Below are 72089 nucleotides of genomic sequence, written 5' to 3' on the forward strand. Positions count from 1 at the left end.
TAGATTGAGGAAAGAGGGATAAGATGTGAGCTAACAGTCTGTGGGTTTTTCTTTTCCTTTTTAAACCAACTCAATATGTTGCTTGTGAACAATCATAGAGTTGAACTAGCTGAAATGCATCGATTTTGGCAATTCGTGGTTATACTGTTGATTCCCTCTAGGTTGATTCTTGAAAATTTTGTTTTATATATTGAATCAAATCGCTTTTCCTGATTCACAATTTTATAGGTCAATCCATCTTGACTTTTAAAATATTAGTTTCATCTTACATTTTATCTGTTTTTTTATTATCTTAAAATTTTCTATTACACTTTATTTTTTATAAGGAATCCCCAATCTCAACCCTTTAGATGCCTATTGAGTGTTTCAAATATAAGATGTTGGGAAATTCTATTTGCAGCCACTTTTTTGTTCTTCGCAGCCATTTAAAATTTATTTTTATTCTTTTACTTTTTGCAACTAGTTTAATAACTCTTCATAGCCAATATTTTCCAAAAATAATCTCTTCCACATAGCCATAACCATTCACACACATTCATCTCTATAACACATCTTCAAACCTCAACAATTTCGATCCACATATACAAATTTCACAAAACAAGTTTACAAAATTAAAAACACATTCTCAAATCCTCCTTTATACACACGTAGATACACACACATATATATATATATATGCTGTAACCAGCACAAAAATTCTACAGAAATAGAAAAACGAGGGTCTAGCATTCCTCCCAAACTCAAGTTAAGCAAGATGCAATTTTTTCTCCCCTTTTATTCAACGACTTTCATACTTTAAATACAACAAATCTTTGAAGAAAAATATGAATCAGTTAAGATTGCAACTTATTTCCACTACCAATACATATATATATACAAACACAGTGTGTATATATACACACACACACATATATACGCACACATACATACAGACATATATATAAATACACAGAGTGGGCTGGGCATGGCGGCCTTAGTCGCGCACCCCATTCATGGACCCTGAACCCTACAGTTCGGGGCGCTTGAAAGTCCCCGAACCGTAGGGTTCAAGGCTCCTTAATGGCCCTGAATCCTGGGATTCGAGGCCTATATATATATATGTATGTGTGTGTGTGTATCATGATCGCTTCCTGCTTATTTAGTTTACTGCTCCTGAACTTGAACACTTCTTATTAACACTTGAGCTTGCCGGCCTAAATTGTTTGATCATTTCGAGGAACCTAATGGGTTTTGATTGCACTCTAGTTTAGTTGCTCGACAAAGATGATTTGATTTCCTATAGGGTTATGGTTTAATTGCTTTATGTTTTTATAGCCAATGGCTTATATTCATAAATCAGGTATTCTTATTATTGCCATAGAGAAGTGGCATACTTTGCCTCAAGATGACCATTATTTTTGCCCATTTTGGGGTTGGAAACTTCAGCATATCTATTCTACCTTTTTGTATTGCAGTTCAATGCTCGTAGTGAATCTGTTCGTGAAAAAGCTTCTTTCTGCCGACTTCTTCCCAACAACAAGTGCTTGGTGGCTATGGAAAGGTATGCGTTATAGAATGGTTTGTTTCTAGGGTGCTTTGTCCCTGTTCTCTATTTGAGAAAAACATTTTATATGCACTAGCATTTTATGTCTATATATGCCATATATGCAAGCATTGCGTGTATATATATATATATATTTATGTATATATATGTCTATGTATGCGAGAATATGTGTATATGTGCCTGTGTGATTATGTATATATACATGTGAGATGATTGCGTAATGTAAGTAGTTGAGCATCGAAGATGAATGATAAAATTAAATTTTCGTTTGAGGATATTTTAAATATATTGAAAAGTGAGTGCAGAGAGCAAAATTGTGGCTGCAAATAAAATTTTTGTACGATGTTTCAACTAAACTTATGTGATTCATGACCCTAAAACACATTTAATTTCTGACAACCAACGTAAAGAGTTTGCCCACGTGACCTGACCGTTAGCCTATAGGACCAAATTTCCTATAACATTAAAAAGAATCATGCTAAATGTATAACTTTTTTTGTACATTTTGGACTACATAAAGGGGTATTATGACCAAAATACCCTGCGCCTCATATGTCTCTATGCGCCTCATGAGGAACTTTTTTATCATTAATATACCTTTATGTAATCCAAGGTGTACACAAAGGTATACCAATAAAATTTTTTCATTTAAAAATAGTGGGGCTTTGCGCAACCTATTATAATATTTATTTTCTTTTAATATATTAGTTTTATTATTTTCCAAAATATGCCATTACGAAATTGATAAATCAATAGGTCCGATTGAACGACGGGGAAGGCCGTCGTCGGAGAGAGAGGGGCGGGCAAACATCATGGAGACGAACGGAGTGCCTGTTGACAGGCCAAACAAGATCAGTAGGAGACAGGTAAAGGAACAGCTTAATTAGATAGAACGATTGATTGGATTAAAAATGGTAATCATATTTGGGGATTGCAGATATTGGAAAAGAAGAAAGCCGTAGTTGAGATTGTAAAAGCAGCTTCTTCTCCCTGCATCGATCATCTCGCTTCGTTCCCGGCGTTTCGCCATTATCGAACAACTGGTATTTTTCATATCACTACATCTGAATATCAGCTCGACCTTTTTCTTTCCTTTCCTTTCCTTTGTTGTCAGCTTCTTTGGATTTTTTTTTCTTGGACTTGTTTTCAATAGTCAAGAAATGCTCAGAAATAGTGAAAGTGTACAATTGGGCAAAATGAGAGTGATCTCACACTCTTTGTTTGCTGAGAAAGGGTGGCAAGAAAGCGTTCAAATTATCATTGGAGCTCAACTACTCTGCAAGATACCGGCGAAACAGTTTCCTTTTATATTTTGGTTATGTGCATACCTGAAGCAAATTCGAGGAGAGGGGTGGACAAAAAAATTGGGTGTCCCTGATTTTTTGCAGTTAATGTGTTTGAAAATGCAGGAAAAACACTTTTAGCTGCAAAAAAGCCTCCCAACCACAAGTTTGTCCTGATCTGTCTTCTAATATGCTTCCTTGGTATGAGGGTCGGGCTATTTCTTTGCCAGATAACAGAGGTAAACATTGGCAAAGGGATTGATAGACACAAATTAGTTTGGCTTCCTCTGATTTGGTCATTTATCTAATTTATAGGTAACCTGTTTCAAATTTATTGCAAATTGCTTGTAAAGCTCTGAGTCAAGAGTCGAGCAAAGTTGAAACGTTGAATGGAACCAATTTTCCATTCTGTAAGCTGTGCATCCAATATTTTCTGATCCATATTTTTTAAAGACAAAGATAGATTATGTGATTGATATTGAAATTCCATCTACACCTCCTAAAAATGCAAATTCTAGTGTGAAAAAGGCTTATGAAAGATATATAGACCATAATAAGACAGCTAGATAAATCATGCTCAATTTTATGGAACTTGATGTCGAACTTTTATTTGAAGCATACGAAGTTGCCAAAAATATGTTCAATAATTTTTCTGGTGCATATGGTCATTCATCTGAAAGACATATTCTTTTTTAGTTGAAAATTTTAATGGAACTCAAATTAATGAATCAGAGAATGTTATTTAGAATGTTAATAGACTAGTTGTAATATTAATTGATTAGTTGTTATTACAAAAGAGCTAGTTGCTTTAGGATATCCTTGGTAAAATGACAGTTTCTCCCAGTTTATGTAGTTTGTCTAATTTAAGGACGATAGTGTCAATCACCTATATGTTAGGACCAACACTTATACAACAAAAAATGAAAAAAATAAGTCATAAGAGAAAGAAAAACACCCATACTTGATCAGCTTGAATTAGTGAATATCTTTTTTTGCACTACAAATTCTAGGATGAATTTTTTTTTAAGGGGAGGTGAATATGATGATAATAATAATAAATGGGGGGTGGGTGCGTGACCATGACTAGCAAATTTTCTCAAGTGGAGTCATGAGGCGGTCAAAGCGAATTTGAGACATTTGTGTAAAAAGAAAAGACAAAACTTGCTTGTGTTGGGACAAAAGAGTACCTGATAACAATGACATTAAGGGGATATATATAAATGTATATAATGTTACACTAATACATAAGTTAAAGTCCCAAGTTTGAAATACTTAAGAGGAAAAGGACAAAAGAGATATGAGTACAACAAGTATAAAAGCAATATGAAAGGGAGGGGAAAAAAAGAAATATAAAAGAAGAAAAATTCCATGAAGGAAACACACAAGGAAAGGCCATGTGGTGAATTTTTCCTCCACCACTCCAAAAAAGGACAAAACACATTTAATGTAGCTTCTAGAAGGAACATTTCACCACTATAAATAGGAGTTTTGACTTGGAGAGGGCCAATTGGAACAAGAAGTAAAGAAAGTGCTCAACCACTTTGTAACTTTACATGTGCTTATTTGTTGTTTACTTTTTTGTTATGAGTTCTTTGTGTGTGTGTGTGTATAAAATAAACCCTTGTGATGTAACACCAAAGTTGCTATATGGCTTTGACACAAATTTGTAAGATCTTTTCATTTGTGTCATGGTATGCATGTATGTATACAAACACACTTTGGTGGTGATCGATAACCTTAAAGGGGTAATAAATTTGTTATTTAACTCCCTCCACACCATGACACATTTGGGTATAAGGTCAATTATTTTATATATCTTAATTGTTATATTACTAGGCTTATATAAAAACTCACCTCGTTTGTTTTGTTTAGAATTTCTAGGTAACGTCCCACCCACCACACCCTAAGGAACTAGCTTAAAGACTTTCAAATGATTATATACAAAAGATATATATATGTATATTCTCATTGTTAGGACCCTAGGTTTTGAATCTAGGGTTTCTAGTTGGCAATCGTGAAAGAAGAAACACACACACACACACATGAGAGAAATTAGGGAGAAAATAGAGGGAAACTGAGAATGGATAGAGAGAATGAGAGAACTTGAAATCAATTCATTTATAATGACTTGGTACAAAGTGGCATAGCCTTATATATTGCTATCCGCAACAGTTAATTGGTTACATTGTAATAGATTCTACTAACAGCTTATTGTAATTGTAATAGATTCTACTAACAACTTATTACAGTTGCAATAGTTTGTTACAACTATTGTAATTGTAATAATTGTAGTTGAAACAACTTCAACTGATTTCTGCTATCTCCTATCTCTTAATTCTACTGATCATGACACTCGTGTCCCATGTGTAGTATAGTAGAAGGGTTGTTACATCTCATAATAATATTGTGCTTTGTATAAAATGGTTTCATTAATTCTCTTCCTTTGAGAAATTTTGATTTTTATCCATGATTTTTCACTGAGGTGTTGGAAAAAAAATATATACACAAAATAAATAAATAAACTTCTTTAATATTTTGGGTTATGACACTCTTCCTTCTCTCTTCATGTTGTTCTTCCTGCCCCATCTTTTCCTTTTTTTGGTCTTGATCCCTGTTCCTGTTCCTACTATTCCTGCTCCTCTTCAGACTTATTGACATCGTTGTAAGCAATCGTTAGTGCCTCCTATAATAACTCTACCACCGCCTATTGCAGATGATGATGTTCCTCCATATGGTTCCATTCTTTAGTCTCCCTCAAGTTCTGCCTATGCTCTTGCTTTCCACAATACATGTTGCACTCAAAATCCTCATCCCATTTATACTTTTGTTAGTTGTTATCCTTTTTCACCTATTTATTTGCTTTTATATTTGTTCTTTCTTCTGTTTTGTTCCTAAGACCAATGCCGAGGCCCTTTTTGACCCTAGGTGGCACAATGCTTTGGAGGAGGAGATGTGTGCCTTGTTGGTTAATGCGACATGGGATCTTGTTCCTCTCCAAGAAAATCTACTGTTGGTGTTTACTATTAGGGCTGGTTTGGATTGCACTATTAATCATCTGGAAGCTTGGTTGGTTGCAAAAGACTACACTAATATTTTTGGACACGATATGGTTTTACATTCTCTCTCGTGGCTAAAATCGCTTCTGTTCATGTCTTTCTTGCTATGGAAACTATATTATAGTGGTCTCTTTATTAGCCGGATATCAACAATGCTTTTCTTCATGATGACCTTCACAAAGAGGTGTATATGGAGTAACTGTTGGTTTCCTGCCCAAGGGGAGTCTAGATCAATATTTTGCTTGAAAAAAAATCCTTATATGGTTTGAAGTAGTCTCTCTAGTGCTGGTTTGGTTGCTTTAGTTATATCATCTAGTCCTTTGGTATGACGGGAAGTAAAACTGATCATTCTGTGTTTTATCGCCATTCTATTGGTGAAGTAATATTCTTAGTATTATATGTAGATGATATTGTTATTACAGGTGATGATAAGGATGGTATTGGGCAGTTGAAGACTCATTTGCACTCTTATTTTCAAACGAAGGATTTGGGTAGGTTGAAGTATTTTCTTAGTATGGAGGTAAGCTTAATCTGTACATGGTTTTTGCATCTCTCAATGGAAGTATGCCTTGGATATTTTAGAGGAGACTAGTATGCTTGATTCTCGACCTATAGATGCTCATATGGACCCTAATCTTAAGCTTGTACTAGGACAAATGGAGCAATTGGAGGATCCTTGGCAATATAAGAGACTGGTTGGGAAGCTTTTTTGCCTCACCCATTACACAACTCAACCTCTCTTTTGTTGTTAGTGTGTTGAGTCAATTCTTAGACATCCCTTGTGATAGCCACTAACATGCTCTAGTGCATATCCTGAGGTATATTAAGAGTGCTCTTGGTAGAGGTTGTTGTTTGAGAACAAAGGACTCAAACAGGCTGTTGGATATACCAATATAGATTGGATTGGTTATCCTATAGAAAGACGCTCTAGCTATTGTGTCTTGGTTGGAGGTAATTTAATGTCTTGGAAGAGTAAGAAGCAAAATATTGTGGTTAGATCTAGCTCATAAGCAAAGTATCAGGCTATGGCTTTAGCCACATGTGAGTTTGTTTGGCTCAAACAACTTCTTAAGGAGTTGAGATTTAGAGATTTAGGGCCTATGCAGCTTATTTATGATAATTAGGGAACCCTTCATGTTGCCTCTAATCTAGTTTTCCACGAGCAAACTAAATACATAGAGATAAATTGTTATTTTGTGAGACAAAAGTTGATTTCTAGAGAGATTAGTACCTCATTTATTGGCTTTAATGACTAGCTATTCTTACAAAGGCATTATAAGGTCCACGATTTGACTACATTTGTACCAAGCTAAGCACATATTATGTATATGCACCTGCTTGAGGGGGAGTGTTAGCTTTATTTTATATATATATATATATATATACCTAGCACATGAATAAAATATTCTACACATTTGTCTTTTCCTCAAAACATTATCCAACAAGAAACTGAGACAAGCACATTAGTCAAGTTGAGGCTTCTTTCTCCAAGTATCATAATCTTCATAGACACAACACTTAAAAGATCACTGGAGGTGTTGTTTCCTATTGATAGAATTTGAGTAGGAAAAACTGTAAATATTGTTTCAATAATAAGACTCAATATATATAGCCTTTGGAGAGTCAACAAACCACTTTCTTAAAAATTGGACATTAACTTAACTACCTAATCTAAAACAAAGATAAGAGGATAGTGATAAGAGACTAAGTCTACTTTTGGATTAGGTTTGACCATAACCTCCTATTCAAAGATAAGACAAGATAAAATAAGAACAATTGGATAAAACAAAATAAAACTGCTTATCTCTTGACACTCCCCCTCAAGCTGGTGAATGGATATCTTCCATTCCCAGCTTGCTAGTTATCTTTTGGAAAATAGCACTAGGAAGTCCTTTTGTGAGTAAATTTGCAAGCTGATTTCTTGCAAACACAAATGGTGTGCAAATTAAACCACTGTCGAGTTTTTCTTTTATAAAATATCTATCAACCTCCACATGTTTAGTGTGGTTATGTTGCACTGGATTGTGTGCAATTTTAATGACTAACTTATTATCATAGTATAGTTTCATTGGAGCCTTCCACTTGACCTTCAAATCTTCTAAGATTATTTTCAACCATAACAACTCACAAATCCTGAGAGCCATTGATCTAAATTCAACCTCTACATTAGACGGTGCTACAACACTCTGCTTCTTACTCCTCCAAGTCACAATATTTCTCCCTAGGAATGTGCAATACTCAAATGTTGATCTTCTGTCAATCACTGAACCAACACAGTCAACATCTGTACAAGCTTCAAGAGGTAGTTCTTGTCCCCCTTTTGAACGAGATTCCCTTATTTGGTGTACCCTTTAAGTAATGTAGAATTTTGTGCACTACTTTCAGATGTACCTCCTTAGGATTATTCATAAATTAGCTAACAACACTAACAACAAATGCTATGTCTAGCCTGGTATGCAACAAATAGATAAGTCTCTCAACTAACCTTTGGTAGAGGCTCTTATCTGTTGCTGCATCCTCTAGGCTATTGAAGCGAGAGTTTCATAGTGGAAAGAAATAGAAAACAAAAGGAAGAAAAATTCCTTAGTAAATTATATTGAAAGAAGAAAAGAATTACAAGCATTTTTGAGAGCAATGATGAGGCTAGCTTATATACTAGCCTCAACTGCCTAACAAATTCTTTTAACCGCCTACAATAAAACAGATCCTTTATAATAGCATACACAAACATAAAAATACAATCATTGCTTTGATTGGTCTAAAAACAATCCTTCCACATGCCCCCTCAAACCAGACTCCATAGCAAACTTTCCTGTAGTTGTTGAATGCTGAAGCATTGGTGTCACCTTAAGCTCGAGCTTATCACACAAATACATAAATCTATCCGTTGGTAGCCCTTTAGTAAATATGTTAGCCACTTGATGCAATGGAGGAACATACTGAATCTCAACATCACCACATTCAACTTTCTCTCTCACAAAGTGTACATTAATCTCGATATGTTTAGTTCTAGAATGAAACACCAGATTTTTTGCTATACATTTACCTGCTAGGTTATCACACCAAAGAATAGGCATATGAACACATGGATAACATAATTATGAGAACAAAGACTTCAACCATAGAACTTCTATCACACCTTGGGCCACTGCCCTATATTTAGCCTCACCAACAGATCTGGCCACTACAGTCTACTTCTTTGAACTCCAAATCAATAGGTTGTTATCAAGGAACACACAAGCCACTAGTATAACGTCTAGTAACTTTACACTCTACATGATTAGCATCAATGTACATTGAGAAATAAATCTCGAGGGGAAAGAGTGAAAACCAGCCTTAAACCAACTATACGCTTAAGATACCGAAGCAGTCTCTTGCAAGCCAACCAATGTTAAACCTTGGGAGAGGACAAAAATTGACTTAACTTGTTTGCCACATCAGGTCTTGTATAAGTTAGATATTGAAGTGAGCCAATGACTATTCGATAAAGAGAAGGGTTCGAAAACAAATCCCCCTCATCAGTTAAGGAGACGCCCGAACTCATAGGAGTGGCACAAGGCGTGCAATCTTGCATTGCAGCCTTCTTCAACAAATCCAAAGTATATTTGGACTGAGTTAAGTAGATACCCGTAGAGTCCCTATAAGCTTCGAACCCTAAGAAATAGTTAACTGAACCAAGAGTCTTGAGGGCAAAATAGGTGTTTAAATCTTGGATACAAGCATGCAAGGTTGTAGAATCAGACTTAGTAATCAGAATGTCATCCACATATACCAACACAAATAACACAAAAGTTGGAGTCCTCTTAATGAATAGGGAAGCATCTGAAACAACTCTAATAAAGCCCCAATCTTGCAAAGATGACCTCAACTTAGTATACCAAGCCCTTGGAGCTTGCTTAAGTCCATAGAGAGACTTTCTCAAGCGACGCACATGAGAAGGAAATTGCTGATGCACAAAACTTTCAGGTTGTGACATAAATACTGCCTCATGTAAATCCTCATTAAGAAATGCATTGTTGACATCAACCTGCTGGATATCCTAGCCAAAGGTGAAAGCCAAAGAAAATAAGACTCGAATTGTAGGAGCCTTGACAACCTGATTGAATGTTTCGGCGAAATCAACCCCAAGGGTTTGGAGAAACCCCTTAGCAACTAGCCGAGCCTTGTACTTAAGAATAGAGCCATTTGAATTATACTTAATCTTGAAAACCCACTTGCAATCAATCAGATTCATGTTTGAGGAGAAGGGAAGAAGATCCCAAGTGTGATTCCTCTATAGGGCATAATACTTTTCCTCCATAGCTTTTATGCAATTTGGGTCTAAGAGAGCTTTTTGAACAGAATTTGGCTCTAGAGAGCTCACTAAGGCATGGGGAGAAGAAAGATCAATTTGTTTTGCTTTTGCTCTAGTAATCATTGGATGAATAGAAGAGCCTGGAGCAACCTTAGATTTTGTTGGCTTGGGTGGAGCAACAGGCTCAATAGGAATAGCAAAAGAAGAAGAAGAAAAAGGAGGAGAAGTCTACTCAGCAGAAGGTAAAACATAATTGGTGACAAGAGGAAGAATAGAAGAATTTGGTGGTGCTACTTGAGGAGATGAACAAGAAGGAGCTGGACAAGTAGAGTTTAGAATATCAGTTGATGGACCCTTGGACACTGACTGAGGGGTTGGTGAAACAGAGAACAACTGAGGGAAAGGAAACTCCTCAGGATTGAAATTCACATGTCTTGACACATGGACTCAACCCAAATGATGCATACATCTATACCCAGCTTGCACATGATTGTAGCCAAGAAATACACACTTGGTAGAGTGGAAATTGAATTTGTGCTTGTTACAAGGTCTTAAGGTATGGAAAACAAGCACAACCAATGGGTTGCAGCTGCATGTAATTGGGTTGTTCATGATAGAGTTTTTCAAAAGGAGTTTGGAATTGAATGGGTGAAGCCGATAGCAAATTAATGATATAAACAACTATTTGGAAGGCTTCTACCCAAAATTTTAAAGGCAGGTGAGCATGGGCTAAAAGAGTAAGTTCCATCTCAGCTATATTTCTATGTTTTCGTTCGACAACACCATTTTGTTGGTGTGTATAAGGACAAGAAAAGTGAGGTTGAATACCATAGGCATGTAGGTAAGGTAGGAAGGTCTTAAATTCTCCACCATTGTCTGTTTGGAGGGCCTTAAGTTTAGATTGAAATTGTAGGTCAACAAATTTGTGAAAGGTCTTAAAGATTGACAAAGAATTAGATTTTCATCTCAAAGGATACAACCATGTATACCTAGTGTAAGCATCCACAAACACAATGTAATAACAATACCCCTCAGTAGAAAGAACGAAGAGAAGGACCCCACAGATCTGGATACACTAATTCCAAGGGACTCTTTGCTGTAATTTGACAATTAACAAAAAGAAGTTGTTGCATTTTACCCATTTTACAAGTGTCACAAAATGAAAGATTGGTAGCAGAACAAGGAATATTCATTTTATTAAGAATGTGTTCCAATACACGGTAAGAAGGATGACCTAACCTAGCATGCCATTGTTGACAAACCCTATCAACATAAGCCAAATGCATGTTAGGTGATCCATTAGAAGAGGACAGACTTTGTCCTTTACAATTATTCAAACAAGAAACAAAAGACTCATTAGACATCTTTGAAAGAACATTAGATGCCCTGGGAAAAGCAGCCACAACAGGATGGCTAGATGAACAAGAAGAAACGGCTTGGGAATTAGCATGAACAAATGCTGGTGCAAGCTGATACAGACCATCCTTTAGTGTTCCTCGAAGTAGCACCTAGCCCGAATCCTTGTCCTTAATCAATCAACAATTAGAGTGAAACTCAGCAACCACAGGATGATCATTAGTAAGTTGAGAAACACTAATCAAGTTCTTTTTCACACTAGGAACATGAAGAATGCATGGTAAAGAAAGAAGAGAAGTAGTTATTCTGAGTAAACATTTGGTTGAGTCCAACATTAGCAATGGGAAGAGTCTTACCATTGCCTTCTGCAACTTTATCACTACCACCATAGGGAGAATGGAGAGATAGATTGCTCAAACTGGAAGTAATATGGTTCGTAGCACTAGAGTCTACGCACCAAGAAGGGTCAGCATGAGGATGAGGCGTTGATGAGTAGACTTGAGACTATGTTTCTGAAGAGTGTGGTGAATAGCCGTAGTGAGCCCTAGGTGCAAACCCTATATCAGTCAAGAAAGCTCTAGTAGACTCATGGAAATTGCTATTAGACTTCTGGGATGTGACAAAGGCCTGAGAATCAGACTGGACCACACCACCTCCTCTACCAAAGGAATTCACATTACACTGGAATGTCCTATCAAACCAATGGAAACGTCTATTAGCGAAATGGCTAGGTTTCCCACACAATTGGCAGTAAATGCGCTTGCCAGAGGTCCTACTTCTACCTCCTCTATAACCACCACCTCGTGCACGGAAGTGACCTCTACTGGAAAAATTTCCTCTAGATAGTTGTGAGGCCACATTAACATGCACAGTTGCAGAATCAAAATCATGTACAAACGACAAATTAGATGCATGCTCCACAGCAAGTCTTTGTTCATGCATCAGTAGGAGATTTTCGGGTTCAACTTTAACTTTATCAAGAAATTCTGGCAAGTTTTGGCTCTAGATTTTATGAGATTGGTTCAGTACTTTTATGACTTTGGCCTAATTCCAAGGAAGGCCCAAGGCTCGTTGCTTATGTTAGTCCCAAAGTTTGATACCCCTCAAAACTTAGGTGATTTTCGGCCAATTAGTATGGTGGGCTGTGTTCAGAAGGTTATCTCTAAGTTGCTTGCTATCAGGCTGGGTTCGGTTATCCATTCCCTGATTGGTGACTGCCAAAGTGCCTTTATTAAGGGCCGACGGATCTTAGATGGAGTGCTTATTGCTAGTGAGGTGGTGGAAGTGGCGAAGAAGGCTAAGGAAAAGACAACTTTTCTTAAACTGGATTTTTGTAAGGCTTTTGACAGTGTGGATTGGGGGTACCTCACGGGGGTTATGGAAGCTATGAGGTTTGGGTCTAAATGGATTGGTTGGATAAGAAACAGTGTATTGAAATAGCAGATAACGATGTTAGTGAATGGCTCTATAGCAGGAGAGTTTGACATGGAGCGTGGTCTTTACTAAGGGGATCTGTTGTCCCCGCTCCTGTTCTTATTGGCAACCGAGGGTCTTAACAGGTTGTTCTTGCAGGCTGTGGATTTGGATTTGTTTACAGGTATCCTGGTGGGGTCTTCTCCTTTGCAAATCCCTTTTCTCCAGTTTGCAAACGACGCATTGATTTTCTGCCCAGCTGAGCTAGGATGTATGCCTGCCCTCAAGTGGATTCTTAGATGCTTTGAGCTCATGTCTGGCCTGCGTATTAGTTTTAAAAAGTCCAGCCTCTTTGCGATTAATGTTAATCAAGATTGGTTGATGGAGGTTGCTACTGTGTTGAGGTGTAAATCTGTTCCTTTTCCCATTCCTTACCTGGGCTTCCAGTTGGGAATTAATCCAAGGAGGGTTGTGGCTTGGAAGGCAGTTGTGGACAAGATTAAGAGTCGGCTGGCTTCATGGAAGGTGGGGATTCTACCTATGGCTGGCCGGTTATCACTGATAAAATCGGTTCTGAACCATTTGCCAATATACTACATGTCTCTTTTCAAAATTCCTATAAGGGTGGCTAAACAGATTGCTAAGCTGCAGAGAAAGTTCTTATGGTCCAAGAATGAGGGCGTGGCAAAAATGGCTCTTGTTAGATGGGAATTGGTTGAGTTGCCTCAGAAGCTGGGCGGGCTAGGGGTGGGGTCCTTGTTGGCCAAAAACAAAGCCTTGCTCTTTAAATGGCTATGGAGGATGATTAGTAGGGAGGATCAGCTTTGGTGTAAAGTCATTGCGGCTAGGCATAATTGTATCTTCGTTGGAATCAATGATGTGGAGGTTAAGCGAAGTTTTAGTTCTTGGTGGAGGGGCATTGTTGACTCTTATTCCAACAGTAATGAGGTTCGGGCAGTGGCTATGGAAGGGGTTAAAATCTGGCTAGGTAAAGGCTATTTGACTCGGTTTTGGGAAGACACTTGGGTAGGTATCTCCTCCCTTTCGGGTTTGTTCCCTCGACTGTACATGGTGTCCCTAGATAAAGGGAAGAGAGTGGCAGATTTGGGGTTTTGGGTGAATAACGAATCGTTTTGGAGCCTTAGCTGGAGAAGGCCGCTTCTTGAAAGAGAAGATTCTATCCGGGTTGAGTTGCTGAGAGTTATCTCCCAAGTTCATTTGGTAAGTGGGAGGAGGGATAGGGTATTTTGGTCGCTTGAAGCGGCCAGTTCCTTTTCGTCGCACACTTTCAATGAGAGGCTTTGCTCATTGATGTTTGGCTCCAATGTCCCTCAAATTAATTCAGTGGCAGCTCGTGTTTGGGGCAGTCTAGCTCCTCCAAAAGTGGAGTTGTTTGTGTGGCTTGTCATATGGGGTAAAATTAACACAAAGGACAATCTGGGTAGGAAAGGATTTCTGCAGGGGGATGATCTGCTTCGCTTCTTTTGTGGCTCTATCCCAAAGTCTGTGGACCACCTCTTTGTCCATTATGAGGCTGTCTTGTGCTTGTGGTGGCAAATCTTTAGTTGGTGGGGCTATGAGTGGGTTTGTCTGAGATCAATTGGGGGTTTTTTTGAGTAGTGGGATTACTTTGCTCGGGGTAAAGGTCAAAGGAAGGTATGGAAGTCTCTCTTTTATTTAGCGCTATGAACAATGTGGCTGGAGTGGAATAGGCTAATTTTCAAAGATCGAGGGTCAGGTGCAGTTGATATTTTTAACTTGGTACTTGCTAGGATAGTGGCATGGGTGAGGGCTGTGGAGCCATCTTTCCCTTACTCGATGGATCAGGTCATCATGTTAGCCTCTGCTCTTGGCCGCTAAGTTCTTCTCCCTTTTTCTGGGCTTGTTGGCTATAAAGTCAGTTTTGGGTTGTCGTCTTCCCCCTAATGGCTTGTTGGAAGGGGGGGGGGGTGTTTTGGATGGTATAATTTATTTGGAACTCTTTTGTTCCGAGTCATTGATGTACATCTACTATGTTTTCATTAATATAATTGTGCTCACTTATTTTAAAAAAAAAAAGAGGAGATATTGAACCTTTTTTTTACTGATTTCATCCGTTTGATATGTAATCAAGCCTATAACAATTTCATAATCGTCATCCAAGGCATGTAAAATTGTCATTAACAAATCTTTATCATTAAGAGGCTCTTCAATAGCCGCTAAGGCATGACCTATAGTCTTAATCTTCAAGATATAAGCATTTATGGACAAATCATGCTTCTTAGTAGATCTAAGTTTTTGCTTTAACTGAAAAGATCTAGCAATAATCTATTGAGAATACAAGTTCTCAAGAATTGTCCATACCTCAGCCGCTGATTCTTAGTGAATTACCTGACCGAGAACATCCTTGTCTATAGTAGAGAATAGCTGTGACACTTTGCTCCCACTTACGGGTGCCACTCGTGAACAATCATCCAAATTGCTCACATGCTCGGTCAATTGTGAACAATCACCTGACCGAGAACAATCATCGACTAGCAAATTGGGTTTTATGAATTCCGATCTTCAAATTAATTTCCATTTGACTTGTCTAATCACATAAAACAAAATCTAAGAATCAGGTGGTGGAATTTAAAAGGGGAGAAACAACTAATCTTCAAAGAAAAATTAAGGGGTAGAAGGGAATGGAATGGAGAAAGACAGACAAATCAAATGTGGAAAGAAATGGCTAATGCTCTGAGAAGCACGACAAAGGTAGTCCTCGGAGAGACAAATGATAGAGCCCCTAACCTTAATGAGTCTTGGTGGTGGAATGAAGAGGTACAATTGAAAATTAAAAATAAGAAAACTTGCTATAAGGTGGTATATCAATGCAACAATGAAGAAAATCAAAAAATTATAAAGAAGCAAAAAAAGCAGCAAAAAGAGCTGTTAGTGAAGCAAGGTCAAAAGCATATGAGAATCTATATAAACGACTTGATACAAAAGATGGAGAAAGGGATATATATAAATTAGCTAAAGCAAGAGAAAGAAAAACATGGGATTTAAATCAAGTGAAATGCATAAAAGATCACAATCAAAATGTTTTAGTAAATGAGGGAGCGATTAAGGAGAGATGGAAGGAGTATTTCACAAAATTATTCAATGATAGTGGTGACACAAGAGTTAGGTTGGGACATCTTAGTAATTCCGAAGGGAATGTGAGCTACACATTCTATCGACCCATAAGTTCAAATGAAATAAGGCAAGCTTTAAAAAAGATGAAAAATCATAAGGCAGTGGGACCAGATAATATACCAATAGAAGCATAGAAATGCATGGGAGAAGAGGGCATCTCCTGGCTAACGCAACTATTTAACGCCATCCTTAAATCAAAAAAGATGCCAGATAAATGGAGGAAGAGTACTTTGGTTCCTATATACAAGAACAAAGGAGATGTTCAAAACTGTGAAAATTATAGAGGAATTAAGTTAATGAGTCATACCATGAAACTCTGGGAGAGAGTAATAGAGTAGAGGTTCAGAAAGGAAACAAAGGTGTCAGAAAATCAATTTGGTTTCATGCCTGGTAGGTCAACAATGGAAGTTATATATTTACTGAGGCGTCTAATGGAAAGATATCGAGATCATCAGAAAGACCTACATATGGTGTTTATAGATCTAGAAAAGGCCTATGATAGGATCCTTAGAGAAGTATTATGGAGGGTTTTAGAGAAGAAATGAGTCAAAATAGCCTATATACAAGCCCTTAAGGACGTGTATTATGGTGTAGAGACAAGGGTCAGAACATACGGAGGGGATACTAAACCATTTACAACTACAATAGGACTGCATCAAGGTTCTGCACTAAGTCCATACTTATTTGCCCTAGTAATGGATGAACTCACTAAAGATATTCAGACAGATGTGCCATGGTGTATGCTATTTGCAGACGATATGGTGTTGGTGGATGAAACAAAAGAAGGAGTGAACACTAAGCTTGAGTTGTGGAGAAACAATTTAGAATCTAAGGGATTTAAATTAAGTAGAAAGAAAACAGAATATATGGAATGCAAATTTAGTAAAAATGCAAGAGTGGATGATGTTATAATAAAATTAGAAAACCAAATCTTACAAAGAAAAGACCATTTTTGATATTTGGGATTAGTGATTCAAAAAGATGGAGAAATCCACGAGGATGTCGCACATAGAATTAAGGCAGGTTGGCTAAAATGGAGAAATGCATCAGGAGTGTTATGTGATGGTAAAATCCCATTAAAATTGAAAGGAAAATTTTATAGGACAGCTATAAGACCAGTCTTGCTGTATGGCTCAGAATGTTGAGCAGTCAAATACCAGCATGAGCAAAAGACGAGTGTAGCGGAGATGAAGATGTTAAGATGGATGTGCGGACATACAAGAAAGGATAAAATTAGAAATGAAGTTATTCGTAATAAGGTAGGAGTAGTGCCAATCGAGGAGAAGATGAGAGAGACTAGACTAAGATGGTTTGGTCATGTGAGAATGAGACTAAGAGACGCTCCTGTGAGGAGAGTCGATGAAATGGAACAATTAGTCACAAAAAGAGGTAGAGGTAGACCCAAGAAGACTTTGGGAGAGACATTAAAATTTGATATGAAATATATGGATCTAAATGAGGATATGACAAAAGACAGAAATACATGGAAGTCTAGAATTCATGTAGCTGACCCCACATAGTGGGATAAAGGCTGGATATGTTGTTGTTGTTGTTGTTGTCTAATCACCCTTTTAAATATTTTATTTATTCTTCTTTTCCAATATTCTACCGGGCTCCATATAATTTAAAATTTCAAACAACCCATTGATTTTCCCAATTTCGAAGAAAAACTTATAAATTTTAATTTTCCAAAAAATTGGCATTTATCTCAAAAAATGCACGAAAGATCCTTTTATTTTGAAAATTCCTTCGGGGCCCAAAATTAATCCAAATATGCCCCAAAAATCTCAGATTTCCAAAAATTTTAAGAAAAATTGGCCGATGAGGCCTATTGGAGTGCTCGGGGCCTAGCGGTTCGTTGGCAACACGGGTTATCCGCGGCCCTCGCGTTGGCTGCGACTGTCGCGCGCACTTGGGCTCGTGCCCACGCGCCTGCCCGCACCTGTGCGCCTGCGCCTGCTCGCGCGCTGGGCCTTGCCAGCAGCTGTTGCCAACTGCCATCCTTCACTTTTTTTTTTTTTCTTGGGCTTTTTAGCCTAAATTTTCCAGATTTCCACCACAAAAAAAAAAAAAAAAAAAAATCAAGTCTTGGAGTGGCTTGATGGTAATTATGGGCAAGAGATATAAATTTGTATGAGAATATCCCTATGTTGGTCTTGAGATGTGGTAGGGAAAATGGATGGCTTGGATTAAAGCTTGGAAGCCAAGATTGGTGTCTAAGAATGACACATGGCAAGCTAATGTCCAAGAGAAATGAGAGATCAAAATAAAGGAAAAAGGAAATTGAAAATGGTCACTCTTACAATTAATAAATGCCATAATTATGTTGGATAAATAAAATCCAAAATGAAATGGATATTAGTCTATCATTAATGGTTGAAAACGGGAGAATTCTTTAAATAAAAAAGAAATAGAATTATGTCTCTCAAGTGGTCATTCAAGTAATGAGTGAAAATTGTCAAAATTTATGTAAATGAGAAATGAGAGATTTTATGGGAAATTAAGCCTTGATCCAAGGGCTATGGGTGATTCTTGAAGATTGGCATGGATTGCCAACATAATGAGAGATTAATTTTAAATATAAGAAATGGATAGTGGAGATCTTGTTGGATAAGGGAATCTTCTCTTTGGCCAAGGATTGTGTTTCTTCTCGAGGGTAAAGATTGAATCCTATATGATCAAAGGATGAGATTAAAAGTTCATTAAGCACATGGATTGTGTTTGTAGTAAAAGGTGGAGATTGGTTCTCTCAATTCTATAAGATCCAAGGGGTTGGATTGAATTTTGAGTTGAAAATAAAAATTAAGAATGAGAAAAGATGAGAAATATAAATAGAAGGGAGGAGGAGAAGGCCAAATCTCTTTGGCAGAGAGTGAATTTGAAGAAGAAGAAGGGAAGCTCAAGTGAAGAGCAAGAGGTAAGTCTTGAAAGTCTTCTAGTTTCAATTTCTAGTCTTGAAAATAGTTTTAATGATCAAAGATTATTTTTTCTTTAAGGGTTGAAATCAAATAAGTATTGGAAGCCAAAGATTGTGGGAGGTTTAAAGAAGTTTAAGGTAAGGGATGGCCCTATGTGGAGGTGACTTTGCAAGTTGGTAAATATGATTTACAAGCTTCTTATGTAGCATTTGCATGTTTATTTGTTCACGAGACTCATGGCCATAGGGGTAGAGGGAAATGGTATGTTGATGCCTCAAACCTTGGTGGGTTGTGAGAATGAAAGAACTTAGCCTCATTTGCATGCACTCGGCATACATAATCATGTTTATATTCATATTTACATGCATTGCACTCTTACTAAACTTTATAGCTCATGAGGTTTTCATCCTCACCTTGTAGGTTTCTCATATGCCAAGAGATTGGGGATTTTGCAAGCTTGAAGCCTTGGAAGATCTAGATGTATTTGATGTAAAATTTATTTTTGTTAGTAATGGCTTGTTGAAGCTTAAGGGCATGGAGTGTATTTTATTTTGATGTTTGATGTGGAAGCCTCAAGAGGGTTGTGTAAGCCTCATTTGTGGAATAAAAATGAAAATTTTGATGTTTATTTTTGGTGGTGGAAATCTGGGAAATTTGGGCTAAAAAGCCCAAGAAAAAAAAAAAAAAAAAGTGAAGGATGACAGCTGGGGCCAGCAGGTGGCCCGCTGGGGGCCACGACAGGCAAGGCCCAGCTCGAGGGCCGCGGCCATCCTACGCTGCCAGCGCATCGTTGGGCCCCGGGCGCGCCAACAAGCCTCGCCGGCTAATTTTTCTTAAAATTTGTGGAAATCTAAGATTTTTGGGGCATGTTTGGATTAATTTTGGGCCTCGGAGGAATTTTCAAAATAAAAGGATCTTTCAGGCATTTTTGGAGATAAATGTCGAATTTTTAAAAAATTAAAATTTATGAGTTTTTCCTCGTAATTTGGAAAATCAATGGGTTGTTTGAAATTTTGAATTATATGGAGCTCGGTGGAATATTAGAAAAGAAGAAGAAATAAAATATTTAAAAGGGTGATTGGGCAAGTTAAATGGAAATTAATTTAAAGAGTGTGGAATTTATAAAGCCCAATTTGCTAGTCGATTCTGGGGATGAGGAAAGGGAATGACGAAGCTTAGTTCCCACCTAGAGCGTTTTGTGTTGAAACATAGTCCGCCCTTCACAATTGACCGGACATGTGAGCAGTTCGGATGATTGTTCACAAGTGGCACCCGTAAGTGGGAGCAGGGTGTCACAGTTGGTATCAGAGTCGACCCTTGGTGAAATCAGTCCGATGAGGGCGAGGAGTGACGTCGGGGCTCGAGGGCTTGTACAAGGAGTGGCTTCTAGGATGGCAGCATTCAAAGGGGAGAAGATTTGGGACCAGTTGTAAGGTTGCATGACGTGAACGTCATGTGCTCAAGGGGAGGGGAATGTAATATCCCAAGAGCCTAGAGAATGGTAGTATATATCGAGGATAAGTAAGGAAGGAAACAACACCAACTGGATACCTTTTGAGCTGAATATAGGCAAAAAACTCCCGAGTTAAGCGTGCTTGAGCTGGGGAAGTTCAAAGATGGGTGACCCCTTGGGAAGTTCGCATAAGCCCATTAGGGTAAGTTGTTCCGATCCTTCCTATTACTTGATACGGGATGTTACAAGGTAAGTTGTTTCAGTCTTTCCTATCGCTTGCAAAATCCCCAACCTCTTGGCATATGAGAAACCTACAAGGTAAGAATGAAAACCTCATGAGCTATAAAGCTCAATAAGGGTGCAATGCATGTAAATATGAATATAAACATGATTATGTATGCCAAGTGCATGCAAATGAGGCTAAGTTCTTTCATCCTCACAACCCACCAAGGTTTGAGGCATCAACCTACCCTTTCCTTCAACCCCCATGGCCATGAGTCTCATGAACAAATAAACATGCAAATGCTACATAAGAACCTTGTAAACCATATTTACCAACTTGCAAGGCCACCTCCACATGGGGCCATCCCTTACCTTAAACTTCTTTAAAACTCCCACAATCTTTGGCTTCCAAGACTTCTTAGCTTTCAACCCTTAAAGAAAAAATAATCTTTGATCATTAAAACTATTTTCAAGACTATAGATTGAAACAACTAGAAGGCTTTCAAAGCTTATCTTTTGCTCTTCACTTGAGCTTCCTTCTTCTTCAAATTCACTCTCGGCCAAAGAGATTTGGCCTTCTCCTCCTCCCTTCTTTTTATATTTCTCTTCTTTTCTCATTCTTAATTTTTATTTTCAACTTAAGATTCAATCCAACCCCTTGGATCTTATGGAATTGAGAGAACCAATCTCCACCCTTCACTACAAGCACAATCCATGTGCTTAATGAACTTTTAATCTCATCATTTGATCACATAGTATTCAATATCTACCTTTGAGAAGAAACACAATCCTTGGCCAAAGAGAAGATTCGCTTATCCAACAAGATCTCCACTATCCATTTCTTATATTTAAAATTAATCTCTCATTATGTTGGCAATCCATGCCAATCTTCAAGAATCACCCATGACCCTTGGATTAAGTCTTAATTTCCCATAAAATCTCTCATTTAAATAAATCTTGACAATTTTCACTCATCACTTGAGTGATCACTTGAGAGACATAATTCCATTTTTTTTATTTAAAGAATTCTCCCTTTTTTACCATTAATGAGAGACTAAAATCCGTTTCATTTTGGATTTTCTTTATCCAACATAATAATGGCCTTTATTAATTGCACGAGTGACCATTTTGCACTTTCTTTTTCCTTTATTTTGATCTCTCATTTCTCTTGGACATTAGCTTGCCATGTGTCATTCTTAGACACCAATCTTGGCTTCCAAGCTTTAATCCAAGCCATCCATTTTCCCTACCACATCTCAAGACTAACATAAGGATATTTTCATACAAATTTATACCCCTTGCCCATAATTACCATCAAGCCACTCCAAGACTTGATTTTTTTTTCTTTCAAAAATTAATAACTGACATTACTCGATAAAATCGATTTCATCCCTGCCCTCGCACGAGACCTTTAATCCGCCCAAAAATGCTTCAAGGTTGCCTCACCCACAAAACCATACCACCCCTAGGGTCCCTTTGACTTCTTGTAACGAACATTCGATTTTTGGCACCCATTCGAGCTTGCACATAATTTATTCTGGAAATTATTTCCGGTCGGACTGCCTCCAGTGTCATTAGTCTCACCTCGAGACGCTCACTAATGTCATGCCCTCTTTCTTAGACATCCAAGTCCCAGGGCATTCCTTACCATCGATTCGGCAATTTATCACATCCTTTCTCTCCCTTCAATTCTTTGTTCTCTCTCTCATCCTTCCCTTATTTCTCTCTTATCTCCCTCTCGTTTTCTTCCCTAATTCTCAGAATTCTTGAGAATCCATTGTCAAATCTATAAGCTCTGACACTGTCCTATCCTGTCCACTGGATTCCTTAAGATAGTAGAGACCATCTATCTCTCTAGCATGCCTAATCATCTTCCTCATGTCCTGTTCTTGAATTTCACAATTAGAAAGATTGAAAAATCCCTCTATAGTTAGAGTTTGTGGTGAGTTTTTGGATTGAGATAAGGTTAGTAAACAACTTAGGTACATGCATGGCATTTCTTAGTATTGAGAGAATCATTAATGTAAACATCTCCTTGGTTGGCTACTGTGGTGGTTGTGCCATCAATAATGGTTATCTTTCTATTACCAGGACATGGTGTATATGAAATAAAGTTTTGGGAGGAATAGGTCATGTGGTCTATGGCCCCTAAATCAATGATCCAGATGCCTGAGAGGGTTATATTTGAGGCATCTAGAGCATGAGAGATGGAAGAAATACCTGAAAAAGTTAAGGTACAGGTACTTGGTCCAGTTGATTTCTCTAGGGACCCAAGTAACTGTCTTAACTTTGTAATTTCTTCCTTATTAAACTCGGTCAATGATTCTTGAGAATCCCCTTCCCCAATTTGTTGTGTTTGCCACATATACCTACTCTTGTCTTCTCTATTTGTCTAATGATCCTTTGTTCTCAGCTTGAGGCTTGCCATGTAGCTTCCAACATTTTTCTATGGTATGTCTAGGCTTTTTACAATAAGTACACCATAAGAGATCTTCATTTAACCGAGATCCATCAAGTGTCTTTTTAACCTCACCTGATTGTTGTTCTGAACTAGGATGTTGCTGAGTCACTCTTCTTATCATTAGAGCTAAACCATGTAGGAGTCTCGAGCATAACTCCCCTCCTTTCTTCCTTAGCACAAACAATAGCTAGGGTCTCATTTAGAGATGCCAAGTCTTATTTTCCAAGTATTTGTACCCTCATTGCATTAAACTCAATATTCAGTCCAGTAAGGAATTCATAAATCCTATCCTTCTCAACAAATCTTTTGAAGGGCTGTTTGGCAACTCTATTTGACGTTACTTCTACTGGGTCATCAACTGGATTAGTCAGCTGTGAAGGTGATACTTCTGTTTATGAAGGAAAAAGAGAGAAGACATGAAGGAAAAAAAGAGAAGACACTTCTCGTGGTCACACCTTGTTCTGTGAATTGAGACTTTTGGTTGTTTTTATTGTATTTCTTTTCAATAGTTTTGCTATTATAAAACTAAGATTAGTAGTTTTTTTGGTTAAGAATTTCAGGTGAAATGTTTCTCATGACACTTCTGTTCTGATTCATAGGCCTGTCTGTATACTTAAAATCAGGGCGTGGGGATAAGCTTCCCTCTCCTGTGAAGCAGTACATCCACAACCTCCTTAAGGTAGCAGTATTGGGCATTATATTCTTTTCATTATTCTTATGTTGTCAGATATACTGAAGATGATATTCCTTTTATATTTTTAAGGCCAATATGGAGGGGCCATATGGATCTGAGTGGCACACAGAAGAGAAAGTGAAACGCAGGGAAATGGTTGCTCCTGAAGCATGCTATATTTTTGTATACGTGGACACATATGCAAACACAAATCAAACAAGCACAGGCATGGAAATGGAAAGGGCCTCTAGTTATGGCATCAATGATAGAGCCTCAATGGTTGGATTTGTACACTTCCGGTTTGTTGTAGAGGAAGAGATCCCTGTTCTTTACGTGTATGAGTTGCAGCTTGAGCCTCATGTTCAAAGGAAGGGACTTGGGAATTTTTTAATGCAACTAATTGAGCTTATTGCTCACAAGGTGCTGAATGCTTCTTCCCTCTGTTGCCTTTTTGATGATAAATCAGGTGCATATGTACTGCATACAGTACTAATAGATGAGCAGATGAGAAAGTTCACCTTGAGATGATGGATTTCTTAAACTCGTTTTTTATTTTAACTGGCAGTCTTATGCTAATGCTTATCACAATCTTTTTGTGCAATAACTATTTTGCCTGCTAAAAATTCTTGACCACCAATGTATCAGTTTTGAATGTGTTGATATATACCCCCCTCTCTATCTCTAAATATGCTGTATCTTGTTTTATTTCCTCAAGTATGTGAAATAACTATTCATGCTTCTTGTTTTGGAATTAATTTATGCTTTCCATCTTTCATAGAACCAAATGGGTGCCGTGATGCTAACTGTTCAGAAAGCAAACTTGTCTGCAATGGATTTCTACATCAGTAAGCTCAGGTGAATCTTGAATTGATAACATCAGTATCTTATGCCCGTTATTCATAAAGATGCATTTCATATATGTGCATTATGAGTCCAAGACAAGGGCTTTGTGTTCCATGTATTAGTGTTACTCAACAAAGTCATCTCCATCTCAAAGCAATACAATTGACTAATTTATGAATTCTTGGCACTCCATCTTCTCCCACTCCCTCTGTACCCTATGATGCTGAAGAGAGCCCTTAGCACTTCATCTTGTTTCCTTGAGTTGTATTGCCAATTCAAAACAATTAACAATCTTGGTTCAAGATTGATCGAGGACGTTGTGGACATTAAAGATTGTTGTGGACTTGTGGCACTTAGATGTGAAATTATCAAATGCCAAGTCCTCAATGGAAGGCAAGTAGAATGTATCTCTTTGCATATTTGTTGACAAACACATAATAGATACATACTTTTTAGTGTCCTCTCGATTTTAGTTCTCTATGTCCATGCAAGAGAACCAAAAAGAGTTAAATTAGTAAAAGAATATCAGATCCTAAGATTTCACAGTGACTAATTTGGGTAGAACTCTAGAATTAGAGAGAAAATAGAGGGAGTTAGACTGAATAGGGAGAACATAAAGAATTTGTGGAAGAACAGAGGGTCTCGAGAGAGAGGGAGAGAACATAAAAGTAGAGGGAAAAGATTCAATATATTTCACAATGAATCCCATCCTCTTACAATTGGCCTTTTATAGGCATAGGCAGTTGTTCTTCAGTTATAGTAACTGAAAGCACAATCGAAAATAGCAGCAGCCATGTGCACAACCGTGTGTGCCTAATGGAATTATAACAATATATGTAGCTCAATTACAATATTTCCCCTCTATTGTCCCTAGAATCGTGACATTTCCCCCTCTCGAAAGATTTCTTGTCCCCAAGAAATTGCAACAGCTGAACTACCCTAGGGAACTGTTTAAGTAGATCAGGAAGATATTCCTAAGTGATATGGTTAGGATGCAAGTGTGATCACTACACAAGAACTTGTGTTAGGGGCACTAATCCTTGGTAGATAACTCTCTTTGCCTGCAATGCCAATGGTTTAACATCTCCTTCCAAGTCCTTAGCTGGAGGGGGTAAATGAGGATTGGTGATTGTCATGTGTCACAAGTAAGAGGGATGTTAGTGTAATAAGGTTATACTATGGGTAGTAAGTAGTATATTAGAAGTCTGCATTAAGGAGTTGTAATTTGTTTGTTGCTGCAGTAGGAGTAGTACATTCCCAGCAACGGCATTCTGTTACGCACATGGGCAGGTGGCTTAGCTATATAAAGCAATTGTCCAGCTCGCCAATGATTATGAATGAATATTCCCAAAAGTTTCTATTCTCTCTCTCTCATTCTTCCTACTGATTCTCTTCCTCCTAATTCTATCGGTTAACGTTTCCATCGTTCAACCAGAAGAAGCAACAGTCAGATCCTCAGGAGCTGACATTTGGTATCAGAGCGGTGTTCTTGGGCGTAGGCAGAAGAGGAGAAGGTTATCCATATGGCCGAAGGAACGAGGATGAAGCAGATGGAGTCCCAACTACAGCAAGTGGCTGCAACAATGGTGGAGGTGCAAAGAAGAATGGGGACTCTCGAATCCTCGATTGGAGCAGGGGTAGATGCTTGGATTGATCAGGCCATGGAAAGGTGGCGGGGTGAGAATCGAGAACAGAATGCTCGGTTCCATGAGCAAGTGATGGAACAGATGCACCAGATTATGCGGATGTTCTCAACCCAGCAGCCGGTAAGACTTTCAGCTAACTTTTCGCAAAGGGAACGAACGGAACCCATTCTTCAAGGGGGAGGAATGGAGCGTCGACCATTGGGAACGTCGGAAGTGGAATGACAGAAGGGACCGGCGATAATATAAGGGAGAGAAGAGCGAGAGCTCAAGCAAATCGTTATCAACCGAGCTTTCTGATACCCAAACTGGAGATTCCGCTCTTCGATGGAGAAAACCCGAGATGGTGGGTAAGGAGGTGCGAACGTATGTTTGCCTTGTACCAGGTGCAGGAACAGCAGAAGGTCACCCTGGCCTCTGCCTACCTGAACGACATGGCTGATGCATGGTACCAATGGTGGCTCGCGGAGAAAGAAGGCAGCCCGTGGAACGAGTTCGCTGACGACTTATGTGAAAGGTTTGGAGACAGGAGTATGCAGGATATAATCGAAGAATTTAACAAGCTCAAGCAACTGGGGTCGGTACAGACCTACCAGCTCAAGTTTGAGGAGCTGAGGTCCTTAATGATGATACATAATCCCCATCTATCAGAAGAGTATTTTGTATCGAGTTTTATTAGTGGCTTGGGAGATGAAGTGAGACCCATGGTAAAAATGATGCAACCAACAACAGTGAGGCTGGCCGCTGAGAGTGCAAGGTTGCAAGAAATGACGATTGAAGCACTGTTAAAGAGGCAACGCACTCAAGTAAAAGGAGTGATCTCTGGGGGATGGCAACCTGGTAACAGGACTCAAGGAAGAGATATGGTGCACAGTGGTAAGGGGGTCCTAGCATTGCCTCCTGCAACCCCTAACCCAACGAATGGAGGAGGGTTAATGGAGCAGAGACACCAAGCGAACCTATGTTATAGGTGCGGGGATAAATACTTCCCGGGACACAGGTGCAAACGACAAATCCTGTTATTGGAAGGGGAGGATGAGGAAGAACTCGCGGAGGAGACCCTGGGGATGGCGAAGGAGATCAAGGAGAGATCTTCTTACATGCACTAAAAGGACTGGCACACAACAAGATCATTAAGGTAGAAGGGTGAGCTCATCAATGCCCGCTAATGGTACTCATTGATAGCGGAAGCACCCATAGCTTCCTGGACGAAGGAATGGCAAAAAAATTGGGATGTGAGGTCTCAAACTCCCACCCCCTTTCGGTAACAGTAGCAAACGGAAATAAGGTATTAAGTCAATCCTCATGTTTGGGATTCTGCTGGGAGATGAATGGGAAAGAATTCGTGGCAGATTTGAGGTTGTTGAAATTGGGGGGCTGTGATGTGGTGCTTAGGGTTGATTGGATGAGAGGAGTGAGCCCCATTAGCTTCGATTTTAACAAGATGGAGGTGGCCCTTGAGAAAGATGGAAAAAGGAGGATACTCAAAGGCAACCAGGAAGCGTGTATGTGCAAGATGATAACGGGAAAGAGACTTCAATGATTGCTCAAGAGCAAGTTTTCCCAAGTAGCGCAGCTGTTTTCTATTCAGGCCGTGGAAGTCTTCGAGAAAGGACAAGAGCAAGGAGGAGAATTGGCCATCACAGTGAGTAGCCACTCACACGACTAGTGGAAGGTACGCGAAACCAACTCTCTTAATATGCTATTACTTGAGTTCAAGGACCTCTTTTCTGAACCCAGCTCACTTCCTCCTAAAAGGCCCTGTGACCATACCATCAATCTCAAACCCAATTCTGAACCAGTGAATGTAAGGTCCTATCGTTACCCTCCTAAACAGAAAATTGAGATAGAAAGACTCATCAAAGACATGCTATAAAATTCGATTATCCAACCCATCCATAACCCTTTCGCATCTCCCATACTACTTGTCAAAAAGAAAGATGGTTCATAGAGATTTTGTGTGGACTATAGGCAACTCAATGCCATAATCATCAAGGACAAGTTTCCCATACCCATTGTAGAAGACTTGCTTGATGAATTGAAGCATGCATCAGTTTTCACTAAGCTGGACCTTAGAGCAGGTTACCACCAAATTCGAATGGAGCCTCAAGATATCCCTAAAACCGCTTTTAAAACTCCTCAAGGGCACTACAAATTCAAGGTAATGCCCTTCGGACTCACTAACGCCCCAGCCACCTTTCAAGCATTAATGAACCAAATATTTGAACCTTACTTGCGTAAATTCATTCTAATCTTTTTCGATGACATTCTGATCTATAGCCCCACCTACGTTGAGCACCTAAACCACTTGAAAACTATCTTTGAGGTTCTTCGACTCAATAAATTGTATGTTAAGGAGTCCAAGTGTTCCTTTGCACAGAGTCATGTAGAGTATTTGGGCCATATAATATCTAATGCAGGAGTCGACACCAATCCTAGCAAGGTAGCCGCCATGGTGGAGTGGCCGAGGCCTCAAAATGTCAAGGGACTAAGGGGATTTTTGGGCTTAACTGGCTACTATCGTCGGTTTGTCAAGGATTAAGGAATTATCAGTCGGCCACTAACGGAATTACTGAAAAAGGATGGCTTCCAGTGAAATGACCGGGCTGAGGAGGCCTTTGACAAACTTAAAAGAGCTATGAGTGAGGTGCCGACATTGGGCTTGCTGGATTTTGACAAGCCATTTGTATTGGAGACTGACGCCAGCACTGTTGGAGTTGGGGTTGTTCTGGTACAGGAAGGGAGGCCCTTGGCCTTTCTCAATAAGGCATTAGCTCCTCGACACCTCGGGTTGAGCATTTACGAGAAGGAACTATTGGCAGTGCTGATGGCTGTAGATAAATGGAGGCATTACTTAGAAGGCAGTAAGTTTGTGATCAAAACAAACCATGAAAGTCTGAAATTTCTACTCCAGCAAAAATTACATATGCAATTACAACGGAAAGGGATGACTAAGTTGATGGGATTGGATTATATAATCCAATACCGGAAGGGGAAGGAAAACCTAGCTACAGATGCCTTGTCAAGGTGTCATGAAGAGGGGCATTCTACTGCTCTTACAGTGGTGGTTCCAGACTGGCACCGAGAAGTGGCCGCGAGCTATGAAAATGATGAGAGCACTCAGGAGCTACTACAACAACTAGTGGTGGATCCTAACTCTAAACAAGGGTACACCTTGACCAATGGACTTATTAGAAACAGAGGGAGGTTGGTGATAGGAAAGGATGAGAATTTGAAGAAAAAAATTGTGGTGGCGTTGCACAGTTCTACAATAGGACACTCCGGAATAGTCGCTACCTATCACAAGGTTAAGCAACACTTTCATTGGCCCGGGCTAAAAAAATATGTGATGGACTTTGTGCTAAGCTGTGATATCTGCAAATGGTGTAAATCAGAATCAGTGGCCCACCCGGGGTTGTTACAACCATTAAGTATACTAGGAAAGCCTTGGGAAAGTATCCCAATGGATTTCATTGAGGGCTTACCCAAATCGGAAGGGCGTGATTGCATAATGGTGATAGTGGATAGATTCACCAAATATGCCCACTTCATAAGATTGATACATCCCTACACAGTTCAAGAGATAGCTAAAGTGTTCCTAGACCAAGTGGTGAAGTTTCATGGAATTCCCAAGGCTTTAGTGTCGGATAGGGATAAAATTTTTACTAGCCTCTTTTGGAAGGAATTGACAGGGTTATTGGGAATCCGACTCCACATGTCGATGGCCTATCATCCAGAATCTGATGGTCAGACCGAGAGAGTAAATCAATGTTTGGAGACATACTTAAGGTGTGCTTGTTTCTTACAACCGAGGTCTTGGCACAAGTGGCTCGCGTTGGCACAGTGGTGGTATAATTCCAACTACCGCAACTCCATAAAGAGATCCCCTTTTGAAGCGCTATATGGGTATAAGCCAACCTTATTGCCAGACTTGGAAAATTCCTCGACAGTGGCAGTCTTGGATACCTACCTTCAACTGAGACAGCAAGCTTTCCAGACAATCAAAACAGAATTGGCCAACACTAGGAACCGTATGAAGCAGTTTGCCGATAGAAGGAGAAGTGAAAGGGAATTCCAAGTGGGAGAGTGGATCTATTTGAAGCTCCAGCCAGGCCATCTGAAAGCTCTACTCGGGAAGCCCAATTCAAAGCTTAATCTGAGGTATTATGGGCCTTTTCTGGTGTTAGCTCGAGTAGGGAGTGTGGCTTATCGTTTACAGCTGCCAGATAACTCCAATATACATCCGGTCTTTCATGTATCATTGCTTACAAAGGCAGCGGGGCAGCAAGCTGTCAATCCAGTGTTACCTTGTTTCCCAGATCCAGATAACAGTCCAAAGGAACCTATGGCCGTAATTGACAGGAGGGTGATCTACAAACAAGGGGCTCCCATCGTCTAGGTGCTGGTGCAATGGTCTAATCTACACCCCAACAACAATACTTGGGAATACCTCCCAGATATTCTCAAGCAATTTCCTAAGGCAGCTGGTCTTCTCAGCATTTCTTGAGAACAAGAAGGTTTTGAAGGGAAGGGTAATTGTCATGTGTCACGAGTAAGAGGGATGTTAGTGTAATAAGGTTATACTATGGGTAGTAAGTACTATATTAGAAGTCTGCATTGAGGAGTTGTAATTTGTTTGTTGCTGCAGCAGGAGTAGTACATTCCCAGCAACAGCATTCTGTTACGCACATGGGCAGGTGGCTTAGCTATATAAAGCAACTCACCAATGATTATGAATGAATATTCCTAGAAGTTTCTATTCTCTCTCTCTCATTCTTCCTACTGATTCTCTTCCTCCTAATTCTATCGGTTAATGTTTCCATCGTTCAACCGGAAGAAGCAACAGTCAGATCCTCAGGAGCTGACAGTGATTTCTATAGGGCCAACAGATCTCTTTAGCAAAAAAACATGAAAAACTGGATAAATTTGTACATCCAAGGTTAGGTTTAGACGGTAGGCCACTTTTCCCACCTTAGCCTCAACTAGAAAAGGCCCAAAGTACTTAGGGCTCAACTTAGATGTAGGGGAAGGTGAGAATGCATGTTGCTAAAATCGCTTCACCCTTAAATACACCATTGTTGTTGCCAAAAATACAACAATTAAATTTTATGACATGAGACCAACTATTGTAGGCACTTGAGCTTGGTGTCTAGCGAAATGAGGTTACCATAAGAAAAGTTGTCGCGAGGGAGCTTGCCATGAGGATTTTCACTTCAGGGATCTTCCCCTTAAGGATTTTCGCCACGAGGATTTTCGCCTCAAGGATCTCACCGCAAGGATCTTTGCCACAAGGATCTTCACCTCAAAGATTTTGCCATAAGGATCTTCGCCGCAGCTTCAAGGATTTTTGCCTCAAGGATCTTGCCGTGAGGATCTCTGCCTTAAGGATTTTCGTCACAAGGATTTTCGCCTCGATGATTTTGCCACAAGGATTTTGCTGCAAGGACGCTTGCCGCAAGAGAAGTCGTCGCGGGTACATTGCCCTGTTGATACTAAAAAACGGGTTAGAAGACTCGCGGGAATCCTCGCCCGTGATGACCCTCCGATGCGTAAGTCAATAACGAATCAAGATAATTGTTCCCGAAAAACCGTAAAAATGTAATCAGTGTGTCCAAGTTTTACCAGATTCGGAAGCCCCTTTCTATGTGCTATAGCCGGGTATTTATAGGGCGCGATTCTCAAGGATGATTGGTGCTGACACGTAGCGCTTGTTGAATGGAGTCTTGGTCTCGCTGAGAGGGGCTCTTTGCCACGAGGTCCATGGCACTGCAAGGCCCATTGTCGCGATGTCCCTCGGTTCAAGATTTCTTCTTCTTGTGTTGTGTCAAGACTTCTTATAGCCGGTACTTGCCACGAGGGTTCCCCCTTTTTCTTTTTCCGTTAGGTTTTTCCTTATTGCCATCACCTTGCCGCGATCCTTCTCCGCACTTGCCACGATCCTTCCCCACGCTTGCTGCGAACCTTCCTCGTTCTTGCTGTGAGTTCTCCTGCTAGCCGCAAGCTTTCCTTGTGCTTGCCGCGAGCTTTCCTTGCTTGCTGCGAGCCTTCTTCGAGCTTGCTGCGAGCCTTTCTGGCCTTTGCTGCGACCTACCCTCTTTAAATTCTGTAAGCACCTTGGCCGCAAGGTACGCGCGCTCTGCCGTTAGCTCCCTTGCCACGAGTTCCTTTCAGCTAGCCTCATCGCCGCAAGCCTTTTGCCGCGAGCCTTCCTGCCGCAAGTCTCGCATTCTTTTTCTTCCTTATTCTTTTTTTTCTTTTTTGCCTTCCCCTCTTTGAGAAATGCGTCTCCTTAGGGAATTCTTAGGGTTATTTTTTTCTCCTTTTGAGTCTTGCATCTTTTCCATTTTGGCTTTCTTCTCATTTGCCAATAATCATGACATCTAAGAGTGTATATTTTTGTGCTCAGGATCTCGAGGGACACGCATGCCGATTTCTTATGGGCAAGCATTCTTCCTTAACACCCGATGAGCTTGCTCAATTGGTGAGCAACTATCGTATTCCTTCTGTTAGAGTTATGCTCCACAAGCCAATTATATTTACATGTAATTGATCATACTTTATATTTTGATTCTTTATCTTCAATCAATTGTTATTACAAGGCATTATATTCTTATTTGTCATTGATGGTTGTCATCATTATTTATTGTAATCCATACTTGACAAAGTGCATAGATCAAATAAGCTCATGGAATATGGTCGTACATAGAGATGACGATCATGAAACATATACGTTTCAAGCCTTGATCTTAAATGTTCCTAGTCATAGAGTTATTAGGATTGGACACTAATAACTCGGATAGACTAGCACATATGATGCATGCTCAATTAGGAGAATGTCTTGTTTCATAGACATTGGTGTGAGGACACTAGTGCATATATGTGGGTGCTTATTATAAGAATAAGTACACTGAACTGACCCGCTACAGAATTCCTAATGGTTATTATTTAATGTCAAATTGGAATTCCTGTGTTGCAATAGTGCAGATTGATCCTTAAACTTGAGACATCATGGTAGTCTTATATTTGACTGGTTACGCTTTGTTTTTTTTTGGATTCTAATGGAGTCATTAACAAATTATCAATAGGCGTAAGCTTATCACATATGAAGGCTTGTGAATGTCGAAATAGGATTCATCACTTATCGATAAGATGAGAAGATGTCCTATGTATTCCGATGATTTCATGATTGAGGAAATCCTTGGCCAAGGTGAGGTGGAAATCAAAAAGTGTTTTGATTTCACCTATCAAGTCATAAATCTGGAATGGATACATAGTTATTGAATAATTAGGGTTTCTTCATAAAACCATACCCTAAATTCAATCAGGACATATATTGATGAAAGGATTTTACTGTACGGTAATTGCAATTGAAAAACTCCGTGTTTTTTCATCGTTGGCTAGGTATTCATGGCATGTTGCTAGATGTTAACCATGATATGTAGGGTTTTGGAATTAATTTGATTAATTCTAAAACTATTAATTAAATAGTTTAATTAAGAAGCCCATAAGTTTAATTAAAGAGTTTAATTAATCTAATTAGTTGGGCCTTCATATAGCCTAATGGAATTGGCCCTATATCTAGCCCAATGGTGGACCTAAGGGGTCACGCACTTAGGTCAAGCCCGTTCCACAATTTAAAAGAGAGATTCGGCCCAATGTGATTAAGGGTCGGGCCTAAATTGTTTAGGGGTTTTCCAAGGCACTATTAGGGTTTTTAATTCTATAAATATGCCATTTAAGAAGCTGGAAAATAGGTGAGAAAAAAGTCGGATCTCCTTCAAGAGGCGCCTAGTTTTGCTAGCACTACTCGAGGCGTTCGTGGAAAGGGTCGATCGTGTGGACCGACTTGGAGAAGTTCGCGCTTGCAACTCTACGGATTGAATAAGACAGAATCGAAGCTACGCGGTCGGCTGGTTTCCTAACACCTTCTTCTTATGGCGCTAGATTGTCGGAGCCGGGCGAATGCTGTGCCGCTACCATTTCGGAGGGGTGCATGGCGATTCACGAAATAAGCTTTCGCTTAGGATTCCACCTTCCACTCCACCCTTTTGGTGTAGAATTTCTTCGTCGAAGCAGTCTGGCTCCGGCCTAGCTACATCTCAATAGCTGGGCTTAGTTGGCGGATTTTTTCGTTTTGTGCCAAGAGAGGGGGGTGCCCCCCACCGTTGATCTTCTTTTTTATTTTTATCATTTCTAGCTTGGGCAGTCTCATTATCACCTGTATAGGCTTTATAGGGAATGCGTCGAGGATCGTTTATTCGAAGGCATTCTGCCTAAGACACATTATTTTGACTCTCGTTGGTTCATTGTGAATCCTCCACCGAGCAGTTGGTACGCCCCTCAAGGCTGACGCTCTGATGATCGAGTGGTTAAGCAAATTCTTTCTGCGTCCATTCCTGACCTTTGGGAGCAGTATAGAGATGAGCGGTGCCGACTCTTGCGTGGAGGTCCAGGGAACCTCTCTCTGAGGACCGATTGAGGAGGGTTGGTTGGTTACCCCACGCAGGAGAACCATCGAGGCGCGAGGTCCTTCGACGCTTCCTCTGCGGCCCCCAGTTCCTCTAGTAGTTGACGTCCAAGAAGGAGGGGTCGTCCCTCCACAAGAGTAGTCTCCTCCTGAGGGTTCTGATCCTTTCGATTGCCCTTTTCCCTTCTTCCTTCTAGGCTCCTAGGCATTCCCTTTTCTTTCGTGCCGTTTCTTTTTTTGTGCTCGTCTTTTCTTGCAGTTCTTAATTCGCACGTTTTTCTACTTTTTGTAGGCATGAGACGGGCGATGCGAGCTTCACGCCAAAGGGCGATTGAGGGTGTGGCGCGAAATGAACCTTCTCAATCGATGGATTTTCCTCCTGAAAACATTCGTACCCTTCCAGAAGCCTGTGCTTTTGAGGGAACGAGAGAAACTAGCGAGGCGCGGCGTCGTCAAGAAAAGAGTCAATGTCAATAGATGAAGGCAGGTCTGCCCACTTTCTAGTCGATCGTCACCCCTACTTTCTTCGAACCCCCTAAAGGTGCCCCATTAACCCTTCCACCAGCTGCAAATCCCCTCAAGCCTTGCGGCTTTTTTGATGAAGAATTCCATTTGATTGCTATGAGCGAGGCCCATGGTGGTGTGGGGCATGTTGGCCATTACGATGCAACTCCTGGGGTTCCCAGTGTGAAAGAAGTCTAGGTTATTTCTCACCTAGATCAAGCGGCCATCAATGCGGCCCAGGTTGCTGGTCATGGGCAATTTTGCAGGGGTGTGATCAACCCACAGCATTGTGAATGCTGGGTCGTACATAATGAGAAGAGGTTACGCCTCAAAGGTTTGGAGCCCAAATTTGCTGAGCTTCCTCCACTCGTCGAGGGCGCCATCAACCTTGGAGAGAGTCGATGGGCGCAAGGCGAGGATTTCTCAGTGCGTCCGGGAGTTTTAGACATGGATACCATAAATATGCCTGACGTCGAGGCATGTTTGTTGTATTCTACCATTCTTCCTCGAGATGAGGATTGTTATTTTCTGAACCCCTTAGATGACATGGATGATTTTGAGCAGCACCTGGCTATTGTAAGTTTCTTGTTTTAGTTTTTGGTATATTGTTTCTCTGATATTTTTCTGAAAATTGTTTGTTTGTATTTTCTTTCAGTAGGGTGTTGTGGTTACGAACGCGATGAATCAGGCATGTCTTTCTCGTGCTGAGGCGGAGATTGCCCAATGGATGGACAAGTCCTTAAGGTGGAAGGAAGAGGAGCAAATATTGAATATGAGGGTCCGACACTTAGAATCTAAGAGTCCAAACCTTCATACCCAGGTCAAAGGTCTCCAATCTTAGCTCCAGGGCCTTACCATGAGGTGCCAATTAGCAGAATCTGATGCCCAGAAATGGAAGGAAAAGTCTGAGGGGCAGAGTAAAGCGTGTGAAGAGATGACATCCTCCTTCTCCATTGCTCGTGAGGAGAATGTTTAACTCCGAAGGTCTCTTGCTGATTCCGAGGATCAGGTGGCACAGGTTCGTCAAGAGGTGGCCAAGCTCGGCAAAAGTAGGCATCGAGAGATTGATGATGCTGTGAAAGAAGCTGTGAAGGAGTATCGACTCTCCAATGATTACTTTCAACGAAAAGAGGCCTATGCCAGTTGTTTCTCCAAGTTAGGTTTTTACCTTAGCCGTAGCCTTTTGGAGTCTAGGCATCTTGGAGAGTCGTTTCCTAAGATGGTTTTTTCGGAAACAACTTCACTTGTTGACCCTCCTGACTGGTGGAAATACGAGCCCGACTCATGCGATCCTAATGAATATATAAAGGAAGCTTTAGCAGATGACCTCATCAATCTGTCCGGACTGTGGAGCCCTTACGTACTTGATTCGGAAGATTCTTCGGGGATTATCGAAGCTATTCAAGTGATCAAGCATGGGTTGGACAAGCCCGAGGGCGCTCCTGGACGAGCCCAAGTGAAGTTGTTTCCGAAAAAACCATCTCAGGACACGACTCTCCAGGATGCCTAGACTTCAGAAGGCTACGGCCAAGGTAAAAACCTAACTTGGAGAAGCAACTAGCATAAGCCTCTCTTCGTTGAAAGCAATCATTGGAGAGCTGATACTCCTTCACAGCCTCATCAATCTCTCGATGCCTATTTTCGCCGAGCTTGGCCACCTCTTGATGAACCTGTGCCCAGTGTTCTAAAAATCGGCCTAGGCGGCCCCTGGCCACCACGATTTTGGCCTAATCGGCCCCTTTAGGCACCAGCCTGGCTAATCGGTGCCAAGCGGTGCCTAATCGGCCACGGCGGCCGCTTAGCCCTATAAAATGCCTCGGCCGCTTTCTCTCTCTATTGCGGCGCTTAAGAAGATTTAGGGTTTTTTCCACCTTACCTATTCTCTCTCTCGTCTCGTCGTCGCCGCTTGCTCTCTCTGTTGCCGACCGTCTCTCGTCACTTTCTCTTTGTACCTCAGCCTCTCTCGTTGCCGCTTGGTCCCTCTAGTTGCAATTGCAGTCGCCATCGCTGCTTGCAAAAGATTTGCTCGCTCTCTCTCTCTCTCTTTAGTCTCAACTTTGCTCTCTCTCTGTTGCGACATTGCCATCGCCTCTTGTGGCCTAATCCCCTATGCACAATATTATATATATAATATAATAATTTTATTAATATATATCATATATATATATGTGTGTGTATAACTTTATACATATATAAATAGGGATAGATTTATATATATAATCTCTCTATATATAATTTATTTATATATATATGAATATATATGTATGTATGTGTATTTAGAATAATATAAATTTTATTTAAATAATTTTTTATATACCGCCTAGCCGCTAGGCCCCGGTCTGGCGCCCAACTAGCGCCTAGCGCCTTTTAGAACACTGCCTGTGCCACCTGATCCTCAGAATCAGCAAGAGACCTTCAGAGTTGAACATTCTTCTCACGAGCAATGGAGAAGAAGGATGTCATCTATTCGTACGCTTTACTCTACCCCTCAGACTTTTCCTTCCATTTATGGGCATCAGATTCTGTTGATTGGCACCTCACGGTATGGCCCTAGAGCTGAGATTGGAGACCTTCAACCTGCGTGTAAAGGTTTGAACTCTTAGATTCCAAGTGCTGGTCCCTCATATTCAATACTTGCTCCTCCTCCTCCTTCCATCTCTAGGACTTGTCCATCCATTGGGAAATCTCTGCCTCAGCACGAGAAAGGCGTGCCCGATTCATCGCATTCGTAACCACAGCACCTTGAGGACCTGATGTGAACGGTAAAGAAGCAAAGGCAAGGGTTGTCCAAGAGCATGTAAGTCTTGGCCCAATTACTTGTTCAAGGGCTAAAGAATTTCAAAAGGAACTTGAGTTATTTATTGGGAAGACTCCAGCCCATTTGAAAGAGTTAGAATTCAAAGTGAAAGAGTTAAATCCCAAATTAATCACATTGCTTGGAAGCCTAGGACCAGAATGCAACCTAGGCACTCCATGATCAAGCCCAAGCAATTAGCCCATCTGCCAGGCCCAAGTCTTTCCAACAAGCCCAAGTCTTATAATTGATGTCATGGATGATGTCACCCTTCATTTGTCCTTTATGTTTGAGAGTGTTTTGTCTTTATGTATCATTGTGTTTTATCATCATGATTCCCTTTGTCAAAAGTGGCATGATGATGTTTTTCTTTATGTTTTTGGTTTGTCTTTTATCATCATTAACCCTATTTTGTCAAAAGAGACAATCATGATTCCCTTTATCAAAAGTGGTATGATGATGTTTTACTTTATGCTTTTGGTTTGTCTTTTATCATCATTAGCTCTCTTTTGTCAAAAGAGACAATGATGTTGTCTGTCTTTAATTATTAGGTTTGTCTTTAAGATTAGTATTTATATGTGTGATCTTGTAATGTTTTGGCATGAATATTTTTATGAAGAAAGTGCAGAGAGCATTTTTATCCTAATTCTTATCTAAGCAATTCATTTGTTTAGTGGTGAATTTACTTGACTCTTATCACTCTTCATTCTTCTATCTTAGAGTGTGGCGAATCGAAACTAGTATTTTCTTGTTTGTGGTGAACTTTCTTATCAAATAAGGGGTGCTAGTATTTCTTTTGTATTTTGGGCACATCAGCACCCTACTGAAAGAAAATACAATCAAACAATTTTCAGAAAAATATCAAAGAAATAGTAGACTCGAAACTAAAACAAGAAACTTACAATAGCCAGGTGCCGCTCAAAATCGTCCATGTCATCCAGGGGGTTCCGAAAATGGAAGAATGGTAGAATACAGCAAACGTGCCCCGACTTCCGGCATATTTATGGTATCCGTGTCTAAAACTCCCAGACGCAGTGAGAAATTCTTGCCCTGCGCCCATCGACTCTCTCCAAGGTTGATGGCACCGTCGACGGGTGGAGGAAGCTCTGCAAATCTAGGCTCCAGACCTTTGAGGCGTAACCTCTCCTCGTTATGTACGATCCGACGTTCACAATGCTATAGGTTGACCACACTCCTGCGAAATCGCCCACGACTAGTAGCATGGGCCGTATTGATGGCCGCTTGATCTAGGCGAGAAGTAACCTCGACTTCTTGCACGCCAGGAACCCCAGGAGTTGCATCGCAATGGCCGACATGCCCCACACCACCATGGGCCCTGCTCGTAGCCAACCGAATGGAATTCTTCATCAGGAAAGCCACAAGGCTCGAGGGGATTCGTAGCTGGTGGAGGGGCTAATGGGGCACCTTCAGGGGGTTCTGAGAAAGTAGGGGCGACAATTGACTGGAAAGTGGACGGACCTGCCTCCATCTGTGCCGACTCCTTTTTTAACTGCGACACGCCTCGCCAATTTCTCCTGTTCCCTCGAAAGCACGAGCTTCTGGAAGGGCAAGGATGTTTTCAGGAGGAAAAGCCATCGATTGAGAAGGGTCGTCTCGCGCCACACCCTTAGTCGCCCTCTAGTGTGAAGCTTTCATAGCCCGCCTCATGCCTACAAAAAGTAGGAAAACTTGCGAATCAAGATGAGCACAAGAAAAGAAAAGGCACGAAAGAGAAGGGAATGCCTAGGAGCCTAGAAGGAAGAAGGGAAATCAAAAGGATCTGAACCCTCAAGAGGAGACTGCTCCTGTGGAGGGACGACCCCTCTTTCTAGGACGTTAGCTGTCGGAGGAATTGGGGGTCACAGAGGAAGCGTCGAAGGACCCTCGCACCTCGATTTGATGCTTGAAAGTATTGGAAAACTGCTGAAGAGGCCGAATATCTTTTAGACCTCATGTGCTACTCACACCATCAATTTGATGCTTGAAAGTATTGGAAAACTGCTAAGGTATAAGAAAGTCATTGAATAGGCCAAGAGTTTGATAATCTTCATTTATGCACACCATAAGACCTTGTCTTTAATGAGGTCATTTATGAAGAAAAGGGATATAGTGAGACCAGGAGTCACTAGATTCGCTTCTTCTTTCCTTACTCTACAGAGTTTGATGGAGAAAAAGGCATGAATGAGGATAATGTTTACCAACTCTGAATGGGAAGAGTGCAAATGGTCGAAGACTGTTAAAGGAAAAGCAACCTATGCTATTGTGATGAACATATCTTTTTGGAATGGTGTGACTGTATGCCTTAAGGTTTTTGTACCTTTGGTGAAGGTGCTTTGAATTGTTGATGTAGATAGAAAGCCTTTTTATGGGTTTTGTATGTGGAGAGATTAAGCAGGCAAAGGAAGATATTAAGGAGGCCCTAAATAATCTTAAGAAGAACTATCATCCTGTTATGGAGCTAATTGAAGCAAAGGGTGAAAGATAGACTAGATAGTCCACTGCATTTTGCAGCTTACCTTTTGAATCCCTATTACTTTTTTAAGGATATGGATATACAACTTGATCATGAAGTGATGGATGGGTTTTTTAACTGTGGAGATGTTTTATGATGATGAATTGCAAGGCTATGTTATAAATGTTGAGTTGCCAAAGTATACTTGTAAAGAGGGAGCTTTTGGAAAATCGTGGACAGCTCAAGGCCGTGCGAAAAATGATAACAGTTATAATCCAGGTATAAAATTCCTTTAATCCTTTCTATTGTATATTAGTGTATAAATTTGTTTACTTTATACTTGTTTGACCTATGCAATTACATGGCGGATGACTTATGGAAATCAAACTCCAAACTTGCAGCGAATGGCAAGGATTCTCTAGTTAACCACTAGTTCATCTGGTTGTGAAAGAAATTGGAGCACTTTTGAAAGGGTTAGTGTATATTTTAAGACGTTTTGAATATTTTAATTTTATTATCTCTATGAATTATATTTATTTAATATCAATTAGTTATCCTTATCCACTTATCATTTATATTGATATTGCTTTTATTTTATTTATGTAGATACATACGAAGAAAATAAATAGACTAGACATAAATCGATTGAACAATCTAGTCTATGTCCAATTTAATGTGAAATTGATGAACAAGCAAAAAAGGGAGAAGGAAATGAATGTTGATGTGCTACTTGCTAATGATGTTAGCAATGCTCAATGATGGATCGTTGATAGAGGACATGATGAAGAAGTTGAGCCTAGTACGGGGCTGACTTGGGAAGTGGTTGGTGAAGCATCCAGAGCAGACGAGATGCTTCAACCTCAAAGAAGTTCTAGGGTGAGAGAGCTTCATGAAGATTATTTTCAATCGGAAGAAGATGAGCAAAAAATCAATGAATTTGATTTGAGTCCAATGAAGATCGTGTGTTGGAAGAATATGGAGAGGAAAAAGTCCAATTAGATAGTTAGATTCTTCGAATAAGGTTTATGTTGTATTATTGCTGCTTCTGCCTTCTTGAACCTAGAACTAATCTAACAATTTGTTTTCTCAGGCTTAATTTCATTATTTCATTTGTTTTTCCAACTTTGATTTGTCTGAAAATAATATCAAATTACATCAAAAAGTTAAAAAAAAATATTTTTCTTAGGCCCCGCTTAGGCGCCCTAGGCGCTAGGCCCTAGTCTGGCGCTCGACTAGCGCCTAACACATTCTAGAACACTGGATATGATTTATGTTGTATTATTGTTGCTTCTGCCTTCTTAAACCTATAACTAATCTAACATTTTGTTTTCTCAAACTTAATTTCATTATTTCACTTGTTTTTCCAACTTTGATTTATCTGAAAATAACATCAAAAAGTTAAAAAGAAAACAACACTTTTCCTAGGCACCACCTAGGTGTCCTAGGCGCTAGGCCCCCATCTGGAGCCCGACTAGCGCCTGGCACGTTTTAGAACACTGGATATGGTTTATGTTGTATTATTGCTGCTTCTGCTTTCTTGAACCTAGAACTAATCAAACAGTTTGTTTTCTCAAACTTAATTTCATTATTTCATTTGTCTTTCCAACTTTAATTTATTTGAAAATAACATCAAATTATATCAAAAAGTTAAAAAAAAAAAAAAAACATTTTTCCTAGGCGCCGCCTAGGCACTAGGCCCTCGTCTGGCAGCTGACTAGTGCGTTTTAGAACACTGCTTGCAAGGATCAACCGCAACAAGCTAGAATGGCAGCCGGTGATGCGCGAGAAAGGCTGATGGCGGAAGGCCGACAGTCAATCAATTGCTAGGCAAGGTGACAAAGAAAGACAAGATCTGAACAGGGTTGCACGATTGATGACGAGGCTCATCTGAACAGAGGCAACCGATGTTTGAACACAAACCGACAGAAGGAACTAGGGCTTCAACTAGATCTGAAGCGACATTGAGCGATGGACGACAAAGCGAAACGACAAGAGGAGAAAGGCGATCGACCATAAAAAAGAAGCTGCCAAAAGTGACATTGATGCAATCACTACTAGAAGAAGGTGCGGTCGACAGAAGGCGAACAATCATGAAAGACCAAAGAATGCGCAAGAGGACCGGTGACAACGGCAGATGAATGGCAGCAACATACGAACAAAGGCGGCTGGGATTAGGGTTAGTGCTCAATACCATGTGAATAAAATAATGTGTATTCCAAAATGTATAATACAAGAGAATATATATATACAAGTATTCTAAGTTAATTACACTAATACCCCTTTTCTTATCTTATTTAACAGAAGGTATACAATGGGTGTATGTAGGGTCTTTCTTGGACTAACCTAAAAAATTAATAAAGAGGAATCCAAAGAGGTAAAAAAACAACTATGGAAAGATTACAAAGAACATATAAAATATCTATAAGATATTCTAGTAATATTCTGAAGATATTTTAACATCTCCCCTCAAACTCAAGGAGCTAAGAAGTTTAGTTTGGATACCAACTTCTTGAGTTTGGATTACAATCCATGAAGGCACCCGAGTAGATGAAGTAACAGTTGCACACTGATGTAGACATCATGACAGATGGTGGCTCTAGCTGCAGAAAGCAGCAACAATGCGACTGGTGAGAGGTGTAGCTGGAAAGATGCATGGCCAGTGAAAGGCATGACTGGAGATATGCATGGTCGGAGAGAGGCACAGCAGAAAAGACAAACAGCCTTTGAGAGGCATGGCCCAGAAAGAAGTGATTAATCTGACATTGCCCAAGGATGTAGACCGAGTTGCAGCTTGAACAAAAGGCCTTTTTTCAATATTCATGCTCCAAATTCGACAAAGAAATAATGCAGCTAGTGTAAGGCGGTAAGGGGGGGCATAGTCTAATTAGAAAACTTACGGAGAGTGAAGAGTTGGCCATTGCAGAGAGAAGCAACAGAGGAACTAAGTCAGAGGGCAGTGAGGCAGCAAAGAAGCCAAACAGCAAGATGGAGATCTGGGGTAAGCAGTGTTGCAGCAATTAAAATGAACAAATTGTTTGAAGTTACAGCAAACAGTGCCAGATTTGAGATGAAAGGCGATCTCATTCCTCTGTTGCAGCATGGAACAGAGACGGACAGCAATACAGGCAGTGTAACAGCCGAACCAACAGCAGTGGTGGCACAAGGAGTCTGGTTGCACAGTGAAAGCAACCAAACTCTGATCTTCTCTCTGGTGGCAAAGACCCAGCAGCAGAAGATTATTGCAAGAAGCAAGGCTGACACTTCGAGATCACTGGAAAAGGATGATGAACCAAAGGCAACCAGTGACAATGTGACAGAGGCAGCGAGGAAGTGGCCGTGAGAAAATCTGTTCTGAAACAAGATGATTTGCTGGAAAGAAATGAAGGTGCAGGTGGAATCAAACTCAGCAGTTGCCACCATAGTTATGATGCAAGATGATGCACAATGATGATCTCTTGCAGGAAGGCAGTGAAATCAGTGATGAAAGATGAAGAAGATAATATGAGCCATGAACGGCTCTGGAAATGGCAAACTGAGACTTGGGCAGCAGCAACTCTGGAGTCGGTTGTAGATGGTGATTTCTGGTGGCTGTGAGGACCCAAGGAGCGTGAGGCAGCAGGCAGTGTTGCTGTAAGAAGGATTAGATGGAGAAGAGATAGGCACTGACTGTGATTGCAGCTGGGTGGTGGTGAGGGTGCACTGATGGTGGAGATCTGCTGTGGTGGCATCTAGTGAACCAGCAGCAATGTGCAGTGATGCAGGAGATTAACTAACCAAAGAAGTAAAATAAAAGGGAAAATTATACTAAAGGAAAACAAGATGGTATGTCGTTAAGAAAAGAGGATGAATAAAGGTTGATTTTGCTCATAACCAGTCTCACGTTTAAAAAAACATGAGACTCAAAGATCAACAAGGTTCTGGTACCATGTTAAAAGTAAGAGAATATTGTATTATTGTTATTGTAATGTAGTAGGTATACAATGGGTCTGGTCTTTGACTAACCTAAAAAGTTAATAATGACTAATCTAAAAAGGTTATAAACAACTATTGAAATTGTTGGAGGAAGCTAAGGAACTATAAGAGGCTCCGGATTACAGCTTCGTGTAATCAAGAAATTCAAACAGAAAGATAAGGTAGAATAGGTAGAATAAGGATAATTTAGTCATAAGTTATCCGAATTGTTGAGTGGTCTAAATCTGTAAAATAGATAGCTAAGTGTTGTAATTTACTCCTATAAAATAGGAGAATAGTTAGGAGGATTTTTAGCAGATTTTTTAGGACTTTTGTGTATATATATTTTTCAGATCAATGAAATTATTCACGGTGGTTTGATTCCCTAATTCATCTACCTAGTTTCTTCAGGGTATTAGAGCCACGTTCTTGTGGCACTCGATAGCTAGTGTTTTATTTCAGATAGGACTCTTAAGCTCATGCAATGGCTGAGATTCCAACAATAAGCGAGACTTTAACCATCAATCCTTTTTCAATGAAGAACAATCAAGTTCCTATTACTCCAACAGCTCTTGATAGTCATTAATTCCAAATTACTGAACACAAACTGAATGGAACCAACTTCCAAGAGTGGTCCCAATCAGTTATGCTGCTAGTTCGAGGGAAGGGTAAAGTAGGCTGTCTAATAGGAGATATTGCAAAGCCAAGCCCCGAGTACTTATGGAGTATGGGAAGCTGAGAATGCTATTGTTATGGCATGGTTGGTAAACTCTATGGAGCCTAAGATTGGAAGGACTTATTTATTCAACAAAACAACTAATGAGATTTGGGAGGCTGTCAAGGAGATTTACTCAGACCTTGAAAACACAGCCCAATGTTTTCAAGTCCAGTCTATCATTCGAACCACAAAGTAAGGTGATAACTTTGTTATTGAGTATTATAACACCTTAACTGAATTATGGTAGGAGATAGATCTCTTATGAGATTACATGGGCGTGTCCTGCGGATGGAAGAAACTATGACAAGATGGTGGAGAAAGAAAAAGTTTTTGACTTCTTACATGGTCTAAACTCAAATTTAGAGGAAGAGGCAGTTTACTCGAGACTAAGCCCTTCCCATCCATGAGAGAGATGTTTGTTGAAGTAAGAGAAGAAAGTAGGAAGAAAGTGGTGCTGCCTAGTTAGTCAAACAATGAGGTATATCTTCATAATTCTGTCCTAAAAATATCTCGAGGAAAGTTTCCTATCACAACTAAAGGTGAGATGCAAAAAGATAAATAGTGGTGTGACCACTGCAATAAGCCCTACCATACTAGGGAAACTTGTTAGAAGATACATGGAAAGCCAGCAAATTGAAAACCAAGAAATCAAGGAAAGGGAGGTCAGTCCACATACTTGGTAGAAGCTGAAAAGGGGAATTCAACTATGGTTTCTCTAATAGTAGATAAATTAGAGGCCCCTACAATAGTTACTAAGCCAAACTAAGGTGCATAAGGCAACTGAAAGTGCAGACAACAATCTAGTGGTGTCCTTGGCAAAACAAGGTAATACCAGTCACTCTTTACTTTCTCAAAGGTTTTCTACAAACTTTTGGATCAGACACTAGAGCATTAGAACACATGACCCCTTAAAATTTTATCCAATTATGAACCTTGTGATCAAGGCATTGTTGTCTTTATGTCTAATGGCACAACCTCCTTAGCCCAAGGGAGAGGAACAGCCTACATAGCAGACTTAACCCTAAATTCAATACTTTATGTGCCAAATTTAAGATGCAACCTATTATTAGTAAGTAAAATCACTAAAGAAAGAAATTGCTTAGTGACATTTTTTCACTCTCATTGTGTTTTTCAGGACATATCCTCGGGGAGGATGATTGGCAAAGCTGAGGAGAAGGGAGGACTTTATCAAATTTCAAGACTTGATCATCGTATAGAATTTAGGTTATCTATTTAATCCTCTTTAGCTGCTATTTCCAAATCTGAATTAATGTTATGGCATCAACGATTAGGACATCCTAGCAGTATCGTAGAGTTTTGTATCATTCTCTTTCTAGCAATAGAATTCAGAATTTCTATTGTGAACATTGTATCCTTGCAAAGCAAACCAAGAGTACTCATCCTAATCATACCTATAAGCCTTTAAAACCATTTCATTTGGTTCATAGCGACATTTTGGGACCAGCTAGGACACCCAACCTAACAAACACACGATGGTTTATCACTTTTATTGATGACCACACAAGAGTGTGCTGGGTGTTCCTAATGAAAGAAAAATCTAAAACCTATCTTGTTTTCAAAAGGTTTCATCAAATGGTTAAAATGTTTTTCAATCACCCATTCATATACTAAGATTTGATAATGGTCGAGAGTACTTCTCCAATGAATTTAATCAATACCTAAATGAGCATGGTATTATTAACCGAAGCTCATGTCCCTATACTCCCCAACAAAATGGGATAGTTGAAAGAAAGAACCGACATTTTCTTAAGACAGCAAGAGCCCTAATGTTTGCTCAATCAGTTTCAAATGTCTATTGGGGAGAAGCTATCCTTATAACAACCTATCTCATCAATAGACTCCCTTAAAAAATTCTGGAGTTTAAAACTCCCTTGAATGTGTTTCTTGAATCCTTTCCCCACCATACCAGGGTCATAAATTCTCTTTCTTCTAATGTTTTTGGATGTACTGTTTTTGTATACAAAAACCAACTCACTCAATCCTAATTGGACCCTAAAGCACTCAAGTGCATATTTGTTGGTTACTCTCCTACTCAACAAGGATATAAATGTTATAACTCCACTAACCGAAAATTCATTGTCTTTTGTGATATCTCTTTCATCGAGCATCAACCATTTTTTCAAAACACCTCTTTACAAGAAAGTACCTCCAAAACAGAAGATGTTTGGAGTACAATCACGCCTACACTTGATCATTCTTCTCCTACTCCTCTCACTGATCCATTACCAAACCATGTCCTTAATCTTGAAACCCTTTAGATCAGTCCTGAATTCAGTTCAGATTCCATTCCTCCAACCCTAAACCATCAAGGGGGAGAGAAAGAAAACACTAAAATTCAAGAAGATGATCAAGTCCAAAATAAACCACCACTAATGGTTTATTCAAGAAGGCCTCGTGATCCTTAGCTAACTAAATCATCTAATTTGGAGATAAGTTCAAAAAATGTGGTTGCAAGAGATATTGAGGTACATAATAGATTTGAAGATGATCTAGGTATTCCAATTGCTTTAAGGAAAGGGGTAAGATCTTGTACAAAACATTCAATCTCAAATTATCTCGGATACTCAAGATTATCAAACACTACAAGATGAAAAATGGAAGGCAGTAGTCATGGAAGAGATGAAAGCCTTGGAAAAGAATAATACATGGGAAGTTATGGAGCTACCAGAAGGAAAGATAGTAGTAGGCAGCAAGTGGGTGTTCATTATGAAATACAAATCTGATGGGAGTATTGACAGGTACAAGGCAAGACTTATAGCTCAAGAATTCACTCAAACTCAGGGCTTGGACTACGGGGAAACATTTGCTCCAGTGGTTAAACTAAATTCCATCTGGGTTTTATTATCATTGCCAATAAATATAGACTGTAGACTACATCAATTGGATGTCAAAAATGCTTTCTTGAAAAGAGAGCTAGAAGAGGAAATTTATATGAAAATACCACCAGGTTTTGAGAAAAATGACACAAGAGGGAAGGTATGCAAATTAAAGAAATCATTATATGGTCTTAAACAATCTCCTAGAGCTTGGTTTAAGAGGTTTAGTGACACCCTACATGAGCTTGGATACAAGCAAGGGCAGACTGATTACACTCTTTTCACCAAGATTGAAGAGGATGGAAGGAGAACAATCTTGATAGTTTATGTGGATGATATCATCATCACAGGAGACAGCAACCAAGAGATTGAGAAATTAAAGCATTAACTAAGACAAGCATTCAAGGTAAAAGAGCTAGAGGAATTAAGATACTTCCTTGAGTTGGAAGTGGCAAGAAGTAATGAAGGCATATTCATATCTCAAAGGAAATACATCCTAGATTTGCTAAGGGAAACAGGCAAACTAGAGTGTAAACCAGCAAGTACTCCCCTAGAGCCCAACTGAAAGAAAAAAGAAGAGAGAGAAGAATATCATGTTGACAAAGGAAGATATCAAGTCTTAGTAGGAAAGCTTATCTATTTATCTCACACAAGGCTAGATATTGCCTATGTTGTGAGCATCATCAGCCAATTCATGCATCTACCAACTAAAAGACATCTTGAAGCAACTTACCATATTCTCATGTATCTCAAAGGAACACCTAAAAAATGGTTGTTGTTCAAGAAAAGTCAGGATAGAGGAATTATTGGTTATGTTGATTCAGATTGGGAAGGTTCCATTGAGGATAGTAGATCCACATCATGATATTGTACCAAGCTTTGGGGGAACTTAGTGACTTGGAGGAGCAAGAAACAACAAGTTGTTGCTTGTAGCAATGCAGAAGCTGAGTATCGAGCCATTGCTCAAGGGATTTGTGAGATAATATGGATAGAAAGACTGATGAAAGATCTTTCTATGCCTATATCATCTCCTAAGTTACTCTATAGTGATAGCAAATCAACTATTAGCATTGTAAACAACTCGGTGTAGGATGACTAGATGAAGCATATCAGAATTGACAGGCATTTCATCAAGCAAGAGATGGAAGAAGGAGACATAAGACTCACTTATGTTCTTACTGAAGATCAAGAAACAAACATCCTAACTAAAGCCATGCAAAAACAAGGTTTTGAAACTCTTAAAGGCAAGCTGGAAATGATTGACATCTATTCCTCAGCTTGAGGGGAGTGTTGGAGGAAGCTAAGGAACTATAAGAGGCTTGGGATTACAGCTTCGTGTAATCAGGAAATTCAATCAGAAAGATAAGGTAGAATAAGGATAGTTTAGTCATAAGTTATCCGAATTGTTGAGTGGTCTAAATCTGTAAAATAGATAGCAAAGTGTTGTAATCTACTCCTATAAAATAGGAGAATAGTTAGGAGAAAAATTAGGAGGATTTTTAGCAAATTTTTTAGGAATTTTGTGTATATATATTTTTCAAATCAATGAAATTATTCACAGTGGTTTGATTCCCTAATTCATCTACCTAGTTTCTTTAGAAATATTTACAAAGAATATATAAAAGATCTATAAATATTCTAGTAATATTTTGAAGATATTCTAACACAATCGATATAAGGTGTATTATTTTATTTTGAATTATTGTTTCTTGGGATTGAAAGATTGGAAAAAGTAATTAACAACACTAGGTCGTGAGAAAGAAAGATCTGCTCTATGCACATTAAGAGATAAATGCCGGTGCATATTTTACTTATTGAAACCATGCTAAAGAAGTGAGACTCTGTCCATGTTAACAAAGTAACTTTGCAATATGTAACTCGTCCATGAAGTATTTTGATTAACATTTACACCTATAGAAAGGAGGACACTTTTGTAATCTGGTCAGAGAAAGTCAAATGTTGTGTAAAATTTTGATAGGAAAGACAGCCGTAGCTTGTGGACAATAATTAAGTAATCTGAGCCATGTTTAGTTCACTCTGAAAATGTGAACATCTTAGTTTTCATCATCTTCGTTATCATCATCCTTTTTTAAATTTGGATATCCCAACCCATCAATTAACTGCAAAGTTCCTAGGCAAATGCTTGAAGCATCTTTGCATTTTCCTTTCAATGGAAATACCAATACAGACCAATAACAATTAACTTTTGGCTTGAATGGTATCTCTAGCTACTGTTAGATGTTTAGTGCAAAGGTCCAACTACTAGTAGGACATTAGTATGTATGCACGCAGTACATGCCAGATTAGAAGGGAAAAATATTTCTTGAAATGAATAGAAGTATTTTTTTTTCTTCCTTAAAATCCACCAGTTCATGTTTTTGCGGTTGATCTTCAATGCTAACTTTGTGCAGGTACACAATTTCGACTATTTCGCCATCAAGAATTGATCATCCATTGGTAGGAATTTGCAAAACTACTTTTCTTAAACTTGTAAAAGCCTTTATATTCTTCTTTCCCTGTCCTGATAGTGGCTTGATTTTTGTTCATCAATATGCTTGCAGATAGGTCTTGAGAAGAATTATGAAATTCTTTGCAAAGCATTTGATCACGAAGCTAAAGCTATTCTTGAGGTACTTTTCATCTCTATTGCATGCTTGCATATGGGTGCATGCCTTCACAATCCCATGTGTAAGTATTTCACTCTTTTATTTTTCTTTTTGTATATGTTTATTTTTTCCAGTTGAATATTGAAATGGTAATATTTCAACTCTTTACACAAGGTTTGTAAATAAGATCAAACTTGCAAATTGCTATTTAAAAGTTCTATTCAAATCTTGAGCTAGTCTTGTACCTAGAAGAGGGAAAATGCTAGAGAGCCCGACGAGTTTACCAAAAGGGGGCAAAAAGACCATTTTGCCCCCACGCCCTGCTCTCCCCCTCCAATGGATTCCCCCCGCTCTACGCATCTCCCCTGCCTGCCATGGCCGCCGCTCGCCTCTCCACCGTGCCTCGCTGCAGTTGCCCGGCCTCACCTCCGTCGCCTCGCCGCCTCGTCGTGCCTCGGCTCGCCGACAGTTGCTGCATCGACTGTCGGCAAGGCGAGGCGGCGATGGTGGCAAGGCAACGGAGGCGAGGCCAGGCGACTGCAGCAAGACGTGGCGGAGAGGCGAGCGGCGGCCATGGCAGGCAGGGGAGACGCGCAGAGCGAGGGGGGGGGGCAGTGGCCCGCTTTGCGAATTTGCAAAGTGGGCGGGGGCAAAATCTTCTTTTTGCCCCCTCTCTGTGAGCCGCTCGATAGGCCCTGTAGAACGACTCCCTAGAAGAGATATCTATTATGGGTGCTTTGTTCAGTAGAAGTTTTAGGAGGATGTTATAGACTCAAAGTTGGCATAGTAGTGCTCAATTCCTATTGTTGTGCCCCATCTCTATGACAAGGTATGTCTCCTATTTGACTTACCTTTGAGTGCATCAATGTGGTCGTGACCTACCACGTCCCGTAAATCGACTTGGGTCACAAAACCAAGACATCCTTGGCTTGTGTTGACATGAAAAGTCTCTACTTCATTGAGTAGGACCTGCTCAATCTCCTCCTTGGAAGTGGCCCTTTTATTCTATTGGTTTCAAATTTCGGTTTCCAACCAAACTTATTCATAAATGATTAGAGTAATTTAATTCCAAGAATAATTCCAAAACATGGCTGTTTATATCATATATTCAACCAATACATGGCGCTTAAGTTGTGAAAAACTTTCTACCAAAAAGTACATATATAATGTCTTGCATATTTCCTTTCATCCTCTAACCCCTGGTTGGACAATCTCCCCATCCCTTGCAGGTATGGAATGTTGAAATGCAATGCATGAGAATAGAATTCTCAGTAAGGCATGTCATGGCAATGTAATCACACATTCATAATATCATCCACACATTTCATGAAGGCAGCCGCTAATCATAATCTTCTCCCATTCACCAGCTGCTCCCTCTCCTAGGTTCAAGCCCTCCCATTATCCTTTGGCATCATTCACACCACCTAAGGGCTCCACCCTTGGCCAAACATTAACAACAATCATTACAAATATGGCTTGAACCTTCATTAACAACACATGCTTGACTCATACTTTTGTGCAACATGCCCAAATTATGCACACGTCACAAGAACGACGTCATTTTATGCATTAGGCTGCCATAAAATCATTTCATGCATAATACCAACATAGAGTAACCATAAGCATGCACTTACCTCAAGTTAAGCCTTAGTTTCTTCAAGCTTCCTTTGGCTTTCTAACAGGCCTTTCTTATTTCTATTCTCCTTCCTCACTTTCCAATAGAACTTCCTTACTTCCTTCAACTCTCTCACTCTAGCATTTTTTTTTATGGAGATCTTCTCACCCTCATTTCAGTTGTCTCTTGAAATGAAGGTCTGGCCTATTTATGGGCCTTGGAAGCAGCCTACTTTTGTGCTGAAGCAGCTGAGTACATGACAGTCCCAATGGCTGCCACTTGGCTCTTGTTTGGTGGCTTTTTCCTGCAGAGACAGCCAGCTATTTGCTTCAACTGAAGCAGCTGCCACCCTTTTGTCTTTCTAGTTGCCACCTAGCCCTAGATGGAATCTTTTCTTGTAGGAGACACCCCATCATGTTTCTAAAACCTTCTGCAGAGTCCCTATAGCTGGAACTTCACTAATTCTTGCTTAATTAACCATAATCCCCTTATTAAGTTCTTGATCCAATTTCTCAATTCTTAACCAAAATTACTAATTTCTCTATCATTGGAACCCTCTTTTTATGCCTAATAACATATTAAAAATGCAGATATTTCTCTTTAATTTAATCCCCAAAAACTGATTTTAAATTCAGTTGCTTACCTGAGGTTTACTTGTTTGGCTGCTACCTCTCACCTTTTGAAGTATCATGTTGGGACCCCTTCTAATGCTTATTAATAAATCTAAGAGTAGTACAATTCCTTTGTCCCTGTCCTTAATCACACAGAAATCTGGATAAAATTTCGGCTATCACATTATTTTCTTTTGTAAGCTAAGAAACTCGTAATAAGGTTTTTCATGTAAGGAACATGAAGCACATTAGATAAAGAAAGAATAGATACAGGTTTGATTTGAGTATAAAGTTGACTAGGTCAACATTTGAAATGCATAGTTTCTTATCATTGCCAACTGCAACTTTGTCAAGGCCTTGATAAGGAGAGTGAAGATTGGAGGTAATGTGGTTTGTTGCTCCAAAGTCAACAAACCGAGAAGGATCGCTCCAAGTTGCTAAAGAAGTAAATTGATTATCCAAAGAATTGGTATAGTGAGAACCTTGAATAGAACCAGTCTCACTTAGAAATACTTCACTAGGATTACTGGGAGCTATAAGATAGGCTCTTGAATTAGATTGAGATAATCCTCCTTTGCCAGAATTTTGACTGGGAAAATGCTGAAAATTTCTGTCAAACCTAGTCTCCCACACAATTGACAATGTATTTTTCTAGTGTTAGATCTGCCTCGACCTCTACCTCCTCTGTTGGTAATAGGACCACTGCCATTCTTTGACCAGTGAGATGCAACATTTGCATTCATCGGAGTTATGCCCTCAAAATTTAGGGCTGAAGATGAAGAAGAATTCTAAACAGATAACCTTTGTTTATGCATTATCAGAAGTACTAAACTTTCTCTAGGTTAATATAATCCATTTGATAGGTAATTAGACTAACAACAGTTTCATAATCACTATCCAGTCCACTCAAAATGGCCAATAAAAGATCCTTTTCATTGATTGGTTCACCAATTGCTGCAAGAAGCTCCTATTGTTTAATCTTCAATATATAGTCATTCACATATATAGAATCTTTCTTGTTCGATCTTAACTGTTGTTTTAATTAAAAAGATTTGGCAATAGTTTGCTGAGAATACAAGTTCTCAAGAACATACCATAACTCTGCTAAGGATTCACAATGAATCACCTGAGCTAGAACTTCTTTGTCAATTGTAGAGAAATTCACCCTAGGAGTAACTGATCTAATTTGAGCTAGGCTAGATATTCTTCATTTACTTTCTGTGCATTATGATCACCAGAATCTGGATCTGATAGATATTTGATTGGAGATTTTTCTTATTTGTTCATGAAGGAGGTCAAATCAAAAGCCTAATTGTTGTCAAGATCTGAGCTTTCTAGAATAGATAGTTATTACTATGTAGTTCGATAGGACTGTAATTGAAAGCTGTCGCTATGGAGGAGAAATCATACTGTGAGGCAGAAGAAAAGGAGCAGGATCGACTCTGAGAAGCAGAATGCAATTGTTCTTCATTTTGAGCAATTGACGCAGCTTCTTGTCTCTAATACCATGAAGTGAGCTTCTATGAAGAAAAATAGAGAAACTAAAAAAGAGAACTCACGCTGAGATTTGCTGAAAATGATTCTTGACATTGGAAATAGAAAATCAATTCAGTATCTATAGACTCTGAACTCGACTGATTTTGTTAGGGATACAACTAACCTTGACAGTAGTATAAAGACAAGTGGACAAATCTTAACCTAACTAAACTAAACCATACTTAACAGAACTGCAGCTAATATTCCTTTGTGCAGGACAAATAGAACTACTTCTCCCTATAGAGAAGTCTGCAAGGCTCTTACATTAGCTTGCTGCCTGCTGCCACCTCCCTTCCACATGCTAAAAAAGCATAATCAAATTTATTAACAGACACATAATTAACGAGTTTTCGTTGCATATAAATTATTTCCACTTCTTGCTACTTCTTTTGCAAGTAATAGCTTTGTACATTGTTGCGCACATTCAAGATATGAGCCAAAGTGTATTATTCTTACTATTTTGTCTCCTATTTTGGGTTCTTTTTTGTGAAGTCAACTTGATTATAGATTTTATGATACCACGTACCCAAGCCTGACCTGGCTCAATGCCATTTCCAAAAATTCAGGATAAGAATATTTTTTTCCCAAAATTCATAGGTGTAGGTGTATTCCACCGGAAAAGGGTTTATTTCCCATAGTGTTTCATTGAGGCTTAGTATTGCAGTTATTTTTGGTTGACAAAAGGTACTAAGAAATTTATTTGAAAGAAAAAGACACTTAAAAAAATGTAAACCTCAAGGATTGATGTTCTACCATGTTCAAACACATGGAATGTAGAAACCAATATTATTTCTTATATTTTATTAAAAAAAATAATGCTCTTAGTTTTTGTTGAGAATTGGATAATAATTAGTTTCCTAAGTAATTTTTAGGGAATAACAAAAAGCTTCAATTGTGTGAAGAACATGTTTTCCTTGGAAAATAAAGAAAAATAATAAAAATTTTGAAGATGTTTCACTTTATTTTATTTTACTTCATCAAATAATTACTATCTATACTCCTGACATTATTATGAAGACATGGTTCCAACTCTGGTTGATTCAAATGTTATTTTAAGATGATAAACTTAAACAGGAAAAACTTGATTATGTTTCAAAATGTTTTATTTTGTTTCAGTGATTTCTCTCGATGTGAGGGTTTCTTGATGTACTCTATTGTTATGTTCATTCCCGACTGTTGAGAAATCTCTCATGTGAAAACAATCACACAGCCACACGGCCAAGACCAAGAGAAGTACTAAGATCCACAAATAATCGAACTAAACGAAAGAAAACAAAGAACACAACGCAAGAACAGATAATAAACAACACATATACATGTTCGGATTCAAAAGAATCCAACTCACGGCAGAGGCTCTGCCTCTAGTCAATATACTAAAATAATAATTAAGAGATTTATAGAATACATGCGCAAAAACATCACGACCATCGCAAATCAGAAACCAAAACAAACAAGGCAGAATATACAGAGTACAATGCTCTAAAAAACCCGGGCAACCCATGCACTCAAACCTCACCAATCTCTCCCTCAAACCACCCCAAGTGATACATACTTACCGTGAGACAAGATTGGAAACGCCTTGCGGTTCATTCGCCCGTTCTAATCGTCGAGTGCCTTCCTGATTGTGTCAATTGAGCTCTTCATGTGCACTATTCTTCTTCTAGCCCAATTAAGGCATCTGTTCGTGTGTTTGTGTCAAGCAAAGTGAAGCACTCTTCTAATTTCCCCAAATCTTGCTTTATATACATGTGGGCCAAGGTATACTGATGGCATTAGAATAAAAGAATAAGCCTTGGGCTTGGGCTTAAAACACCACTAGCCCAACCCAACTCTTGACCCGATACATTTTGAGTCACGAATCCTAACAAATTCCACCTTAACTCAAGAATGGATTGATAGTGGACTTAACCAGAGACCCCTGCAACTCTCTCAGCTTCAACGGGAGCACATTTGAGCAAAATTAACACTCGCTCAAACTTTTGACTCGAAACAGACTCGATTAATACATGCCTCACCATGGACAACAAGAACTTCTATCAAGACTTCTATGATCAAGGCATCAGGGCTAACACTAGGACTTTCATTTGACTCGGAAATTTCCTAAGGTTCCACCTTAAGACTGAAACATTTCCACCTCAAACTCTACATTATCAGTTTGTTTTAGGTTCGTCTAATTCTACAAGACTAGGCACACTTCAACTTCTAGACCTACATCAGTTCTTCAAACTTAATTCTCTTTCCTGTTCAATATTCAAAGACTTTTCACTCCTTAAACTTCTCAAAAGATTCACTTTTCTACCTATGGAAGAATACCCAAATCTTTTCCAGAATATCCACCAACAAAGGAAAGACACACATAAGGCCCTAGAAAGAAAACAGGGACTTGGGGAAAACCCCATAACTAGAGAAAGCAACATGCCAACAATGGGATTTACCCATACGATAGTCATCCATGGGATCCACCCATAACACAAGGCATCTATGAGAACCTCCAACCCATAACATAACACTAGATTCATAAAACACTCTAGGTTACCAGCCTATCTGAATCCAACATACCTAACTTGCTTAACTCTTACAAAACGATTACAATGATTTAAACAAGAACACAACTCTTACAGTATCTCAAAACAAGAAGAACTAAAACAGAGTACACAATGCTACAACCTGAGCAATCTACCAGCACTCACAGTCTCTTCTAAAACAATCTCTCACGCCCAAGCAACTTTACCCAGAGATTAGCGATACAAAGTTAAGGTTCTTACCGATCAAAAACAAAAAAGACAACCACTTACTCATGCTCTCCACATCAGATGATAGCACTCGATCATCTCTCCTCCTCAACTCACAGTGATACACACAAACAGAGGGGAAAAACAAGGAGAAACAACGTGCATTCAAGGGGTTTCTATCAATCGGACAAATCGCTTCACCTTTCTCTCTTACAGCCCTATTAACCCTATGTGCCATAATCTCTCATGCCTAGACTCTGAAAATGGACAGCCCTACTAATAAACAGAGACTCACCAAATACTCTAATTTATTCCATACATTTTCCTCGTTGTTTACCTGCCTTTTCTTTCTTTTGTTCTGTCAAGGCCTTCATCCTTTCTCTGCCACATGCTGAAGTCACCTCTGGCCATTGAACTCTTCAAGCTCCACCTTCATAGGTGCCATCTTTGGTTCTGTTCTTGCAAGGAAAACAAAAAATCCAACAGCAACACAGAAAACAGACAGCAACAAAAATGTAATTGAGAACAGTGAAATGATTAGATTGCAATGCTTCCAAAATACACCAAGCAATTACACACAATCAACCTCACAAACTTTCCCAAACAAACAAGTGATTTATACTTACAACAGGAGGTAAACAGACTTTTATCCCCAATGAATCTTGCAATTAAAACAAGAGACGATAACAGCAAGAAATGAACAGCAACAGAGAATATACAACTGAAATGCATTGGGAAAAAATTCCAACCAGAATAGTAACAGTAAACAGATGAGAGAGAGAGGAATAAACCAAAACCAAACACTAAGGAACGATGGCTATCTCTCCAAACCTATCTTGATTTCAATTTTAAACAACTCAAGAACACAATGAGGGTTAGGGAAAAACAAATATACTCGCTATATCCCTAACTTTAATTCAAGAATAGCAAGAAATCAAAACCGGCCAATAGGGAATAAATCCCAAACATGTACAGAACATCTGATACACGGATACAAAATCAACCTTACCTCTCGGACACAAATCAACCCTCAAAACAACTCAACTCGCAACACTCTTTACAAAGATCAGAGAAGAGTAAACAAGGGTTCGCAAGAGGCGAGCCTTTTGCACAAATCAAAGAAACGAACAGAAATGAATTAGGGCAAAAGGAAAACAAAGAGGATACAATCACTCTTACCAAGTCGAAATCAGTCATGACCGATGATCTTCCCCAAACGTCGCGGCCTTCTGTTCTTCCAATCGCCTTCGATCTGCTTTCACGCGTTCTTGACCGTTCTTAACTCTTCGATCCCGGCTCCTCTGATCTCAAAGCCAACTCCGACTTTGATACCACTTCTTGAGAAATCTCTCATGTGAAAAGAATCACACTGCCAAGACCAAGAGAAGTACCAAGATCCACAAATAATCGAACTAAACGAAAGAAAACGAAGAACACAATGCACACACGCAAGAATAGAAAATAAACAACGCATATACATGTTCGGATTCAAAAGAATCCTACTCTCGGCAGAGGCTCCGCCTCTAGTCAATCCACTAAAATAATAATCAAGGGATTTACAAAATACATGCGCAAGAACATCACGACCATCGCAAATCAGAAACCAAAACAAACAAGGCAAAATATACATAGTACAATGCTCTAAAAAACCCGAGCAACCCATGTACTCAAACCTCACCAATCTCTCCCTCAAATCACCCCAAGTAATACATACTTACCGTGAGACAAGATTGGAAACGCCTTGCGGTTCGTTCACCCGTTCTGACCATTGAGTGCCTTCCTGATCGTGTCGATCGAGCTCTTCACGTGCACTATTCTTCTTCTTGCCTGATTAGGGCATCTGTTCATGTGTTTGTGTCAAGCAAAGTGAAGCTCTTTTCTAATTTCCCCAAATCATTGCTTTATATACATGTGGGCAAAGGGATACTAATGGCATTAGGATAAAAGAATAAGCCTTGGACTTGGGCTTAAAACACCACTAGCCCAACCCAACTCTTGACCCAATACATTTTGAGTCACAAATCCTAACATCAGCTTCATATGGTGTTTTGAATTCTGTTGCACTTGTTGAGTTCCATCTTTCTCAAGTTGGATTTAGTTCTAAGTGCCACGTGTGGCAAAAAATGAATAAAAATTCTCCTATTTTCATTAACTGTTATAACATCAGTAACGGCATTCTTATTCTAAGTATTGCACGCAAACTGCACCATTTTGCAAATAATAATTGGAATGTTCAATTGGACTTTTTGTGATAATTTTGGTATATCTTGTTATTTATTTTTTGCTGTAGAGGGCAGGGGGCTTGTGGTTGTTACTGGTTCTCTTCTCTTTGGGTTTGTGTTGGTTCTCTTTGGGGGTTCGGGATAGTTCTCATCATCTGTCACTGTTGGTGGTCAATACTTTTAAGTATACAAATGAAACTATTTATTAGGAGACACTTTTGTTCTACTTGATATGAGATGAGATGATGAAGATTTTGAGCTTGTTTTGTTCTGCTGTATTCCATCATAAACAATGATTTTAATATGTACATCTTTTTGGAAATACAGATTGGCAAAGAGCAGTAGCGGCCTCATACTGATCTTCTGAAAGAAAGGATGAAGAAACTTGATGAATCGAAGAAATCAAACTGAATTTGAAGCCTGTCTGATGCATTAATTAGAATTCTTATAAGATGTGGCTGACTCAAAACTTATTTTCTCTTGCTTATTCCTATTGATTTCTATAAATTTAACTGAGGCGATACCATTTGTATAACAATGTAATGCCATTTGTATCAATACCATGATGTTATTGTATTCTTTTTAATGTTCATGTTTCAATCTCTAATAGAGATTAATAGATTCTAGGTACAGGTAGAGTTGTGTTGTGATGTTTCTTAACTTGCATTTGGACTCAGTCATTTGAGATTTTGGGATTTCAAATACTAAGACTTCATTCTATTTACTGTTTTCAACTTGTTTTGACTTTTTAGTTTTTTAAAATATTGAAAACGCGACTTTTCTGTTTTAAAAAGTGCATTTTCAAAAAATATATATATATATATATATATAAAATCTTAAAACAGCATTTGTTGTTTTGGATGTTTTTGGCCAAAACACACTAAAGACACCCAAAACGCGAAAAACCCCCCACCCCCCTCTTCACCCCAATCTCATAGATCACATCTCTCCTTTCTTTTCTCTTTTCTCTTCTTTTCTCTTCCTTCGACCATCAACTACCATCACCACCGTGACCACCGCCATTGCCACCACCCGTCCGAGTCGCCGTCGACCACCCCTCGTCCTCTCTTGCCGGTTTTGTCCCATTTCTCCTATCCTTATTTGTCCTCTTTTCTCTTCCTTTTCTTGTTAGTTTTTGGATATGCTGGTCGATAAGTCCTTAGGTGTCGAGTGGTTGTCTCTGATCGTTGGAAACCACCAGCCACGGTGGCCGGTGGTGACTGACAGTGCGTATATAAACAGGTGGGTCGAACGTTTAAGTCTAGATCTAAGGAGATTTGGTCATTAAATCTTGTTGATTTTTGGATATGTTGGTCAATAGGTCTTTAGGTGTTGGGTGGTTGCCTCTGATCGCCAAAAATTATCGGTCACGTGGTCAATGGTGATTGGTAGTGTCGTTCTGAGTTTGTGATCGAAAATTAAATATTAGATCTATAAAAATTCAATCGTTAAATTTGGTTTATTTTTGTATATATATTAACATCCTTAGATTAGAGTTTCTAATGGTAGGTTCTGATTGTGTGAATCTCCAGCTAGCAGTAGTTGCTGATGACGGAGAAGATGCAAGGTGTTGGAGAAGAAGAAAGGAGAAAAGAAAAAAGAAAAAAAAAATTATTATTAAATTTTAAAAATAAAATTATAATTTATTTAAAATTTAAAAATATAGTATATTTATATTATAATTAAAAATATAAGATATCGTATAGTATATTATGATATGTATAATTTAATATAAATTATTGTTAAGATGTATTATAGTAATTTATTAATTAAATTTATTTTTTTATTTTAATAGTAGAATTTTATTAAAAATAGTTAACTTTATTATTTAATAATTAAATTTATTAAATAAAATATCATAATGATAAAAAGAAAATAGTTTTTTAAAATTTCATAGTGAATGTATTTTTTTAATTTTTTATTTTAAAAAATAATTTTTCAGAATAACAAAAAGAAGACGTTTTCAAATATTTTAAAACAGACATTTAAAATATAAAATTGAAACACGAAGGAAATATCACCTGATTTTTTTTTTTAAAAAGAGATTTGGTTTTGAAATTAGAGATTTAAAATTTCAAATCCCAAAAATTAGAGGATTTGAAATGACTCTTATTTTACTAAAATATTCAATTACAATGTACATATATGTATGCATGCATATGTAATATATATGTCTATATAAATAATACATATAATATTATAATTCCTTTATATAGAAATACTTATATATGTACATGTATGTATTATGTATTATTTATTTATAACGCTTAATACATCTTAAAGTTCTTAAATTATTTAAAAATATGACATTCAGTCCCTCACCTAAAAAACCTCAACTTTTGGTCTCTAAACAATTAAAAATCTACATGTTTAGTCATTGCCGTCAATGCAAGTAAACGGCCTTATTATGTTCGTCCCAAACAATGCTGAATAAGAAAGAAGCTGCCACATCATGAAGTAAAACGACATCGCATGCTGATAAAGTCCCCAAACGACATCGTTTCTTCATAGGTCATCTTCTCCATAGTTCGACCTTCTTCTCCAACGCTCGTCCCTTCGACCTGTTTCTCCGACGCTCGTCCCTTCTTCTTCTTCAGCGTTCGACCTCAATCTTCTCTCCTCAATGAAATCGGTAAGCCTTCTTCTTCGGTAAGCCTTCTTCTTCGATATTTGTTCTCCACCCTTTCTTTCTTATTCGATTGTTATTTTTTGGGAAAAAAAGATCTAGGGTTTGTAATCTTTTTCAAGAACCCAGTTGTTGAAATGAGCAATTTTGAGGGTTTCATGATTCTTTCCTCATTTTCTTTTCTTGATTTTTCTAGATAACTTAACAAATTTTAAGTGGATTGTTTTCTTTATTTTACATTTGGAGTGAAAAGTGGACGTTCGAACGTTTTCTGTGATTGACGACCTGACCTGATGAAGATCTGCCCTCATAAGCTCACATTCTCGGTTACATATGTTATGAATCACATTTTCTGTTTGTTTTTGGGTCTTGTTTTAGGACACCATGGATTCAGCATCACAAAGCAATTCCTCACCTTTGAAGACTCCATTGTGCAAGCACAATACGGCAAGCAATGTTTACATATCATGAAGTAAGAAGAATCCGGGAAAGAGGTTTGTCTGTTGCCCATATTGGAAGGTTGGTGTGAAGTGATTGAATGGTTTTATTTGATTTGAAAGTTGTATGCAAGTTGTTTAAATGGTTTTTTATGGTTGTTTAGGTGGATGATTGTGGATATTGGAGATGGCTGGAGGATGAAAACATCGAAGGAGAGCATATGAAGTCTATTGTTATAGAGATTGAAGAGTTGAAAGAAGAAATCGACATAGAAAGGAAGAAGATTAATGAAACAAAGAAAGACTTGAATATAGAAATGGAACATCTACAAGCTCTAATTGTTGACATGAATGTTGAAATGCAAGTAGTGAAGAACCATGTAAAAGAGTTAGAAGGGAAAAGGAATGGTTTTGGTTGCTGTGCAATATTGGTGATAGTTGTAGTTGTTGTTGTTTTTGTATTAAAAATGTCATAGTTGGAAACAACAAAACCTTAAACATTTCCAACTTTGTTCTAGTTTACTTTAATATATGTTAAAGGATTTGGTGCTAAACTGCCCAGCTGAGCCAGCTTCTATTTCATATTTGTTTACATTCTTCTTCTCCAATGTATTGCATAAATTTCATATTTCATAAACCAATACAAACAATGTATTTCATATCCAATGTATTGTACAAACCAATACAAACAACATCAAATAAAAGTACTACAAAAAAAGAAGTATTTGATATGTAATGTATTTCATATCCATTGTATTCCAAAAAATACAACCATTATGGTTGTGGTCCATATGAACCAATATGGACAGCATCCAATTAAAGTGCTGACACTTGTATTTACGAAACAAAATACATCTAATATATCTAGTCAAGACCATCCAATCCAAAAAAAGAAATACACAGTAAGTAAATTAACTTCCTATGTTGCCATCCATATTCCTCTTTTCAAAAGAACCTCTTGTCTGGACCCCTAGAGGATGAGCACTACTTGTTGGCACAGTTGAAGCAGTGTCTTGTGTAGAACTTGCTGATCGAGGGGATGGTGCTCTGATAAACCTTCTCGTAGGTTGTCTAGGCTGATTAAAACAAAGAAAATTAGTAGTTTATTTGTCAAAAGAAATCAACAAAGTAATTAAGAAACCTTACATTCCAAATCATAGCACCACTATCTACGATGAATAAACCAAACCCAACTTGACGAGCAATCTTTCGAGATCTTCTAGATTGTCCCCCAATCTCCTTGAGTAACTCACTGTTTTGGCTTGTTGCATTGGCATTGCTATCCTTTTTGGTCCAGCTCGTAGGTCTTCCAAGCTTTTTAATACTCTGACAGCAAATACCAACACTAAACATTAACAGCAAAACAACAATGAATCAATCATTAACAACAGTACAATACCTCTAAAGTACAACTTTGTACAGGTTAGTGTAACACACATGGATCAATAAAGTTATGACTAAAAGAAAAGCAAGCATAGTTATGCATAATTATACATTACCTCAGAACTACCAGATGGCTTATTTGGGCACTTCCATGCATTGTGCCCTTCTACCTTGCAGATACGACATAACATAACCATTCATTTTCTTGATCTTTTACCAGTTTTTTGTGGTTCATCCTTGTCACGTCTTCTTTTCTTCTTCAGCCTACCTGGCATTCTTTTCACCTCTGGAGGTGCCACTGGTGGATTCCCAACCTCAACCCAGAATTTCTTTCCTCGCAAAGGTTGCAAGAAGAAATTGTAAGTCTTACCATATGTTTCTTTCTTGTACGATGAGGAAACATAAGTTTTTGGTTGTGCCTTGTTGGAATAAATAGCAGTGACTGCATGTGCACATGGGATGCCAGTGAGATCCCATTCTCTGCATGTGCAACTCATGGACTTCATGTAAACTTTGTGTGTGTCATCGGGGTTACACAAACTCTTGATTTCATACCCAAACTCTCTATTCCAATCTACCACCCAATCATAAGAATTCTCTTTCGCCTTATCTAACTTCTTCACGGCTGCAGGAGAAAGGTTTGTGGGCCATTTTGTAAGTTCACTTCTTTTCCTTGCAATTCTCCTCATGACCATAATTCTTACCTCTTCAAGCATCGAGAGGATAGATTTGTGTCTCGGCTCCAATATCCATCCGTTGAAAGCCTCTGCCATGTTGTTATCCACTACATCGCATTTAACACTTGTTCTGAAATAGGCTCTACACCATTTTTCCACTGGCCAGCTCAATGCGTCCTCAACAATTCCATTGCCCATCTTTCCCAACTTCTAAAGTTTCTCTTTCAAGTCCTCTTTGTATGAAGCTCTAGCACATTCCCAAAAGCACAACTTCATATCATCACCCTTCCATTTCTTAGCAAATGCATGGTAAATGTGCCTAGCACATTCCCTATGCTCTGCTGAGGGTAAAACATTAGCAATAGCACGTTTCAGCCCCTACATAAATGATTTAGATTACACAAGTTAAATGAAGGAATAAAACAAATTAAACTAATAAGTAAGCAAAAAATTCATTAACAATTAAATATCACCACTAACCTTTTGCATGTCAGAAACAATGGTTATCTCTTGACCATCTCCTAACTGAAGATCATGCTTGAGCAATCTTACAAACCAAGTCCAAAGAACGGATGTTTCACTAGCTACTACTGTAACGCCCCAGAAATATTCTGATATTTAGTGTAAGAGTATATGGTGAATTATGTAATATGTGAGATTGTTAAAGCTAAAATTATGTTATTAGGTTAATAATATGGTGTAAGTGTTATTTTATATAAGTTATGTGGGTTTAATTGTGGAGGCAGAGACTAGTGAGCGTGAGTGGCGGCCAAGTTTCTTCTCCCATTTTCTGAAAGCTTCCAAGCACGTGAGATTTTAGCTTTTGGAATCATTCTATATGAATATTTGCACCAAAGAGCCCATATATAGGTATTTATCTAAGAAAGAGATGACATTCTCGGCCATCACCAAAGAAAGGAAACAGAGAGGTTTTTTTTGGTTTTTGCTTCTTTGTCTCTTCACGAGTTAGCAAGCAAGGGGGGGCTGGAAAATCAAGATTAGGTGTTTATCAACAAGCTAGAAGCAACAAAAGGCAAGCATCCTCATCCATATAGCCATATTTGTTCCAATTATTCATATGTTTATATAGGTATATCATTTTGTTTCAAAAGCTTTGTTTGATCTCACTTTCTGGTTAAACTTTGTTGTAATTGGTCCAAGGGGTCTTGTTTACCTCTATTCCATTAGGGATGATGCTATTTTTGATAGGATTTCAGAGTAGGCGAAATTTTAAACTCGATTTCGCTGAAGAAGACGATGAACAGTAAAATTACAGCACTCTGTTTTTGATTTGCAGCTTGATTTTGACCCTATTAAAGTCCTAATCTCTCAAAACTTAAAACATGAAAGTTGTAGATATTCCTCTTGTATTTTTATATCAACTTGAATCAGCTAAATTGGAGTTCATATGACTAAGTTATGCCCAAAATACAGAGAGATATCAAAACTGTAAAACTTCCATTTTTTTGTAAATAATGCCCCATGGCCGAATTTGCTTCATGAAAATCTCCATGTTCAACTATGCATTACACATATGATTTATATAAATGCAAGAGAATTATATGGGGTATTGTATGGAGCATTTTACATGATTAGAGCTTGCTATCTTATTTAAGTATGATTAAATGCATAGTTAAAGTCTTAAATGCATGGTTAAAGTCTAATATTTACTATACATTCATGGGTTCATGATGAGGTGTGCAAGCATGGGTTTATTCATGGATTATTATTATCAAGATTAGCGCGCCTATATTTTTGCGTTGAGTGGGTAAAGCATGCTGCGGATTATTCCGTTGGGGCATATACACAGGCTATTAGGGGCTAGGCTTGTGTGGTATGTGAACCCCACAGTTCAAATCAGTGAGGGGCTTATTGGCTCCGGAGGTTATTTATGTATTACATGCATCTTGTTTATGTATTCATTATATAAACACGAGTCATGTTTCAGTTGTATAATAATATAGAGTCCCACGTCAGTTTATTGTGGGTGTCAGCGGTATATTGCATGTGATATCATGGCCCACACCAATATTGAGTGGCTTTTAGCTTTCCATAAGTATGGTATATTTCATATTTGTGATGCGTGAGATTCAGTTATCTTTTCATGTCTCGCCATCTTATGCTTCAGTTCAGTTATTCCAGCTTCCAGTTATTTTATATTGCTTGCTGGGTCTTGTGGCTCACTTTGCTTGCGTCATTCCAGGCAGGGGCAAGGCTAGAGCGGATGCTGGGCCTAGTGGAGTCTGAGTGTTGATCTTAGACGTGTACAGAGTAGTCCAGAGTTCAGGGCTTCTTTTGTTGTCAGCTTTCGCTGTTTTGTTATGTATGGGTCAAATCAGTGTATTTTGAGACTTATTACGGATATATGACCCTGATGTACACAAATTTGCCACATATATGTATGTTATTTAAGTACCCTTGTTGGGGGTTTCCAGTTTAGTTGTTTGGCATTTCTGTTTATGTGAGTGGCAGGTACCATCCTTATTGACACTTCCTCCTTGGGTCCCTGAGCTAGGGTACTTAAGGGTGAGGGCGCCACAAAGTTTGGTATCAGAGCCAAGGTTGAGGGTCAGTGTTGGGCGTTTAGTTGGAAAGTCTAAGATGGGACGAGACTCTGTACACATAGGAATGTCATGTTAAGTTAAGTTGAGTCTAGGACTCTTATGTGAAGTCAATGAGTGTGGTATTGTGTTCTAAGCAAGTGTATTGTGCAGGACAGATGAGTGGTCGAAGAGGCAGGCCACGGACACGCAGCCAAGGCTAAGGTCGAGCTGCGCCTGCACCAGAGACTCTAGTAGGGCCGAGTGGCGATTGGCGCCAAGAGATAGCAGGTGTGGTGCGCGGGGTTATGGAGATGTTCGTAGTAAGCCAGGCAGGACCAGCTCAGGCAGCTCCAGTTGATACCAGTGGGGGACAAGTTCCTACTCCCACGGTACAGGGGATAGGTAGCAGTGCAGGGAGCGATTTGTTGAGGAACTTCATGGCGCTCCGTCCTCCAGAATTTTATGGGGGCATTGATGTTTCAGCGGCAGAGAACTGGATCCTATCCATTGAGAAGCATCTTCGGACGATGGGATGCACCAACGTTCAGAATGTGCAGTTAGCCACATTTCTCCTACGCTGCGATGCAGAGCGTTGGTGGGAGACAGTCAGGCAGCGATATGTGGATCGAGAACCGTTGTGGGCCGAGTTTCAGGAAGCCTTCAATGAGCACTATTTCCCCGACTGGGTCCGAGAGAGGAAGATGTACGAGTTCATTGACTTGGTACAAGGAGTCCACACTGTAGCACAGTATGAGGCTGAGTTCACTTCGCTAGCCCGTTTTGCTCCGGGTATGATTTCTACTGAGGCTACGAAGATGGCCAAGTTTCAGAAGGGTCTGCGAGTTGAGATCCGACATGCCTTAGCAGGAGCAAGGATATCATCTTATTCTACAGTGGTGCAGCGGGCTCATGCTATTGAGGGGGACTTGGCAGAGTTGCACAATGATCAGACGTTGCAGAAAGTGATGAGTTCATCTCAGGAATCTAGTAGCAGTGGTAAGAAGAGGAAGTGGGAGGCACGTCAAGCTAAGGGGAAGATGACAGTTCCATTATGTCCCACTTGTGGTAAGAGACATAGTGGCGTATGTCGTATGGGGAGCAACGTATGTTATCAGTGTGGCCAACCCGGTCATGTGCGTTTAGAGTGTCCTCAGCACCCGGGAGCAGTTGTCATTGCCCGAGATGCTGAGATTACATGTTTTCGGTGCGGCCGAAAGGGACACCGAGTGGAGCATTGCACATTTTCACCTCAGCCTGGGTTTGGTGGACAACATTACAGTGGTCAGGGGCCGAGGCCTAATCAGAGACCGCCTATGCCTAGAGTTCAGGGAGGGGCAGCACAGCAGATGGCAGCACCTCCAGTACAGCGCCCAGTAGCTGCTGATAGACCCCATGTTCAGGGGCGTGTGTTCGCCATTACCTCAGTAGATGCGGAACAAAGCAATGAATCGGTGCAAGGTATTCTCTCCCTGTATGATATTGATGTGCGTGTGCTATTTGATACAGGATCCACTCATTCCTTTATTGCCCCACATGTAGTGAGTCTTATTCCCGTTAATGGGACCCCATTGCCATATTATTTGTCAGTGGTTACTCCGGGTGGGGTAGCATTATTGGCCGGTGAAGTCCTTAGGGACTATGACATTAAAGTCTGTGATAAGAGGTGCCCAGGTGATTTGATTATTTTAGATATTTCAGACTTTGATTTGATACTCGGTATGGATTGGTTGTTTCAATATTATGCGAAAGTTGATTGCCGTCAGAAGGTAATCCATTTTGAGATGCCACAGCAGCCTACCATTATGTATCGAGGTATTAAGCCGGTGAGTGCAGTTCCTATGATCTCTGTCATGAAAGCAGAGAAGTTAGTGAGGCATGGGTGTGAGGCGTACCTAGCCTACATGACGATGAGCAGGGACCTTAAGATGGGGTTGTCGGAGATACAAGTTGTATGTGAGTTCCCTAATGTATTTCCAGATGAATTGCCAGGATTACCTCCTCAGAGGGAGATTGATTTCTCAGTAGAGTTGATGCCAGGGACTCAACCTATTTCCAAGACACCCTACAGGATGGCTCCTAATGAATTAAAGGAACTAAAGATGCAGTTGCAAGAATTGATAGATAAAGGCTTTATTAGGCCTAGCACTTCACTGTGGGGAGCACCGGTGTTGTTCGTGCAAAAGAAAGACGGGTCATTGAGACTATGTATTGATTACCGGCAGCTGAATCAAGCGACTCAGAAGAACAAGTATCCTCTTCCACGTGTAGATGACCTATTGGACCAACTTCAGGGAGCTTCGGTATTTTTGAAGATTGATTTGAGGTCAGGTTATCACCAGATTCGAGTGAGAGAGGAGGACATAGCGAAGACTGCGTTTCGCACATGGTATGGGCATTATGAGTTCGTAGTGATGCCATTTGGGCTCACTAATGCCCCAGCTATTTTTATGGATCTTATGCACCGGGTGTTCCGAGAGTACCTAGATTGTTTTGTTATTGTTTTTATTGATGATATTCTAGTGTACTCACCAGGTCTTGAGGAGCATGAAGTCCATCTTCGGACTGTTTTACAGAGGTTACGAGATAGGCATCTTTATGCGAAGTTGAGTAAGTGTGACTTCTAGCAAAGACAAGTTGGTTTTCTGGGCCATATTGTCTCCGGGGAAGGTATTGCAGTTGATCCTGAGAAGACGAGAGCCGTAGATGAATGCCCGAGGCCTAGCACCGTGACTGAGATTCGGAGTTTTCTCGGACTTGCCGGTTATTATCGGAGATTCATTGAGGGGTTTGCTCGCCTAGCCTTGCCTATGACTAAGTTGACCAGGAAGGGGGAAAAGTTTGTTTGGAGTGAAGCCTGTGAAGAGAGTTTTCAGGAATTGAAGCAACATTTGACTTCCACGCCGGTGTTGGCTATCCCTAAGAGTGAGGTAAAGTTCACCATTTACAGTGATGCATCTTATTCAGGCCTAGGTTGTGTTTTGATGCAAGATGGTCGTGTGAATGCTTATGCTTCTAGACAGTTAAAGAAGCACGAGATGAATTATCTTACGCATGACTTAGAGTTAGCTACAGTTGTATTTGCTTTAAAGATATGGCGGCACTACCTGTATGGTGAGAAGGTTGAGATTTTTACGGATCATAAAAGTCTTAAATATTTGTTCTCCCAGAAAGAACTTAATATGAGGCAGAGGCGTTGGCTTGAGTTGCTTAAGGATTATGATCTCGAGATTATGTACCATCCAGGTAAGGCTAATGTTGTAGCCGATGCACTGAGTCGACGCGGTGCGTTTATGGCTATGATGATGGTGCATGAGTAGGGGCTGTTACAGCAGATGAGTGAGTTAGCCATTACTCCTCTCAAGGAGAAGGTCATTGTGCATTGTGTTTATTTGAGAGTTCAACCAGAGTTGACTAACAGGATTCGTGTGCACCAGAGTGGTGATATCTTGTTGGCTAAGATTTTGGATGATATGGAGAGATTTACCCCTTTGGGTTATAGTCAGCGAGGGGATGACCTGTTGTTGTATCGGGGCAGGATTTGTGTTCCAGATGTTGAAGCTATCAGGCAGGAGATTCTGACTGAAGCCCATAGATCTCGTTACACCATTCACCCAGGTGTGACGAAGATGTACTAGACATTACGACCGAGGTTTTGGTGGGATGGCATGAAAAGGGACATTGCAAAGTATGTGTCACAATGTCTTATTTGTCAGCAGGTAAAGGCAGAGCATCAGAGACCTGCAGGTACGTTACAGTCCTTACCCATTCCGGGGTGGAAATGGGACAGTATATCTATGGACTTTGTGTCAGGTTTGCCTCGGACTGTGAAAGGTCACGATGCTATATGGGTCATTGTTGATAGGCTGACGAAGACAGCACATTTTTTGCCAGTGAAGAAGACTTATTCTCTGAACCAGTTAGCAACACTGTATATTGCTGAGGTAGTAAGGTTGCATGGAGTGCCCTCTAACATTGTGTCAGATAGAGACTCCAGATTTACTTCGCATTTTTGGAGAGTGTTACAAGAGGCATTGGGCACACAGTTACGATTCAGTACGGCATTCCATCCACAGACTGACGGGCAGACAGAGCGTACTATCCAGACACTAGAGGATATGTTGAGAGCCTGTGTCTTGGATTTTCATGGTAATTGGTGTGATCACCTTCCATTGATCGAGTTTTCTTACAATAACAGTTTCCATGCCAGTATTGGGATGCCACCGTACGAGGCGTTATACGGTCGCCCATGCAGATCACCGTTATGTTGGGAGGAACCAGGTGATAGAGCGATGTTGGGACCAGAATTGGTCGAGCTCACGACAGAGAAGATTTAGCTTATCAGGGCACGGATGAAAGTTTCCCAAGACAGGCAGAGGAGTTATGCTAACAAGCGTCGTCGAGCGCTTGAGTTTGATGTTGGTGACTCTGTTTTGTTGCGAGTTATGCCTATGAAGGGCATCAAACGTTTTGGCTTATCGGGGAAGCTTAGCCCTCGGTATATTGGGCCGTTTGAGATTCTTGAGCGTGTAGGGTCAATTGCCTACCGCTTAGCTTTGCCACCACGTTTGTCTCATGTTCATAATGTGTTTCATGTATCGATGTTACGGAAGTATGTGCCGGATCCCAAGCATGTTATTGATTATCAGTCTCTTGAGGTTCAGGAGGATGTGTCTTATGAGGAGGAGCCTCTTTGTATCCTAGACCGTAAGGAGAAGGTATTGAGGACCCGGACCATTCCGTATGTGAAGGTGCAGTGGCAGCGACATAGTCCTGAGGAAGCTACATGGGAGTTAGAGGAGAAGATACAACAATCCTATCCCCAGTTATTTATATGACCATATACGAATTTGGAGGACCAAATTCTTTTAAGGGGGGGAGAACTTGTAACGCCCCAGAAATATTCTGATATTTAGTGTAAGAGTATATGGTGAATTATGTAATATGTGAGATTGTTAAAGCTAAAATTATGTTATTAGGTTAATAATATGGTGTAAGTGTTATTTTATATAAGTTATGTGGGTTTAATTGTGGAGGCAGAGACTAGTGAGCGTGAGTGGCGGCCAA

General features: G+C 39.5%; 2 protein-coding genes and 1 pseudogene across 4 annotated transcripts; all 3 read left to right on the forward strand.

Moving 5' to 3' along the window:
* Positions 1-2278: 2278 nt before the first annotated feature.
* On the forward strand, positions 2279-60013 carry LOC127790214 (uncharacterized). 3 transcript variants are annotated; one of them, XM_052319536.1, is made up of 9 exons: positions 2389-2409; positions 2481-2586; positions 2953-3065; positions 23755-23834; positions 23919-24248; positions 24607-24683; positions 50449-50494; positions 50599-50725; positions 59687-60013. In XM_052319536.1, the coding sequence occupies exons 3-9, from the start codon at positions 3017-3019 to the stop codon at positions 59716-59718; spliced, it is 741 nt and encodes a 246-aa protein (XP_052175496.1). In that variant the 5' UTR covers positions 2389-2409; positions 2481-2586; positions 2953-3016; the 3' UTR covers positions 59719-60013. The 3 variants fall into 3 exon arrangements, with proteins under 3 accessions (XP_052175494.1, XP_052175495.1, XP_052175496.1); XM_052319534.1 differs by lacking the exon at positions 2953-3065 and having other exon boundaries at positions 2279-2409; XM_052319535.1 differs by lacking the exon at positions 2953-3065 and having other exon boundaries at positions 2279-2409; positions 50599-50667.
* A 7317-nt stretch (positions 60014-67330) lies between these two features.
* Positions 67331-71359, forward strand: LOC127790934 (uncharacterized; annotated as a pseudogene).
* Positions 71360-71374: 15 nt separating this feature from the next.
* LOC127790936 (uncharacterized) lies at positions 71375-71860 on the forward strand. Its single transcript, XM_052320669.1, has one exon. The coding sequence runs from the start codon at positions 71375-71377 to the stop codon at positions 71858-71860; it is 486 nt and encodes a 161-aa protein (XP_052176629.1).
* Positions 71861-72089: the final 229 nt, after the last annotated feature.

Source organism: Diospyros lotus, chromosome 14 (genome assembly GCF_014633365.1).
Source record: "Diospyros lotus cultivar Yz01 chromosome 14, ASM1463336v1, whole genome shotgun sequence".
NCBI classification, from domain to species: Eukaryota; Viridiplantae; Streptophyta; class Magnoliopsida; order Ericales; family Ebenaceae; genus Diospyros; species Diospyros lotus.

What these genes read in the sequence shown, in the direction of transcription:
- LOC127790214 (XM_052319534.1), top strand. Translation starts at nt 2,356, where the DNA reads ATGGAGACGAACGGAGTGCCTGTTGACAGGCCAAACAAGATCAGTAGG. An exon ending in ACATCCACAACCTCCTTAAG is followed by an intron (nt 23,835 to 23,918) that starts GTAGCAGTATTG and finishes TATATTTTTAAG; the next exon opens with GCCAATATGGAGGGGCCATA. An exon ending in TTGAGCTTATTGCTCACAAG is followed by an intron (nt 24,249 to 24,606) that starts GTGCTGAATGCT and finishes CATCTTTCATAG; the next exon opens with AACCAAATGGGTGCCGTGAT.
- LOC127790936 (XM_052320669.1), top strand. Translation starts at nt 71,375, where the DNA reads ATGAAAGTTTCCCAAGACAGGCAGAGGAGTTATGCTAACAAGCGTCGT.